The sequence below is a fragment of the Petromyzon marinus genome, chromosome 79 (assembly GCF_048934315.1).
Source record: "Petromyzon marinus isolate PM22_M1 ecotype Great Lakes invasive population chromosome 79, UKy_Petmar_22M1.pri1.0, whole genome shotgun sequence".
Taxonomy (NCBI): Eukaryota; Metazoa; Chordata; class Hyperoartia; order Petromyzontiformes; family Petromyzontidae; genus Petromyzon; species Petromyzon marinus.
The window spans coordinates 7324725-7396813 of record NC_133745.1 but is presented as its reverse complement, the minus strand read 5'-3'; positions in this window follow the sequence as shown (position 1 = coordinate 7396813).

Below are 72089 nucleotides of genomic sequence, written 5' to 3'. Positions count from 1 at the left end.
TTTAAACTATGGGATATAAAATGGACGATCGACCAATAAAACAACATGTATTATGGGGTTGAATGCTTTTTGCTATTCACAAAATAAAACAAAAGCAGTCATTCAAAAATCTGATTTAACACAGCACAGCAAAATCAGTTGCACCATTCAATCCCGCTCGTCCAGACGGGGAGAATTCAATCACATTTATTCGATGCGACGTTTCTTATGGAATTTAATGAGCGACAACATTTTGACCCCAAACCGAGAGGATTCTGGGATGTTTGTGGTCTTTTTGTAATAACTCTGGAAGGAAACGTCACAGACCCATCAAGGTGGTACTCGTACTGCTCGCCTCATCGAGAGGAATCCTAAGTTATGAGTGGTTAAGCTATGGGATATGAAATGGACGAGCGACCAATAAAACAACATGTATTATGGGGTTGAATGCTTTTTGCTATTCACAAAATAAAACAAAAGCAGTCATGCAAATATCTTATTTAACACAGCACGGCAAAATCAGTTGCACCATTCAATCCTGCTCGTCCAGACGGGGAGAATTCAATCACATTTATTAGATGCGACGTTTCCTATGGGATTTAATGAGCGACAACATTTTGACCCCAAACCGAGAGGATTCTGGAAGTTTGTGGTTTTTTGGTAATAACTCTGGAAGGAAACGTCGCAGACCCATCAAGGTGGTACTCGTACTGCTCGCCTCATCGAGTGGAATCCAAAGATATGAGTGGTTAAGCTATGGGATATGAAATGGACGAGCGACCAATAAAACAACATGTTTTATGGGGTTGAATGCTTTTTGCTATTCACAAAATAAAACAATTGTAGTCATGCAAATATCTTATTTAACACAGCACAGCAAAATCAGTGGCACCATTCAATTCCGCTCCTCCAGACGGGGAGATTTCAATCACATTTATTCGATGCGACGTTTCTTATGGGATTTAATGAGCGACAACATTTTGACCCCAAACCGAGAGGATTCTGGGATGTTTGTGTTTTTTTTGTAATAACTCTGGAAGGAAACGTCGCAGACCCATCAAGGTGGTACTCGTACTGCTCGCCTCGTCGAGAGGAATCAAAAGATATGAGTTTTTAAACTATGGGATATAAAATGGACGATCGACCAATAAAACAACATGTTTTATGGGGTTGAATGCTTTTTGCTATTCACAAAATAAAACAATTGTAGTCATGCAAATATCTTATTTAACACAGCACAGCAAAATCAGTTGCACCATTCAATCCCACTCGTCCAGACGGGGAGAATTCAATCACATTTAATCGATGCGACGTTTCTTATGGAATTTAATAAGCGACAACATTTTGACCCCAAACCGAGAGGATTCTGGGATGTTTTGTGTTTTTTTTGTAATAACTCTGGAAGGAAACGTCGCAGACCCATCAAGGTGGTACTCGTACTGCTCGCCTCGTCGAGCGGAATCCAAAGATATGATTATTTAAACGATGGGATATAAAATGGACGATCGACCAATAAAACAACATGTTTTATGGGGTTGAATGATTTTTGCTATTCACAAAATAAAACAAAAGCAGTCATGCAAATATCTTATTTAACACAGCACAGCAAAATCAGTTGCACCATTCAATTCCGCTCGTCCAGACGGGGAGATTTCAATCACATTTATTCGATGCGACGTTTCTTATGGGATTTAATGAGCGACAACATTTTGACCCCAAACCGAGAGGATTCTGGGATGTTTGTGTTTTTTTTGTAATAACTCTGGAAGGAAACGTCGCAGACCCATCAAGGTGGTACTCGTACTGCTCGCCTCATCGAGAGGAATCCAAAGATATGAGTATTTAAACTATGGGATATAAAATGGACGATCGACCAATAAAACAACATGTATTATGGGGTTGAATGCTTTTTGCTATTCACAAAATAAAACAAAAGCAGTCATTCAAAAATCTGATTTAACACAGCACAGCAAAATCAGTTGCACCATTCAATCCCGCTCGTCCAGACGGGGAGAATTCAATCACATTTATTCGATGCGACGTTTCTTATGGAATTTAATGAGCGACAACATTTTGACCCCAAACCGAGAGGATTCTGGGATGTTTGTGGTCTTTTTGTAATAACTCTGGAAGGAAACGTCACAGACCCATCAAGGTGGTACTCGTACTGCTCGCCTCATCGAGAGGAATCCAAAGATATTAGTATTTAAACTAAGGGATATAAAATGGACGATCGACCAATAAAACAACATGTATTATGGGGTTGAATGCATTTTGCTATTCACAAAATAAAACAAAAGCAGTCATGCAAATATCTTATTTAACACAGCACATCAAAATCAGTTGCACCATTCAATTCCGCTCGTCCAGACGGGGAGATTTCAATCACATTTATTCGATGCGACGTTTCTTATAGAATTTAATAAGCGACAACATTTTGTCCCCAAACCGAGAGGATTCTGGGATGTTTTGTGGTTTTTTTGTAATAAATCTGGAAGGAAACGTCGCAGACCCATCAAGGTGGTACTCGTACTGCTCGCCTCGTCGAGAGGAATCCAAAGATATGAGTATTTAAACTATGGGATATAAAATGGACGATCGACCAATAAAACAACATGTTTTATGGGGTTGAATGCGTTTTGCTATTCACAAAATAAAACAAATGCAGTCATGCAAATATCTTATTAAACACAGCACAACAAAATCAGTTGCACCATTCAATTCCGCTCGTCCAGACGGGGAGATTTCAATCACATTTATTCGATGCGACGTTTCTTATGGGATTTAATGAGCGACAACATTTTGACCCCAAACCGAGAGGATTCTGGGATGTTTGTGTTTTTTTTGTAATAACTCTGGAAGGAAACGTCGCAGACCCATCAAGGTGGTACTCGTACTGCTCGCCTCGTCGAGAGGAATCAAAAGATATGAGTTTTTAAACTATGGGATATAAAATGGACGATCGACCAATAAAACAACATGTTTTATGGGGTTGAATGCTTTTTGCTATTCACAAAATAAAACAATTGTAGTCATGCAAATATCTTATTTAACACAGCACAGCAAAATCAGTTGCACCATTCAATCCCACTCGTCCAGACGGGGAGAATTCAATCACATTTAATCGATGCGACGTTTCTTATGGAATTTAATAAGCGACAACATTTTGACCCCAAACCGAGAGGATTCTGGGATGTTTTGTGTTTTTTTTGTAATAACTCTGGAAGGAAACGTCGCAGACCCATCAAGGTGGTACTCGTACTGCTCGCCTCGTCGAGCGGAATCCAAAGATATGATTATTTAAACGATGGGATATAAAATGGACGATCGACCAATAAAACAACATGTTTTATGGGGTTGAATGCTTTTTGCTATTCACAAAATAAAACAAAAGCAGTCATGCAAATATCTTATTTAACACAGCACAGCAAAATCAGTTGCACCATTCAATTCCGCTCGTCCAGACGGGGAGATTTCAATCACATTTATTCGATGCGACGTTTCTTATGGGATTTAATGAGCGACAACATTTTGACCCCAAACCGAGAGGATTCTGGGATGTTTGTGTTTTTTTTTTAATAACTCTGGAAGGAAACGTCGCAGACCCATCAAGGTGGTACTCGTACTGTTCGCCTCATCGAGAGGAATTCAAAGGTATGGGTGGTTAAGCTATGGGATATGAAATGGACGAGCGACCAATAAAACAACATGCATTATGGGGTTGAATGCTTTTTGCTATTCACAAAATAAAACAAAAGCAGTCATGCAAATATATTATTTAACACAGCACAGCAAAATCAGTTGCACCATTCAATCCCTCTCGTCCAGACGGGGAGAATTCAATAACATTTATTCGATGCGACGTTTCTTATGGGATTTAATGAGCGACAACATTTTGACCCCAAACCGAGAGGATTCTGGGATGTTTGTGGTTTTTTTGTAATAAATCTGGAAGAAAACGTCGCAGACCCATCAAGGTGGTACTCGTACTGCTCGCCTCATCGAGAGGAATCCAAAGATATTAGTATTTAAACTAAGGGATATAAAATGGACGATCGACCAATAAAACAACATGTATTATGGGGTTGAATCCATTTTGCTATTCACAAAATAAAACAAAAGCAGTCATGCAAATATCTTATTTAACACAGCACATCAAAATCAGTTGCACCATTCAATTCCGCTCGTCCAGACGGGGAGATTTCAATCACATTTATTCGATGCGACGTTTCTTATAGAATTTAATAAGCGACAACATTTTGTCCCCAAACCGAGAGGATTCTGGGATGTTTTGTGGTTTTTTTGTAATAACTCTGGAAGGAAACGTCGCAGACCCATCAAGGTGGTACTCGTACTGCTCGCCTCGTCGAGAGGAATCCAAAGATATGAGTATTTAAACTATGGGATATAAAATGGACGATCGACCAATAAAACAACATGTTTTATGGGGTTGAATGCGTTTTGCTATTCACAAAATAAAACAAATGCAGTCATGCAAATATCTTATTTAACACAGCACAACAAAATCAGTTGCACCATTCAATTCCGCTCGTCCAGACGGGGAGATTTCAATCACATTTATTCGATGCGACGTTTCTTATGGGATTTAATGAGCGACAACATTTTGACCCCAAACCGAGAGGATTCTGGGATGTTTGTGTTTTTTTTGTAATAACTCTGGAAGGAAACGTCGCAGACCCATCAAGGTGGTACTCGTACTGCTCGCCTCGTCGAGAGGAATCAAAAGATATGAGTTTTTAAACTATGGGATATAAAATGGACGATCGACCAATAAAACAACATGTTTTATGGGGTTGAATGCTTTTTGCTATTCACAAAATAAAACAATTGTAGTCATGCAAATATCTTATTTAACACAGCACAGCAAAATCAGTTGCACCATTCAATCCCGCTCGTCCAGACGGGAGAATTCAATCACATTTAATCGATGCGACGTTTCTTATGGAATTTAATAAGCGACAACATTTTGACCCCAAACCGAGAGGATTCTGGGATGTTTTGTGTTTTTTTTTTTGTAATAACTCTGGAAGGAAACGTCGCAGACCCATCAAGGTGGTACTCGTACTGCTCGCCTCGTCGAGAGGAATCCAAAGATATGATTATTTAAACTATGAGATATAAAATGGACGATCGACCAATAAAACAACATGTTTTATGGGGTTGAATGCTTTTTGCTATTCACAAAATAAAACAAAAGCAGTCATGCAAATATCTTATTTAACACAGCACAGCAAAATCAGTTGCACCATTCAATTCCGCTCGTCCAGACGGGGAGATTTCAATCACATTTATTCGATGCGACGTTTCTTATGGGATTTAATGAGCGACAACATTTTTACCCCAAACCGAGAGGATTCTGGGATGTTTGTGTTTTTTTTGTAATAACTCTGGAAGGAAACGTCGCAGACCCATCAAGGTGGTACTCGTACTGCTCGCCTCATCGAGAGGAATTCAAAGGTATGAGTGGTTAAGCTATGGGATATGAAATGGACGAGCGACCAATAAAACAACATGTATTATGGGGTTGAATGCTTTTTGCTATTCACAAAATAAAACAAATGCAGTTATGCAAATATCTTATTTAACACAGCACAGCAAAATTAGTTGCACCATTCAATCCCTCTCGTCCAGACGGGGAGAATTCAATCACATTTATTCGATGTGACGGTTTTTATGGAATTTAATGAGCGACAACATTTTGACCCCAAACCGAGAGGATTCTGGGATGTTTGTGGTTTTTTTGTAATAACTCTGGAAGGAAACGTCGCAGACCCATCAAGGTGGTACTCGTACTGCTCGCCTCATCGAGAGGAATCCAAAGATATGAGTATTTAAACTATGGGATATAAAATGGACGATCGACCAATAAAACAACAAGTATTATGGGGTTGAATGCTTTTTGCTATTCACAAAATAAAACAAAAGCAGTCATGCAAATATCTTATTTAACACAGCACATCAAAATCAGTTGCACCATTCAATTCCGCTCGTCCAGACGGGGAGATTTCAATCACATTTATTCGATGCGACGTTTCTTATAGAATTTAATAAGCGACAACATTTTGTCCCCAAACCGAGAGGATTCTGGGATGTTTTGTGGTTTTTTTGTAATAACTCTGGAAGGAAACGTCGCAGACCCATCAAGGTGGTACTCGTACTGCTCGCCTCGTCGAGAGGAATCCAAAGATATGAGTATTTAAACTATGGGATATAAAATGGACGATCGACCAATAAAACAACATGTTTTATGGGGTTGAATGCGTTTTGCTATTCACAAAATAAAACAAATGCAGTCATGCAAATATCTTATTTAACACAGCACAGCAAAATCAGTTGCACCATTCAATTCCGCTCGTCCAGACGGGGAGATTTCAATCACATTTATTCGATGCGACGTTTCTTATGGGATTTAATGAGCGACAACATTTTGACCCCAAACCGAGAGGATTCTGGGATGTTTGTGGTTTTTTTTGTAATAACTCTGGAAGGAAACGTCGCAGACCCATCAAGGTGGTACTCGTACTGCTCGCCTCATCGAGAGGAATCCAAAGATATGAGTATTTAAACTATGGGATATAAAATGGACGATCGACCAATAAAACAACATGTATTATGGGGTTGAATGCTTTTTGCTATTCACAAAATAAAACAAAAGCAGTCATGCAAATATCTTATTTAAAACAGCACAGCAAAATCAGTTGCACCATTCAATCCCGCTCGTCCAGACGGGGAGATTTCAATCACATTTATTCGATGCGACGTTTCTTATGGGATTTAATGAGCGACAACATTTTGACCCCAAACCGAGAGGATTCTGGGATGTTTGTGTTTTTTTTGTAATAACTCTGGAAGGAAACGTCGCAGACCCATCAAGGTGGTACTCGTACTGCTCGCCTCGTCGAGAGGAATCAAAAGATATGAGTATTTAAACTATGGGATATAAAATGGACGATCGACCAATAAAACAACATGTTTTATGAAGTTGAATGCTTTTTGCTATTCACAAAATAAAACAAAAGCAGTCATGCAAATATCTTATTTAACACAGCACAGCAAAATCAGTTGCACCATTCAATTCCGCTCGTCCAGACGGGGAGATTTCAATCACATTTATTCGATGCGACGTTTCTTATGGGATTTAATGAGCAACAACATTTTGACCCCAAACCGAGAGGATTCTGGGATGTTTGTGTTTTTTTTGTAATAACTCTGGAAGGAAACGTCGCAGACCCATCAAGGTGGTACTCGTACTGCTCGCCTCGTCGAGAGGAATCCAAAGATATGAGTATTTAAACTATGGGATATAAAATGGACGATCGACCAATAAAACAACATGTTTTATGGGGTTGAATGCTTTTTGCTATTCACAAAATAAAACAAAAGCAGTCATGCAAATATCTTATTTAACACAGCACATCAAAATCAGTTGCACCATTCAATTCCGCTCGTCCAGACGGGGAGATTTCAATCACATGTATTCGATGCGACGTTTCTTATGGGATTTAATGAGCGACAACATTTTGACCCCAAACCGAGAGGATTCTGGGATGTTTGTGTTTTTTTTGTAATAACTCTGGAAGGAAACGTCGCAGACCCATCAAGGTGGTACTGGTACTGCTCGCCTCATCGAGAGGAATTCAAAGGTATGAGTGGTTAAGCTATGGGATATGAAATGGACGAGCGACCAATAAAACAACATGTATTATGGGGTTGAATGCTTTTTGCTATTCACAAAATAAAACAAAAGCAGTCATGCAAATATCTTATTTAACACAGCACAGCAAAATCAGTTGCACCATTCAATCCCTCTCGTGCAGACGGGGAGAATTCAATCACATTTATTCGATGCGACGTTTCTTATGGAATTTAATGAGCGACAACATTTTGACCCCAAACCGAGAGGATTCTGGGATGTTTGTGGTTTTTTTGTAATAACTCTGGAAGGAAACGTCGCAGACCCATCAAGGTGGTACTCGTACTGCTCGCCTCATCGAGAGGAATCAAAAGATATGAGTATTTAAACTATGGGATATAAAATGGACGATCGACCAATAAAACAACATGTATTATGGGGTTTTATGCTTTTTGCTATTCACAAAATAAAACAAAAGCAGTCATTCAAAAATCTGATTTAACACAGCACAGCAAAATCAGTTGCACCATTCAATCCCGCTCGTCCAGACGGGGAGAATTCAATCACATTTATTCGATGCGACGTTTCTTATGGAATTTAATGAGCGACAACATTTTGACCCCAAACCGAGAGGATTCTGGGATGTTTGTGGTCTTTTTGTAATAACTCTGGAAGGAAACGTCACAGACCCATCAAGGTGGTACTCGTACTGCTCGCCTCATCGAGAGGAATCCAAAGATATTAGTATTTAAACTAAGGGATATAAAATGGACGATCGACCAATAAAACAACATGTATTATGGGGTTGAATGCATTTTGCTATTCACAAAATAAAACAAAAGCAGTCATGCAAATATCTTATTTAACACAGCACATCAAAATCAGTTGCACCATTCAATTCCGCTCGTCCAGACGGGGAGATTTCAATCACATTTATTCGATGCGACGTTTCTTATGGGATTTAATGAGCGACAACATTTTGACCCCAAACCGAGAGGATTCTGGGATGTTTGTGTTTTTTTTTTGTAATAACTCTGGAAGGAAACGTCGCAGACCCATCAAGGTGGTACTCGTACTGCTCGCCTCATCGAGAGGAATTCAAAGGTATGAGTGGTTAAGCTATGGGATATGAAATGGACGAGCGACCAATAAAACAACATGTATTATGGGGTTGAATGCTTTTTGCTATTCATAAAATAAAACAAAAGCAGTCATGCAAATATCTTATTTAACACAGCACAGCAAAATCAGTTGCACCATTCAGTCCCTCTCGTCCAGACGGGGAGAATTCAATCACATTTATTCGATGCGACGTTTCTTATGGAATTTAATGAGCGACAACATTTTGACCCCAAACCGAGAGGATTCTGGGATGTTTGTGGTTTTTTTGTAATAACTCTGGAAGGAAACGTCGCAGACCCATCAAGGTGGTACTCGTACTGCTCGCCTCGTCGAGAGGAATTAAAAGATATGAGCATTTAAACTATGGGATATAAAATGGACGATCGACCAATAAAACAACATATTTTATGGGGTTGAATGCTTTTTGCTATTCACAAAATAAAACAAAAGCAGTCATGCAAATATCTTATTTAACACAGCACAGCAAAATCAGTTGCACCATTCAATTCCGCTCGTCCAGCCGGGGAGATTTCAATCACATTTATTCGATGCGACGTTTCTTATGGGATTTAATGAGCGACAACATTTTGACCCCAAACCGAGAGGATTCTGGGATGTTTGTGTTTTTTTTGTAATAACTCTGGAAGGAAACGTCGCAGACCCATCAAGGTGGTACTCGTACTGCTCGCCTCATCGAGAGGAATTCAAAGGTATGAGTGGTTAAGCTATGGGATATGAAATGGACGAGCGACCAATAAAACAACATGTATTATGGGGTTGAATGCTTTTTGCTATTCACAAAATAAAACAAAAGCAGTCATTCAAAAATCTGATTTAACACAGCACAGCAAAATCAGTTGCACCATTCAATCCCGCTCGTCCAGACGGGGAGAATTCAATCACATTTATTCGATGCGACGTTTCTTATGGAATTTAATGAGCGACAACATTTTGACCCCAAACCGAGAGGATTCTGGGATGTTTGTGGTTTTTTTTGTAATAACTCTGGAAGGAAACGTCGCAGACCCATCAAGGTCATACTCGTACTGCTCGCCTCATCGAGAGGAATCCAAAGGTATGAGTGGTTAAGCTATGGGATATGAAATGGACGAGCGACCAATAAAACAACATGTTTTATGGGGTTGAATGCTTTTTGCTATTCACAAAATAAAACAAAAGCAGTCATGCAAATATCTTATTTAACACAGCACAGCAAAATCAGTTGCACCATTCAATTCCGCTCGTCCAGACGGGGAGATTTCAATCACATTTATTCGATGCGACGTTTCTTATGGGATTTAATGAGCAACAACATTTTGACCCCAAACCGAGAGGATTCTGGGATGTTTGTGTTTTTTTTGTAATAACTCTGGAAGGAAACGTCGCAGACCCATCAAGGTGGTACTCGTACTGCTCGCCTCGTCGAGAGGAATCCAAAGATATGAGTATTTAAACTATGGGATATAAAATGGACGATCGACCAATAAAACAACATGTTTTATGGGGTTGAATGCTTTTTGCTATTCACAAAATAAAACAAAAGCAGTCATGCAAATATCTTATTTAACACAGCACAGCAAAATCAGTTGCACCATTCAATTCCGCTCGTCCAGACGGGGAGATTTCAATCACATGTATTCGATGCGACGTTTCTTATGGGATTTAATGAGCGACAACATTTTGACCCCAAACCGAGAGGATTCTGGGATGTTTGTGTTTTTTTTGTAATAACTCTGGAAGGAAACGTCGCAGACCCATCAAGGTGGTACTGGTACTGCTCGCCTCATCGAGAGGAATTCAAAGGTATGAGTGGTTAAGCTATGGGATATGAAATGGACGAGCGACCAATAAAACAACATGTATTATGGGGTTGAATGCTTTTTGCTATTCACAAAATAAAACAAAAGCAGTCATGCAAATATCTTATTTAACACAGCACAGCAAAATCAGTTGCACCATTCAATCCCTCTCGTGCAGACGGGGAGAATTCAATCACATTTATTCGATGCGACGTTTCTTATGGAATTTAATGAGCGACAACATTTTGACCCCAAACCGAGAGGATTCTGGGATGTTTGTGGTTTTTTTGTAATAACTCTGGAAGGAAACGTCGCAGACCCATCAAGGTGGTACTCGTACTGCTCGCCTCATCGAGAGGAATCAAAAGATATGAGTATTTAAACTATGGGATATAAAATGGACGATCGACCAATAAAACAACATGTATTATGGGGTTGAATGCTTTTTGCTATTCACAAAATAAAACAAAAGCAGTCATTCAAAAATCTGATTTAACACAGCACAGCAAAATCAGTTGCACCATTCAATCCCGCTCGTCCAGACGGGGAGAATTCAATCACATTTATTCGATGCGACGTTTCTTATGGAATTTAATGAGCGACAACATTTTGACCCCAAACCGAGAGGATTCTGGGATGTTTGTGGTCTTTTTGTAATAACTCTGGAAGGAAACGTCACAGACCCATCAAGGTGGTACTCGTACTGCTCGCCTCATCGAGAGGAATCCAAAGATATTAGTATTTAAACTAAGGGATATAAAATGGACGATCGACCAATAAAACAACATGTATTATGGGGTTGAATGCATTTTGCTATTCACAAAATAAAACAAAAGCAGTCATGCAAATATCTTATTTAACACAGCACATCAAAATCAGTTGCACCATTCAATTCCGCTCGTCCAGACGGGGAGATTTCAATCACATTTATTCGATGCGACGTTTCTTATGGGATTTAATGAGCGACAACATTTTGACCCCAAACCGAGAGGATTCTGGGATGTTTGTGTTTTTTTTTTGTAATAACTCTGGAAGGAAACGTCGCAGACCCATCAAGGTGGTACTCGTACTGCTCGCCTCATCGAGAGGAATTCAAAGGTATGAGTGGTTAAGCTATGGGATATGAAATGGACGAGCGACCAATAAAACAACATGTATTATGGGGTTGAATGCTTTTTGCTATTCACAAAATAAAACAAAAGCAGTCATGCAAATATCTTATTTAACACAGCACAGCAAAATCAGTTGCACCATTCAGTCCCTCTCGTCCAGACGGGGAGAATTCAATCACATTTATTCGATGCGACGTTTCTTATGGAATTTAATGAGCGACAACATTTTGACCCCAAACCGAGAGGATTCTGGGATGTTTGTGGTTTTTTTGTAATAACTCTGGAAGGAAACGTCGCAGACCCATCAAGGTCATACTCGTACTGCTCGCCTCATCGAGAGGAATCCAAAGGTATGAGTGGTTAAGCTATGGGATATGAAATGGACGAGCGACCAATAAAACAACATGTATTATGGGGTCGAATGCTTTTTGCTATTCACAAAATAAAACAAAAGCAGTCATGCAAATATCTTATTTAACACAGCACAGCAAAATCATTTGCACCATTCAATCCTGCTCGTCCAGTCGGGGAGAATTCAATCACATTTATTAGATGCGATGTTTCTTATGGGATTTAATGAGCGACAACATTTTGACCCCAAACCGAGAGGATTCTGGAAGTTTGTGGTTTTTTGGTAATAACTCTGGAAGGAAACGTCTCAGACCCATCAAGGTGGTACTCTTACTGCTCGCCTCATCGATTGGAATCCAAAGATATGAGTGGTTAAGCTATGGGATATAAAATGGACGAGCGACCAATAAAACAACATGTTTTATGGGGTTGAATGCTTTTTGCTATTCACAAAATAAAACAATTGTAGTCATGCAAATATCTTATTTAACACAGCACAGCAAAATCAGTTGCACCATTCAATCCCGCTCGTCCAGACGGGGAGAATTCAATCACATTTAATCGATGCGACGTTTCTTATGGAATTTAATGAGCGACAACATTTTGACCCCAAACCGAGAGGATTCTGGGATGTTTGTGGTTTTTTTGTAATAACTCTGGAAGGAAACGTCGCAGACCCATCAAGGTGGTACTCGTACTGCTCGCCTCGTCGAGAGGAATCCAAAGATATGAGTATTTAAACTATGGGATATAAAATGGACGATCGACCAATAAAACAACATGTTTTATGGGGTTGAATGCTTTTTGCTATTCACAAAATAAAACAAAAGCAGTCATGCAAATATCTTATTTAAAACAGCACAGCAAAATCAGTTGCACCATTCAATTCCGCTCGTCCAGACGGGGAGATTTCAATCACATTTATTCGATGCGATGTTTCTTATGGGATTTAATGAGCGACAACATTTTGACCCCAAACCGAGAGGATTCTGGGATGTTTGTGTTTTTTTTGTAATAACTCTGGAAGGAAACGTCGCAGACCCATCAAGGTGGTACTCGTACTGCTCGCCTCGTCGAGAGGAATCAAAAGATATGAGTATTTAAACTATGGGATATAAAATGGACGATCGACCAATAAAACAACATGTTTTATGGGGTTGAATGCTTTTTGCTATTCACAAAATAAAACAAAAGCAGTCATGCAAATATCTTATTTAACACAGCACAGCAAAATCAGTTGCACCATTCAATTCCGCTCGTCCAGACGGGGAGATTTCAATCACATTTATTCGATGCGACGTTTCTTATGGGATTTAATGAGCGACAACATTTTGACCCCAAACCGAGAGGATTCTGGGATGTTTGTGTTTTTTATGTAATAACTCTGAGAGGAAACGTCGCAGACCCATCAAGGTGGTACTCGTACTGCTCGCCTCGTCGAGAGGAATCCAAAGATATGAGTATTTAAACTATGGGATATAAAATGGACGATCGACCAATAAAACAACATGTTTTATGGGGTTGAATGCTTTTTGCTATTCACAAAATAAAACAAAAGCAGTCATGCAAATATCTTATTTAACACAGCACAGCAAAATCAGTTGCACCATTCAATTCCGCTCGTCCAGACGGGGAGATTTCAATCACATGTATTCGATGCGACGTTTCTTATGGGATTTAATGAGCGACAACATTTTGACCCCAAACCGAGAGGATTCTGGGATGTTTGTGTTTTTTTTGTAATAACTCTGGAAGGAAACGTCGCAGACCCATCAAGGTGGTACTGGTACTGCTCGCCTCATCGAGAGGAATTCAAAGGTATGAGTGGTTAAGCTATGGGATATGAAATGGACGAGCGACCAATAAAACAACATGTATTATGGGGTTGAATGCTTTTTGCTATTCACAAAATAAAACAAAAGCAGTCATGCAAATATCTTATTTAACACAGCACAGCAAAATCAGTTGCACCATTCAATCCCTCTCGTGCAGACGGGGAGAATTCAATCACATTTATTCGATGCGACGTTTCTTATGGAATTTAATGAGCGACAACATTTTGACCCCAAACCGAGAGGATTCTGGGATGTTTGTGGTTTTTTTGTAATAACTCTGGAAGGAAACGTCGCAGACCCATCAAGGTGGTACTCGTACTGCTCGCCTCATCGAGAGGAATCAAAAGATATGAGTATTTAAACTATGGGATATAAAATGGACGATCGACCAATAAAACAACATGTATTATGGGGTTGAATGCTTTTTGCTATTCACAAAATCAAACAAAAGCAGTCATTCAAAAATCTGATTTAACACAGCACAGCAAAATCAGTTGCACCATTCAATCCCGCTCGTCCAGACGGGGAGAATTCAATCACATTTATTCGATGCGACGTTTCTTATGGAATTTAATGAGCGACAACATTTTGACCCCAAACCGAGAGGATTCTGGGATGTTTGTGGTCTTTTTGTAATAACTCTGGAAGGAAACGTCACAGACCCATCAAGGTGGTACTCGTACTGCTCGCCTCATCGAGAGGAATCCAAAGATATTAGTATTTAAACTAAGGGATATAAAATGGACGATCGACCAATAAAACAACATGTATTATGGGGTTGAATGCATTTTGCTATTCACAAAATAAAACAAAAGCAGTCATGCAAATATCTTATTTAACACAGCACATCAAAATCAGTTGCACCATTCAATTCCGCTCGTCCAGACGGGGAGATTTCAATCACATTTATTCGATGCGACGTTTCTTATGGGATTTAATGAGCGACAACATTTTGACCCCAAACCGAGAGGATTCTGGGATGTTTGTGTTTTTTTTTGTAATAACTCTGGAAGGAAACGTCGCAGACCCATCAAGGTGGTACTCGTACTGCTCGCCTCATCGAGAGGAATTCAAAGGTATGAGTGGTTAAGCTATGGGATATGAAATGGACGAGCGACCAATAAAACAACATGTATTATGGGGTTGAATGCTTTTTGCTATTCACAAAATAAAACAAAAGCAGTCATGCAAATATCTTATTTAACACAGCACAGCAAAATCAGTTGCACCATTCAGTCCCTCTCGTCCAGGCGGGGAGAATTCAATCACATTTATTTGATGCGACGTTTCTTATGGAATTTAATGAGCGACAACATTTTGACCCCAAACCGAGAGGATTCTGGGATGTTTGTGGTTTTTTTGTAATAACTCTGGAAGGAAACGTCGCAGACCCATCAAGGTGGTACTCGTACTGCTCGCCTCGTCGAGAGGAATCCAAAGATATGAGTATTTAAACTATGGGATATAAAATGGACGATCGACCAATAAAACAACATATTTTATGGGGTTGAATGCTTTTTGCTATTCACAAAATAAAACAAAAGCAGTCATGCAAATATCTTATTTAACACAGCACAGCAAAATCAGTTGCACCATTCAATTCCGCTCGTCCAGACGGGGAGATTTCAATCACATTTATTCGATGCGACGTTTCTTATGGGATTTAATGAGCGACAACATTTTGACCCCAAACCGAGAGGATTCTGGGATGTTTGTGTTTTTTATGTAATAACTCTGAGAGGAAACGTCGCAGACCCATCAAGGTGGTACTCGTACTGCTCGCCTCGTCGAGAGGAATCCAAAGATATGAGTATTTAAACTATGGGATATAAAATGGACGATCGACCAATAAAACAACATGTTTTATGGGGTTGAATGCTTTTTGCTATTCACAAAATAAAACAAAAGCAGTCATGCAAATATCTTATTTAACACAGCACAGCAAAATCAGTTGCACCATTCAATTCCGCTCGTCCAGACGGGGAGATTTCAATCACATGTATTCGATGCGACGTTTCTTATGGGATTTAATGAGCGACAACATTTTGACCCCAAACCGAGAGGATTCTGGGATGTTTGTGTTTTTTTTGTAATAACTCTGGAAGGAAACGTCGCAGACCCATCAAGGTGGTACTGGTACTGCTCGCCTCATCGAGAGGAATTCAAAGGTATGAGTGGTTAAGCTATGGGATATGAAATGGACGAGCGACCAATAAAACAACATGTATTATGGGGTTGAATGCTTTTTGCTATTCACAAAATAAAACAAAAGCAGTCATGCAAATATCTTATTTAACACAGCACAGCAAAATCAGTTGCACCATTCAATCCCTCTCGTGCAGACGGGGAGAATTCAATCACATTTATTCGATGCGACGTTTCTTATGGAATTTAATGAGCGACAACATTTTGACCCCAAACCGAGAGGATTCTGGGATGTTTGTGGTTTTTTTGTAATAACTCTGGAAGGAAACGTCGCAGACCCATCAAGGTGGTACTCGTACTGCTCGCCTCATCGAGAGGAATCAAAAGATATGAGTATTTAAACTATGGGATATAAAATGGACGATCGACCAATAAAACAACATGTATTATGGGGTTGAATGCTTTTTGCTATTCACAAAATCAAACAAAAGCAGTCATTCAAAAATCTGATTTAACACAGCACAGCAAAATCAGTTGCACCATTCAATCCCGCTCGTCCAGACGGGGAGAATTCAATCACATTTATTCGATGCGACGTTTCTTATGGAATTTAATGAGCGACAACATTTTGACCCCAAACCGAGAGGATTCTGGGATGTTTGTGGTCTTTTTGTAATAACTCTGGAAGGAAACGTCACAGACCCATCAAGGTGGTACTCGTACTGCTCGCCTCATCGAGAGGAATCCAAAGATATTAGTATTTAAACTAAGGGATATAAAATGGACGATCGACCAATAAAACAACATGTATTATGGGGTTGAATGCATTTTGCTATTCACAAAATAAAACAAAAGCAGTCATGCAAATATCTTATTTAACACAGCACATCAAAATCAGTTGCACCATTCAATTCCGCTCGTCCAGACGGGGAGATTTCAATCACATTTATTCGATGCGACGTTTCTTATGGGATTTAATGAGCGACAACATTTTGACCCCAAACCGAGAGGATTCTGGGATGTTTGTGTTTTTTTTTGTAATAACTCTGGAAGGAAACGTCGCAGACCCATCAAGGTGGTACTCGTACTGCTCGCCTCATCGAGAGGAATTCAAAGGTATGAGTGGTTAAGCTATGGGATATGAAATGGACGAGCGACCAATAAAACAACATGTATTATGGGGTTGAATGCTTTTTGCTATTCACAAAATAAAACAAAAGCAGTCATGCAAATATCTTATTTAACACAGCACAGCAAAATCAGTTGCACCATTCAGTCCCTCTCGTCCAGGCGGGGAGAATTCAATCACATTTATTTGATGCGACGTTTCTTATGGAATTTAATGAGCGACAACATTTTGACCCCAAACCGAGAGGATTCTGGGATGTTTGTGGTTTTTTTGTAATAACTCTGGAAGGAAACGTCGCAGACCCATCAAGGTGGTACTCGTACTGCTCGCCTCGTCGAGAGGAATCCAAAGATATGAGTATTTAAACTATGGGATATAAAATGGACGATCGACCAATAAAACAACATATTTTATGGGGTTGAATGCTTTTTGCTATTCACAAAATAAAACAAAAGCAGTCATGCAAATATCTTATTTAACACAGCACAGCAAAATCAGTTGCACCATTCAATTCCGCTCGTCCAGCCGGGGAGATTTCAATCACATTCATTCGATGCGACGTTTCTTATGGGATTTAATGAGCGACAACATTTTGACCCCAAACCGAGAGGATTCTGGGATGTTTGTGTTTTTTTTTTGTAATAACTCTGGAACGAAACGTCGCAGACCCATCAAGGTGGTACTCGTACTGCTCGCCTCATCGAGAGGAATTCAAAGGTATGAGTGGTTAAGCTATGGGATATGAAATGGACGAGCGACCATTAAAACAACATGTATTATGGGGTTGAATGCTTTTTGCTATTCACAAAATAAAACAAAAGCAGTCATGCAAATATCTTATTTAACACAGCACAGCAAAATCAGTTGCACCATTCAGTCCCTCTCGTCCAGACGGGGAGAATTCAATCACATTTATTCGATGCGACGTTTCTTATGGAATTTAATGAGCGACAACATTTTGACCCCAAACCGAGAGGATTCTGGGATGTTTGTGGTCTTTTTGTAATAACTCTGGAAAGAAACGTCACAGACCCATCAAGGTGGTACTCGTACTGCTCGCCTCATCGAGAGGAATCCAAAGATATTAGTATTTAAACTAAGGGATATAAAATGGACGATCGACCAATAAAAAAACATGTATTATGGGGTTGAATGCTTTTTGCTATTCACAAAATAAAACAAAAGCAGTCATGCAAATATCTTATTTAACACAAAACAGCAAAATCAGTTGCACCATTCAGTCCCTCTCGTCCAGACGGGGAGAATTCAATCACATTTATTCGATGCGACGTTTCTTATGGGATTTAATGAGCGACAACATTTTGACCCCAAACCGAGAGGATTCTGGGATGTTTGTGGTTTTTTTGTAATAACTCTGGAAGGAAACGTCGCAGACCCATCAAGGTGGTACTCGTACTGCTCGCCTCATCAAGAGGAATCCAAAGATATTAGTATTTAAACTAAGGGATATAAAATGGACGATCGACCAATAAAACAACATGTATTATGGGGTTGAATGCTTTTTGCTATTCACAAAATAAAACAAAAGCAGTCATGCAAATATCTTATTTAACACAGCACATCAAAATCAGTTGCACCATTCAATTCCGCTCGTCCAGACGGGGAGATTTCAATCACATTTATTCGATGCGACGTTTCTTATGGGATTTAATGAGCGACAACATTTTGACCCCAAACCGAGAGGATTCTGGGATGTTTGTGTTTTTTTTGTAATAACTCTGGAAGGAAACGTCGCAGACCCATCAAGGTGGTACTCGTACTGCTCGCCTCATCGAGAGGAATTCAAAGGTATGAGTGGTTAAGCTATGGGATATGAAATGGACGAGCGACCAATAAAACAACATGTATTATGGGGTTGAATGCTTTTTGTTATTCACAAAATAAAACAAAAGCAGTCATGCAAATATCTTATTTAACACAAAACAGCAAAATCAGTTGCACCATTCAGTCCCTCTCGTCCAGACGGGGAGAATTCAATCACATTTATTCGATGCGACGTTTCTTATGGAATTTAATGAGCGACAACATTTTGACCCCAAACCGAGAGGATTCTGGGATGTTTGTGGTTTTTTTGTAATAACTCTGGAAGGAAACGTCGCAGACCCATCAAGGTGGTACTCGTACTGCTCGCCTCATCGAGAGGAATCCAAAGATATTAGTATTTAAACTAAGGGATATAAAATGGACGATCGACCAATAAAACAACATGTATTATGGGGTTGAATGCATTTTGCTATTCACAAAATAAAACAAAAGCAGTCATGCAAATATCTTATTTAACACAGCACATCAAAATCAGTTGCACCATTCAATTCCGCTCGTCCAGACGGGGAGATTTCAATCACATTTATTCGATGCGACGTTTCTTATGGGATTTAATGAGCGACAACATTTTGACCCCAAACCGAGAGGATTCTGGGATGTTTGTGTTTTTTTGTAATAACTCTGGAAGGAAACGTCGCAGACCCATCAAGGTGGTACTCGTACTGCTCGCCTCATCGAGAGGAATTCAAAGGTATGAGTGGTTAAGCTATGGGATATGAAATGGACGAGCGACCAATAAAACAACATGTATTATGGGGTTGAATGCTTTTTGCTATTCACAAAATAAAACAAAAGCAGTCATGCAAATATCTTATTTAACACAGCACAGCAAAATCAGTTGCACAATTCAGTCCCTCTCGTCCAGACGGGGAGAATTCAATCACATTTATTCGATGCGACGTTTCTTATGGAATTTAATGAGCGACAACATTTTGACCCCAAACCGAGAGGATTCTGGGATGTTTGTGGTTTTTTTGTAATAACTCTGGAAGGAAACGTCGCAGACCCATCAAGGTGGTACTCGTACTGCTCGCCTCATCGAGAGGAATCCAAAGATATTAGTATTTAAACTAAGGGATATAAAATGGACGATCGACCAATAAAACAACATGTATTATGGGGTTGAATGCTTTTTGCTATTCACAAAATAAAACAAAAGCAGTCATGCAAATATCTTATTTAACACAGCACATCAAAATCAGTTGCACCATTCAATTCCGCTCGTCCAGACGGGGAGATTTCAATCACATTTATTCGATGCGACGTTTCTTATGGGATTTAATGAGCGACAACATTTTGACCCCAAACCGAGAGGATTCTGGGATGTTTGTGTTTTTTTTGTAATAACTCTGGAAGGAAACGTCGCAGACCCATCAAGGTGGTACTCGTACTGCTCGCCTCATCGAGAGGAATTCAAAGGTATGAGTGGTTAAGCTATGGGATATGAAATGGACGAGCGACCAATAAAACAACATGTATTATGGGGTTGAATGCTTTTTGTTATTCACAAAATAAAACAAAAGCAGTCATGCAAATATCTTATTTAACACAAAACAGCAAAATCAGTTGCACCATTCAGTCCCTCTCGTCCAGACGGGGAGAATTCAATCACATTTATTCGATGCGACGTTTCTTATGGAATTTAATGAGCGACAACATTTTGACCCCAAACCGAGAGGATTCTGGGATGTTTGTGGTTTTTTTGTAATAACTCTGGAAGGAAACGTCGCAGACCCATCAAGGTGGTACTCGTACTGCTCGCCTCATCGAGAGGAATCCAAAGATATTAGTATTTAAACTAAGGGATATAAAATGGACGATCGACCAATAAAACAACATGTATTATGGGGTTGAATGCATTTTGCTATTCACAAAATAAAACAAAAGCAGTCATGCAAATATCTTATTTAACACAGCACATCAAAATCAGTTGCACCATTCAATTCCGCTCGTCCAGACGGGGAGATTTCAATCACATTTATTCGATGCGACGTTTCTTATGGGATTTAATGAGCGACAACATTTTGACCCCAAACCGAGAGGATTCTGGGATGTTTGTGTTTTTTTGTAATAACTCTGGAAGGAAACGTCGCAGACCCATCAAGGTGGTACTCGTACTGCTCGCCTCATCGAGAGGAATTCAAAGGTATGAGTGGTTAAGCTATGGGATATGAAATGGACGAGCGACCAATAAAACAACATGTATTATGGGGTTGAATGCTTTTTGCTATTCACAAAATAAAACAAAAGCAGTCATGCAAATATCTTATTTAACACAGCACAGCAAAATCAGTTGCACAATTCAGTCCCTCTCGTCCAGACGGGGAGAATTCAATCACATTTATTCGATGCGACGTTTCTTATGGAATTTAATGAGCGACAACATTTTGACCCCAAACCGAGAGGATTCTGGGATGTTTGTGTTTTTTTTGTAATAACTCTGGAAGGAAACGTCGCAGACCCATCAAGGTGGTACTCGTACTGCTCGCCTCGTCGAGAGGAATCCAAAGATATGAGTATTTAAACTATGGGATATAAAATGGACGATCGACCAATAAAACAACATATTTTATGGGGTTGAATGCTTTTTGCTATTCACAAAATAAAACAAAAGCAGTCATGCAAATATATTATTTAACACAGCACAGCAAAATCAGTTGCACCATTCAATTCCGCTCGTCCAGACGGGGAGATTTCAATCACATTTATTCGATGCGACGTTTCTTATGGGATTTAATGAGCGACAACATTTTGACCCCAAACCGAGAGGATTCTGGGATGTTTGTGTTTTTTTTGTAATAACTCTGGAAGGAAACGTCGCAGACCCATCAAGGTGGTACTCGTACTGCTCGGCTCGTCGAGAGGAATCAAAAGATATGAGTATTTAAACTATGGGATATAAAATGGACGATCGACCAATAAAACAACATGTTTTATGGGGTTGAATGCTTTTTGCTATTCACAAAATAAAACAAAAGCAGTCATGCAAATATCTTATTTAACACAGCACAGCAAAATCAGTTGCACCATTCAATTCCGCTCGTCCAGACGGGGAGATTTCAATCACATTTATTCGATGCGACGTTTCTTATGGGATTTAATGAGCGACAACATTTTGACCCCAAACCGAGAGGATTCTGGGATGTTTGTGTTTTTTTTGTAATAACTCTGGAAGGAAACGTCGCAGACCCATCAAGGTGGTACTCGTACTGCTCGCCTCATCGAGAGGAATCCAAAGATATGAGTATTTAAACTATGGGATATAAAATGGACGATCGACCAATAAAACAACATGTATTATGGGGTTGAATGCTTTTTGCTATTCACAAAATAAAACAAAAGCAGTCATTCAAAAATCTGATTTAACACAGCACAGCAGAATGAGTTGCACCATTCAATCCCGCTCGTCCAGACGGGGAGAATTCAATCACATTTATTCGATGCGACGTTTCTTATGGAATTTAATGAGCGACAACATTTTGACCCCAAACCGAGAGGATTCTGGGATGTTTGTGTTTTTTTTTGTAATAACTCTGGAAGGAAACGTCGCAGACCCATTAAGGTCGTACTCGTACTGCTCGCCTCATCGAGAGGAATCCAAAGTTATGAGTGGTTAAGCTATGGGATATGAAATGGACGAGCGACCAATAAAACAACATGTATTATGGGGTTGAATGCTTTTTGCTATTCACAAAATAAAACAAAAGCAGTCATGCAAATATCTTATTTAACACAGCACGGCAAAATCAGTTGCACCATTCAATCCTGCTCGTCCAGACGGGGAGAATTCAATCACATTTATTAGATGTGACGTTTCCTATGGGATTTAATGAGCGACAACATTTTGACCCCAAACCGAGAGGATTCTGGAAGTTTGTGGTTTTTTGGTAATAACTCTGGAAGGAAACGTCGCAGACCCATCAAGGTGGTACTCGTACTGCTCGCCTCATCGAGTGGAATCCAAAGATATGAGTGGTTAAGCTATGGGATATGAAATGGACGAGCGACCAATAAAACAACATGTATTATGGGGTTGAATGCTTTTTGCTATTCACAAAATAAAACAAAAGCAGTCATGCAAATATCTTATTTAACACAGCACATCAAAATCAGTTGCACCATTCAATTCCGCTCTTCCAGATGGGGAGATTTCAATCACATTTATTCGATGCGACGTTTCTTATGGGATTTAATGAGCGACAACATTTTGACCCCAAACCGAGAGGATTCTGGGATGTTTGTGTTTTTTTTGTAATAACTCTGGAAGGAAACGTCGCAGACCCATCAAGGTGGTACTCGTACTGCTCGCCTCATCGAGAGGAATTCAAAGGTATGAGTGGTTAAGCTATGGGATATGAAATGGACGAGCGACCAATAAAACAACATGTATTATGGGGTTGAATGCTTTTTGTTATTCACAAAATAAAACAAAAGCAGTCATGCAAATATCTTATTTAACACAAAACAGCAAAATCAGTTGCACCATTCAGTCCCTCTCGTCCAGACGGGGAGAATTCAATCACATTTATTCGATGCGACGTTTCTTATGGGATTTAATGAGCGACAACATTTTGACCCCAAACCGAGAGGATTCTGGGATGTTTGTGGTTTTTTTGTAATAACTCTGGAAGGAAACGTCGCAGACCCATCAAGGTGGTACTCGTACTGCTCGCCTCATCGAGAGGAATCAAACGATATGAGTATTTAAACTATGGGATATAAAATGGACGATCGACCAATAAAACAACATGTATTATGGGGTTGAATGCTTTTTGCTATTCACAAAATAAAACAAAAGCAGTCATTCAAAAATCTGATTTAACACAGCACAGCAAAATCAGTTGCACCATTCAATCCCGCTCGTCCAGACGGGGAGAATTCAATCACATTTATTCGATGCGACGTTTCTTATGGAATTTAATGAGCGACAACATTTTGACCCCAAACCGAGAGGATTCTGGGATGTTTGTGGTCTTTTTGTAATAACTCTGGAAGGAAACGTCACAGACCCATCAAGGTGGTACTCGTACTGCTCGCCTCATCGAGAGGAATCCAAAGATATTAGTATTTAAACTAAGGGATATAAAATGGACGATCGACCAATAAAACAACATGTATTATGGGGTTGAATGCATTTTGCTATTCACAAAATAAAACAAAAGCAGTCATGCAAATATCTTATTTAACACAGCACATCAAAATCAGTTGCACCATTCAATTCCGCTCGTCCAGATGGGGAGATTTCAATCACATTTATTCGATGCGACGTTTCTTATGGGATTTAATGAGCGACAACATTTTGACCCCAAACCGAGAGGATTCTGGGATGTTTGTGTTTTTTTGTAATAACTCTGGAAGGAAACGTCGCAGACCCATCAAGGTGGTACTCGTACTGCTCGCCTCATCGAGAGGAATTCAAAGGTATGAGTGGTTAAGCTATGGGATATGAAATGGACGAGCGACCAATAAAACAACATGTATTATGGGGTTGAATGCTTTTTGCTATTCACAAAATAAAACAAAAGCAGTCATGCAAATATCTTATTTAACACAGCACAGCAAAATCAGTTGCACAATTCAGTCCCTCTCGTCCAGACGGGGAGAATTCAATCACATTTATTCGATGCGACGTTTCTTATGGAATTTAATGAGCGACAACATTTTGACCCCAAACCGAGAGGATTCTGGGATGTTTGTGGTTTTTTTGTAATAACTCTGGAAGGAAACGTCGCAGACCCATCAAGGTGGTACTCGTACTGCTCGCCTCGTCGAGAGGAATCCAAAGATATGAGTATTTAAACTATGGGATATAAAATGGACGATCGACCAATAAAACAACATATTTTATGCGGTTGAATGCTTTTTGCTATTCACAAAATAAAACAAAAGCAGTCATGCAAATATCTTATTTAACACAGCATAGCAAAATCAGTTGCACCATTCAATTCCGCTCGTCCAGACGGGGAGATTTCAATCACATTTATTTGATGCGACGTTTCTTATGGGATTTAATGAGCGACAACATTTTGACCCCAAACCGAGAGGATTCTGGGATGTTTGTGTTTTTTTGTAATAACTCTGGAAGGAAACGTCGCAGACCCATCAAGGTGGTACTCGTACTGCTCGCCTCATCGAGAGGAATTCAAAGGTATGAGTGGTTAAGCTATGGGATATGAAATGGACGAGCGACCAATAAAACAACATGTATTATGGGGTTGAATGCTTTTTGTTATTCACAAAATAAAACAAAAGCAGTCATGCAAATATCTTATTTAACACAAAACAGCAAAATCAGTTGCACCATTCAGTCCCTCTCGTCCAGACGGGGAGAATTCAATCACATTTATTCGATGCGACGTTTCTTATGGAATTTAATGAGCGACAACATTTTGACCCCAAACCGAGAGGATTCTGGGATGTTTGTGGTTTTTTTGTAATAACTCTGGAAGGAAACGTCGCAGACCCATCAAGGTGGTACTCGTACTGCTCGCCTCATCGAGAGGAATCAAAAGATATGAGTATTTAAACTATGGGATATAAAATGGACGATCGACCAATAAAACAACATGTATTATGGGGTTGAATGCTTTTTGCTATTCACAAAATAAAACAAAAGCAGTCATTCAAAAATCTGATTTAACACAGCACAGCAAAATCAGTTGCACCATTCAATCCCGCTCGTCCAGACGGGGAGAATTCAATCACATTTATTCGATGCGACGTTTCTTATGGAATTTAATGAGCGACAACATTTTGACCCCAAACCGAGAGGATTCTGGGATGTTTGTGGTCTTTTTGTAATAACTCTGGAAGGAAACGTCACAGACCCATCAAGGTGGTACTCGTACTGCTCGCCTCATCGAGAGGAATCCAAAGATATTAGTATTTAAACTAAGGGATATAAAATGGACGATCGACCAATAAAACAACATGTATTATGGGTTTGAATGCATTTTGCTATTCACAAAATAAAACAAAAGCAGTCATGCAAATATCTTATTTAACACAGCACATCAAAATCAGTTGCACCATTCAATTCCGCTCGTCCAGACGGGGAGATTTCAATCACATTTATTCGATGCGACGTTTCTTATGGGATTTAATGAGCGACAACATTTTGACCCCAAACCGAGAGGATTCTTGGATGTTTGTGTTTTTTTGTAATAACTCTGGAAGGAAACGTCGCAGACCCATCAAGGTGGTACTCGTACTGCTCGCCTCATCGAGAGGAATCCAAAGATATTAGTATTTAAACTAAGGGATATAAAATGGACGATCGACCAATAAAACAACATGTATTATGGGGTTGAATGCATTTTGCTATTCACAAAATAAAACAAAAGCAGTCATGCAAATATCTTATTTAACACAGCACATCAAAATCAGTTGCACCATTCAATTCCGCTCGTCCAGATGGGGAGATTTCAATCACATTTATTCGATGCGACGTTTCTTATGGGATTTAATGAGCGACAACATTTTGACCCCAAACCGAGAGGATTCTGGGATGTTTGTGTTTTTTTGTAATAACTCTGGAAGGAAACGTCGCAGACCCATCAAGGTGGTACTCGTACTGCTCGCCTCATCGAGAGGAATTCAAAGGTATGAGTGGTTAAGCTATGGGATATGAAATGGACGAGCGACCAATAAAACAACATGTATTATGGGGTTGAATGCTTTTTGCTATTCACAAAATAAAACAAAAGCAGTCATGCAAATATCTTATTTAACACAGCACAGCAAAATCAGTTGCACAATTCAGTCCCTCTCGTCCAGACGGGGAGAATTCAATCACATTTATTCGATGCGACGTTTCTTATGGAATTTAATGAGCGACAACATTTTGACCCCAAACCGAGAGGATTCTGGGATGTTTGTGGTTTTTTTGTAATAACTCTGGAAGGAAACGTCGCAGACCCATCAAGGTGGTACTCGTACTGCTCGCCTCGTCGAGAGGAATCCAAAGATATGAGTATTTAAACTATGGGATATAAAATGGACGATCGACCAATAAAACAACATATTTTATGCGGTTGAATGCTTTTTGCTATTCACAAAATAAAACAAAAGCAGTCATGCAAATATCTTATTTAACACAGCACAGCAAAATCAGTTGCACCATTCAATTCCGCTCGTCCAGACGGGGAGATTTCAATCACATTTATTTGATGCGACGTTTCTTATGGGATTTAATGAGCGACAACATTTTGACCCCAAACCGAGAGGATTCTGGGATGTTTGTGTTTTTTTGTAATAACTCTGGAAGGAAACGTCGCAGACCCATCAAGGTGGTACTCGTACTGCTCGCCTCATCGAGAGGAATTCAAAGGTATGAGTGGTTAAGCTATGGGATATGAAATGGACGAGCGACCAATAAAACAACATGTATTATGGGGTTGAATGCTTTTTGTTATTCACAAAATAAAACAAAAGCAGTCATGCAAATATCTTATTTAACACAAAACAGCAAAATCAGTTGCACCATTCAGTCCCTCTCGTCCAGACGGGGAGAATTCAATCACATTTATTCGATGCGACGTTTCTTATGGAATTTAATGAGCGACAACATTTTGACCCCAAACCGAGAGGATTCTGGGATGTTTGTGGTTTTTTTGTAATAACTCTGGAAGGAAACGTCGCAGACCCATCAAGGTGGTACTCGTACTGCTCGCCTCATCGAGAGGAATCAAAAGATATGAGTATTTAAACTATGGGATATAAAATGGACGATCGACCAATAAAACAACATGTATTATGGGGTTGAATGCTTTTTGCTATTCACAAAATAAAACAAAAGCAGTCATTCAAAAATCTGATTTAACACAGCACAGCAAAATCAGTTGCACCATTCAATCCCGCTCGTCCAGACGGGGAGAATTCAATCACATTTATTCGATGCGACGTTTCTTATGGAATTTAATGAGCGACAACATTTTGACCCCAAACCGAGAGGATTCTGGGATGTTTGTGGTCTTTTTGTAATAACTCTGGAAAGAAACGTCGCAGACCCATCAAGGTGGTACTCCTACTGCTCGCCTCATCGAGAGGAATCCAAAGGTATGAGTGGTTAAGCTATGGGATATAAAATGGACGATCGACCAATAAAACAACATGTATTATGGGGTTGAATGCATTTTGCTATTCACAAAATAAAACAAAAGCAGTCATGCAAATATCTTATTTAACACAGCACATCAAAATCAGTTGCACCATTCAATTCCGCTCGTCCAGATGGGGAGATTTCAATCACATTTATTCGATGCGACGTTTCTTATGGGATTTAATGAGCGACAACATTTTGACCCCAAACCGAGAGGATTCTGGGATGTTTGTGTTTTTTTGTAATAACTCTGGAAGGAAACGTCGCAGACCCATCAAGGTGGTACTCGTACTGCTCGCCTCATCGAGAGGAATTCAAAGGTATGAGTGGTTAAGCTATGGGATATGAAATGGACGAGCGACCAATAAAACAACATGTATTATGGGGTTGAATGCTTTTTGCTATTCACAAAATAAAACAAAAGCAGTCATGCAAATATCTTATTTAACACAGCACAGCAAAATCAGTTGCACAATTCAGTCCCTCTCGTCCAGACGGGGAGAATTCAATCACATTTATTCGATGCGACGTTTCTTATGGAATTTAATGAGCGACAACATTTTGACCCCAAACCGAGAGGATTCTGGGATGTTTGTGGTTTTTTTGTAATAACTCTGGAAGGAAACGTCGCAGACCCATCAAGGTGGTACTCGTACTGCTCGCCTCGTCGAGAGGAATCCAAAGATATGAGTATTTAAACTATGGGATATAAAATGGACGATCGACCAATAAAACAACATATTTTATGCGGTTGAATGCTTTTTGCTATTCACAAAATAAAACAAAAGCAGTCATGCAAATATCTTATTTAACACAGCATAGCAAAATCAGTTGCACCATTCAATTCCGCTCGTCCAGACGGGGAGATTTCAATCACATTTATTTGATGCGACGTTTCTTATGGGATTTAATGAGCGACAACATTTTGACCCCAAACCGAGAGGATTCTGGGATGTTTGTGTTTTTTTGTAATAACTCTGGAAGGAAACGTCGCAGACCCATCAAGGTGGTACTCGTACTGCTCGCCTCATCGAGAGGAATTCAAAGGTATGAGTGGTTAAGCTATGGGATATGAAATGGACGAGCGACCAATAAAACAACATGTATTATGGGGTTGAATGCTTTTTGTTATTCACAAAATAAAACAAAAGCAGTCATGCAAATATCTTATTTAACACAAAACAGCAAAATCAGTTGCACCATTCAGTCCCTCTCGTCCAGACGGGGAGAATTCAATCACATTTATTCGATGCGACGTTTCTTATGGAATTTAATGAGCGACAACATTTTGACCCCAAACCGAGAGGATTCTGGGATGTTTGTGGTTTTTTTGTAATAACTCTGGAAGGAAACGTCGCAGACCCATCAAGGTGGTACTCGTACTGCTCGCCTCATCGAGAGGAATCAAAAGATATGAGTATTTAAACTATGGGATATAAAATGGACGATCGACCAATAAAACAACATGTATTATGGGGTTGAATGCTTTTTGCTATTCACAAAATAAAACAAAAGCAGTCATTCAAAAATCTGATTTAACACAGCACAGCAAAATCAGTTGCACCATTCAATCCCGCTCGTCCAGACGGGGAGAATTCAATCACATTTATTCGATGCGACGTTTCTTATGGAATTTAATGAGCGACAACATTTTGACCCCAAACCGAGAGGATTCTGGGATGTTTGTGGTCTTTTTGTAATAACTCTGGAAGGAAACGTCACAGACCCATCAAGGTGGTACTCGTACTGCTCGCCTCATCGAGAGGAATCCAAAGATATTAGTATTTAAACTAAGGGATATAAAATGGACGATCGACCAATAAAACAACATGTATTATGGGTTTGAATGCATTTTGCTATTCACAAAATAAAACAAAAGCAGTCATGCAAATATCTTATTTAACACAGCACATCAAAATCAGTTGCACCATTCAATTCCGCTCGTCCAGACGGGGAGATTTCAATCACATTTATTCGATGCGACGTTTCTTATGGGATTTAATGAGCGACAACATTTTGACCCCAAACCGAGAGGATTCTTGGATGTTTGTGTTTTTTTGTAATAACTCTGGAAGGAAACGTCGCAGACCCATCAAGGTGGTACTCGTACTGCTCGCCTCATCGAGAGGAATCCAAAGATATTAGTATTTAAACTAAGGGATATAAAATGGACGATCGACCAATAAAACAACATGTATTATGGGGTTGAATGCATTTTGCTATTCACAAAATAAAACAAAAGCAGTCATGCAAATATCTTATTTAACACAGCACATCAAAATCAGTTGCACCATTCAATTCCGCTCGTCCAGATGGGGAGATTTCAATCACATTTATTCGATGCGACGTTTCTTATGGGATTTAATGAGCGACAACATTTTGACCCCAAACCGAGAGGATTCTGGGATGTTTGTGTTTTTTTGTAATAACTCTGGAAGGAAACGTCGCAGACCCATCAAGGTGGTACTCGTACTGCTCGCCTCATCGAGAGGAATTCAAAGGTATGAGTGGTTAAGCTATGGGATATGAAATGGACGAGCGACCAATAAAACAACATGTATTATGGGGTTGAATGCTTTTTGCTATTCACAAAATAAAACAAAAGCAGTCATGCAAATATCTTATTTAACACAGCACAGCAAAATCAGTTGCACAATTCAGTCCCTCTCGTCCAGACGGGGAGAATTCAATCACATTTATTCGATGCGACGTTTCTTATGGAATTTAATGAGCGACAACATTTTGACCCCAAACCGAGAGGATTCTGGGATGTTTGTGGTTTTTTTGTAATAACTCTGGAAGGAAACGTCGCAGACCCATCAAGGTGGTACTCGTACTGCTCGCCTCGTCGAGAGGAATCCAAAGATATGAGTATTTAAACTATGGGATATAAAATGGACGATCGACCAATAAAACAACATATTTTATGCGGTTGAATGCTTTTTGCTATTCACAAAATAAAACAAAAGCAGTCATGCAAATATCTTATTTAACACAGCACAGCAAAATCAGTTGCACCATTCAATTCCGCTCGTCCAGACGGGGAGATTTCAATCACATTTATTTGATGCGACGTTTCTTATGGGATTTAATGAGCGACAACATTTTGACCCCAAACCGAGAGGATTCTGGGATGTTTGTGTTTTTTTGTAATAACTCTGGAAGGAAACGTCGCAGACCCATCAAGGTGGTACTCGTACTGCTCGCCTCATCGAGAGGAATTCAAAGGTATGAGTGGTTAAGCTATGGGATATGAAATGGACGAGCGACCAATAAAACAACATGTATTATGGGGTTGAATGCTTTTTGTTATTCACAAAATAAAACAAAAGCAGTCATGCAAATATCTTATTTAACACAAAACAGCAAAATCAGTTGCACCATTCAGTCCCTCTCGTCCAGACGGGGAGAATTCAATCACATTTATTCGATGCGACGTTTCTTATGGAATTTAATGAGCGACAACATTTTGACCCCAAACCGAGAGGATTCTGGGATGTTTGTGGTTTTTTTGTAATAACTCTGGAAGGAAACGTCGCAGACCCATCAAGGTGGTACTCGTACTGCTCGCCTCATCGAGAGGAATCAAAAGATATGAGTATTTAAACTATGGGATATAAAATGGACGATCGACCAATAAAACAACATGTATTATGGGGTTGAATGCTTTTTGCTATTCACAAAATAAAACAAAAGCAGTCATTCAAAAATCTGATTTAACACAGCACAGCAAAATCAGTTGCACCATTCAATCCCGCTCGTCCAGACGGGGAGAATTCAATCACATTTATTCGATGCGACGTTTCTTATGGAATTTAATGAGCGACAACATTTTGACCCCAAACCGAGAGGATTCTGGGATGTTTGTGGTCTTTTTGTAATAACTCTGGAAGGAAACGTCACAGACCCATCAAGGTGGTACTCGTACTGCTCGCCTCATCGAGAGGAATCCAAAGATATTAGTATTTAAACTAAGGGATATAAAATGGACGATCGACCAATAAAACAACATGTATTATGGGTTTGAATGCATTTTGCTATTCACAAAATAAAACAAAAGCAGTCATGCAAATATCTTATTTAACACAGCACATCAAAATCAGTTGCACCATTCAATTCCGCTCGTCCAGACGGGGAGATTTCAATCACATTTATTCGATGCGACGTTTCTTATGGGATTTAATGAGCGACAACATTTTGACCCCAAACCGAGAGGATTCTTGGATGTTTGTGTTTTTTTGTAATAACTCTGGAAGGAAACGTCGCAGACCCATCAAGGTGGTACTCGTACTGCTCGCCTCATCGAGAGGAATTCAAAGGTATGACTGGTTAAGCTATGGGATATTAAATGGACGAGCGACCAATAAAACAACATGTATTATGGGGTTGAATGCTTTTTGCTATTCACAAAATAAAACAAAAGCAGTCATGCAAATATCTTATTTAACACAGCACAGCAAAATCAGTTGCACAATTCAGTCCCTCTCGTCCAGACGGGGAGAATTCAATCACATTTATTCGATGCGACGTTTCTTATGGAATTTAATGAGCGACAACATTTTGACCCCAAACCGAGAGGATTCTGGGATGTTTGTGGATTTTTTGTAATAACTCTGGAAGGAAACGTCGCAGACCCATCAAGGTGGTACTCGTACTGCTCGCCTCGTCGAGAGGAATCCAAAGATATGAGTATTTAAATTATGGGATATAAAATGGACGATCGACCAATAAAACAACATATTTTATGCGGTTGAATGCTTTTTGCTATTCACAAAATAAAACAAAAGCAGTCATGCAAATATCTTATTTAACACAGCACAGCAAAATCAGTTGCACCATTCAATTCCGCTCGTCCAGACGGGGAGATTTCAATCACATTTATTTGATGCGACGTTTCTTATGGGATTTAATGAGCGACAACATTTTGACCCCAAACCGAGAGGATTCTGGGATGTTTGTGTTTTTTTTGTAATAACTCTGGAAGGAAACGTCGCAGACCCATCAAGGTGGTACTCGTACTGCTCGCCTCATCGAGCGGAATTCAAAGGTATGAGTGTTTAAGCTATGGGATATGAAATGGACGAGCGACCAATAAAACAACATGTATTATGGGGTTGAATGCTTTTTGCTATTCACAAAATAAAACAAAAGCAGTCATGTAAATATCTTATTTAACACAGCACAGCAAAATCAGTTGCACCATTCAGTCCCTCTCGTCCAGACGGGGAGAATTCAATCACATTTATTCGATGCGACGTTTCTTATGGAATTTAATGAGCGACATCATTTTGACCCCAAACCGAGAGGATTCTGGGATGTTTGTGGTCTTTTTGTAATAACTCTGGAAGGAAACGTCACAGACCCATCAAGGTGGTACTCGTACTGCTCGCCTCATCGAGAGGAATCCAAATATATTAGTATTTAAACTATGGGATATAAAATGGACGATCGATCAATAAAACAACATGTATTATGGGGTTGAATGCATTTTGCTATTCACAAAATAAAACAAAAGCAGTCATGCAAATATCTTATTTAACACAGCACATCAAAATCAGTTGCACCATTCAATTCCGCTCGTCCAGACGGGGAGATTTCAATCACATTTATTCGATGCGACGTTTCTTATGGAATTTAATGAGCGACAACATTTTGACCCCAAACCGAGAGGATTCTGGGATGTTTGTGGTTTTTTTTGTAATAACTCTGGAAGGAAACGTCGCAGACCCATCAAGGTGGTACTCGTACTGCTCGCCTCGTCGAGAGGAATCCAAAGATATGAGTATTTAAACTATGGGATATAAAATGGACGATCGACCAATAAAACAACATATTTTATGGGGTTGAATGCTTTTTGCTATTCACAAAATAAAACAAAAGCAGTCATGCAAATATATTATTTAACACAGCACAGCAAAATCAGTTGCACCATTCAATTCCGCTCGTCCAGACGGGGAGATTTCAATCACATTTATTCGATGCGACGTTTCTTATGGGATTTAATGAGCGACAACATTTTGACCCCAAACCGAGAGGATTCTGGGATGTTTGTGTTTTTTTTGTAATAACTCTGAAAGGAAACGTCGCAGACCCATCAAGGTGGTACTCGTACTGCTCGGCTCGTCGAGAGGAATCAAAAGTTATGAGAATTTAAACTATGGGATATAAAATGGACGATCGACCAATAAAACAACATGTTTTATGGGGTTGAATGCTTTTTGCTATTCACAAAATAAAACAAAAGCAGTCATGCAAATATCTTATTTAACACAGCACAGCAAAATCAGTTGCACCATTCAATTCCGCTCGTCCAGACGGGGAGATTTCAATCACATTTATTCGATGCGACGTTTCTTATGGGATTTAATGAGCGACAACATTTTGACCCCAAACCGAGAGGATTCTGGGATGTTTGTGTTTTTTTGTAATAACTCTGGAAGGAAACGTCGCAGACCCATCAAGGTGGTACTCGTACTGCTCGCCTCATCGAGAGGAATCCAAAGATATGAGTATTTAAACTATGAGATATAAAATGGACGGTCGACCAATAAAACAACATGTATTATGGGGTTGAATGCTTTTTGCTATTCACAAAATAAAACAAAAGCAGTCATTCAAAAATCTGATTTAACACAGCACAGCAAAATCAGTTGCACCATTCAATCCCGCTCGTCCAGACGGGGAGAATTCAATCACATTTATTCGATGCGACGTTTCTTATGGAATTTAATGAGCGACAACATTTTGACCCCAAACCGAGAGGATTCTGGGATGTTTGTGTTTTTTTTTGTAATAACTCTGGAAGGAAACGTCGCAGACCCATAAAGGTCGTACTCGTACTGCTCGCCTCATCGAGAGGAATCCAAAGTTATGAGTGGTTAAGCTATGGGATATGAAATGGACGAGCGACCAATAAAACAACATGTATTATGGGGTTGAATGCTTTTTGCTATTCACAAAATAAAACAAAAGCAGTCATGCAAATATCTTATTTAACACAGCACGGCAAAATCAGTTGCACCATTCAATCCTGCTCGTCCAGACGGGGAGAATTCAATCACATTTATTAGATGCGACGTTTCCTATGGGATTTAATGAGCGACAACATTTTGACCCCAAACCGAGAGGATTCTGGAAGTTTGTGGTTTTTTGGTAATAACTCTGGAAGGAAACGTCGCAGACCCATCAAGGTGGTACTCGTACTGCTCGCCTCATCGAGTGGAATCCAAAGATATGAGTGGTTAAGCTATGGGATATGAAATGGACGAGCGACCAATAAAACAACATGTTTTATGGGGTTGAATGCTTTTTGCTATTCACAAAATAAAACAATTGTAGTCATGCAAATATCTTATTTAACACAGCACAGCAAAATCAGTGGCACCATTCAATTCCGCTCGTCCAGACGGGGAGATTTCAATCACATTTATTCGATGCGACGTTTCTTATGGGATTTAATGAGCGACAACATTTTGACCCCAAACCGAGAGGATTCTGGGATGTTTGTGTTTTTTTTGTAATAACTCTGGAAGGAAACGTCGCAGACCCATCAAGGTGGTACTCGTACTGCTCGCCTCGTCGAGAGGAATCCAAAGATATGATTATTTAAACTATGGGATATAAAATGGACGATCGACCAATAAAACAACATGTTTTATGGGGTTGAATGCTTTTTGCTATTCACAAAATAAAACAAAAGCAGTCATGCAAATATCTTATTTAACACAGCACAGCAAAATCAGTTGCACCATTCAATTCCGCTCGTCCAGACGGGGAGATTTCAATCACATTTATTCGATGCGACGTTTCTTATGGGATTTAATGAGCGACATCATTTTGACCCCAAACCGAGAGGATTCTGGGATGTTTGTGGTCTTTTTGTAATAACTCTGGAAGGAAACGTCACAGACCCATCAAGGTGGTACTCGTACTGCTCGCCTCATCGAGAGGAATCCAAATATATTAGTATTTAAACTATGGGATATAAAATGGACGATCGACCAATAAAACAACATGTATTATGGGGTTGAATGCATTTTGCTATTCACAAAATAAAACAAAAGCAGTCATGCAAATATCTTATTTAACACAGCACATCAAAATCAGTTGCACCATTCAATTCCGCTCGTCCAGACGGGGAGATTTCAATCACATTTATTCGATGCGACGTTTCTTATGGAATTTAATGAGCGACAACATTTTGACCCCAAACCGAGAGGATTCTGGGATGTTTGTGGTTTTTTTGTAATAACTCTGGAAGGAAACGTCGCAGACCCATCAAGGTGGTACTCGTACTGCTCGCCTCGTCGAGAGGAATCCAAAGATATGAGTATTTAAACTATGGGATATAAAATGGACGATCGACCAATAAAACAACATATTTTATGGGGTTGAATGCTTTTTGCTATTCACAAAATAAAACAAAAGCAGTCATGCAAATATATTATTTAACACAGCACAGCAAAATCAGTTGCACCATTCAATTCCGCTCGTCCAGACGGGGAGATTTCAATCACATTTATTCGATGCGACGTTTCTTATGGGATTTAATGAGCGACAACATTTTGACCCCAAACCGAGAGGATTCTGGGATGTTTGTGTTTTTTTTGTAATAACTCTGAAAGGAAACGTCGCAGACCCATCAAGGTGGTACTCGTACTGCTCGGCTCGTCGAGAGGAATCAAAAGTTATGAGAATTTAAACTATGGGATATAAAATGGACGATCGACCAATAAAACAACATGTTTTATGGGGTTGAATGCTTTTTGCTATTCACAAAATAAAACAAAAGCAGTCATGCAAATATCTTATTTAACACAGCACAGCAAAATCAGTTGCACCATTCAATTCCGCTCGTCCAGACGGGGAGATTTCAATCACATTTATTCGATGCGACGTTTCTTATGGGATTTAATGAGCGACAACATTTTGACCCCAAACCGAGAGGATTCTGGGATGTTTGTGTTTTTTTTGTAATAACTCTGGAAGGAAACGTCGCAGACCCATCAAGGTGGTACTCGTACTGCTCGCCTCATCGAGAGGAATCCAAAGATATGAGTATTTAAACTATGGGATATAAAATGGACGGTCGACCAATAAAACAACATGTATTATGGGGTTGAATGCTTTTTGCTATTCACAAAATAAAACAAAAGCAGTCATTCAAAAATCTGATTTAACACAGCACAGCAAAATCAGTTGCACCATTCAATCCCGCTCGTCCAGACGGGGAGAATTCAATCACATTTATTCGATGCGACGTTTCTTATGGAATTTAATGAGCGACAACATTTTGACCCCAAACCGAGAGGATTCTGGGATGTTTGTGTTTTTTTTTGTAATAACTCTGGAAGGAAACGTCGCAGACCCATAAAGGTCGTACTCGTACTGCTCGCCTCATCGAGAGGAATCCAAAGTTATGAGTGGTTAAGCTATGGGATATGAAATGGACGAGCGACCAATAAAACAACATGTATTATGGGGTTGAATGCTTTTTGCTATTCACAAAATAAAACAAAAGCAGTCATGCAAATATCTTATTTAACACAGCACGGCAAAATCAGTTGCACCATTCAATCCTGCTCGTCCAGACGGGGAGAATTCAATCACATTTATTAGATGCGACGTTTCCTATGGGATTTAATGAGCGACAACATTTTGACCCCAAACCGAGAGGATTCTGGAAGTTTGTGGTTTTTTGGTAATAACTCTGGAAGGAAACGTCGCAGACCCATCAAGGTGGTACTCGTACTGCTCGCCTCATCGAGTGGAATCCAAAGATATGAGTGGTTAAGCTATGGGATATGAAATGGACGAGCGACCAATAAAACAACATGTTTTATGGGGTTGAATGCTTTTTGCTATTCACAAAATAAAACAATTGTAGTCATGCAAATATCTTATTTAACACAGCACAGCAAAATCAGTGGCACCATTCAATTCCGCTCGTCCAGACGGGGAGATTTCAATCACATTTATTCGATGCGACGTTTCTTATGGGATTTAATGAGCGACAACATTTTGACCCCAAACCGAGAGGATTCTGGGATGTTTGTGTTTTTTTTGTAATAACTCTGGAAGGAAACGTCGCAGACCCATCAAGGTGGTACTCGTACTGCTCGCCTCGTCGAGAGGAATCCAAAGATATGATTATTTAAACTATGGGATATAAAATGGACGATCGACCAATAAAACAACATGTTTTATGGGGTTGAATGCTTTTTGCTATTCACAAAATAAAACAAAAGCAGTCATGCAAATATCTTATTTAACACAGCACAGCAAAATCAGTTGCACCATTCAATTCCGCTCGTCCAGACGGGGAGATTTCAATCACATTTATTCGATGCGACGTTTCTTATGGGATTTAATGAGCGACAACATTTTGACCCCAAACCGAGAGGATTCTGGGATGTTTGTGTTTTTTTTTGTAATAACTCTGGAAGGAAACGTCGCAGACCCATCAAGGTGGTACTCGTACTGCTCGCCTCATCGAGAGGAATTCAAAGGTATGAGTGGTTAAGCTATGGGATATGAAATGGACGAGCGACCAATAAAACAACATGTATTATGGGGTTGAATGCTTTTTGCTATTCACAAAATAAAACAAATGCAGTTATGCAAATATCTTATTTAACACAGCACAGCAAAATCAGTTGCACCATTCAATCCCGCTCGTCCAGACGGGGAGATTTCAATCACATTTATTCGATGCGACGGTTTTTATGGAATTTAATGAGCGACAACATTTTGACCCCAAACCGAGAGGATTCTGGGATGTTTGTGGTTTTTTTGTAATAACTCTGGAAGGAAACGTCGCAGACCCATCAAGGTGGTACTCGTACTGCTCGCCTCATCGAGAGGAATCCAAAGATATGAGTATTTAAACTATGGGATATAAAATGGACGATCGACCAATAAAACAACATGTATTATGGGGTTGAATGCTTTTTGCTATTCACAAAATAAAACAAAAGCAGTCATGCAAATATCTTATTTAACACAGCACATCAAAATCAGTTGCACCATTCAATTCCGCTCGTCCAGACGGGGAGATTTCAATCACATTTATTCGATGCGACGTTTCTTATAGAATTTAATAAGCGACAACATTTTGTCCCCAAACCGAGAGGATTCTGGGATGTTTTGTTGTTTTTTTGTAATAACTCTGGAAGGAAACGTCGCAGACCCATCAAGGTGGTACTCGTACTGCTCGCCTCGTCGAGAGGAATCCAAAGATATGAGTATTTAAACTATGGGATATAAAATGGACGATCGACCAATAAAACAACATGTTTTATGGGGTTGAATGCGTTTTGCTATTCACAAAATAAAACAAATGCAGTCATGCAAATATCTTATTTAACACAGCACAGCAAAATCAGTTGCACCATTCAATTCCGCTCGTCCAGACGGGGAGATTTCAATCACATTTATTCGATGCGACGTTTCTTATGGGATTTAATGAGCGACAACATTTTGACCCCAAACCGAGAGGATTCTGGGATGTTTGTGTTTTTTTTGTAATAACTCTGGAAGGAAACGTCGCAGACCCATCAAGGTGGTACTCGTACTGCTCGCCTCATCGAGAGGAATCCAAAGATATGAGTATTTAAACTATGGGATATAAAATGGACGATCGACCAATAAAACAACATGTATTATGGGGTTGAATGCTTTTTGCTATTCACAAAATAAAACAAAAGCAGTCATTCAAAAATCTGATTTAACACAGCACAGCAAAATCAGTTGCACCATTCAATCCCGCTCGTCCAGACGGGGAGAATTCAATCACATTTATTCGATGCGACGTTTCTTATGGAATTTAATGAGCGACAACATTTTGACCCCAAACCGAGAGGATTCTGGGATGTTTGTGGTCTTTTTGTAATAACTCTGGAAGGAAACGTCACAGACCCATCAAGGTGGTACTCGTACTGCTCGCCTCATCGAGAGGAATCCAAAGATATTAGTATTTAAACTAAGGGATATAAAATGGACGATCGACCAATAAAACAACATGTATTATGGGGTTGAATGCTTTTTGCTATTCACAAAATAAAACAAAAGCAGTCATGCAAATATCTTATTTAACACAGCACATCAAAATCAGTTGCACCATTCAATTCCGCTCGTCCAGACGGGGAGATTTCAATCACATTTATTCGATGCGACGTTTCTTATAGAATTTAATAAGCGACAACATTTTGTCCCCAAACCGAGAGGATTCTGGGATGTTTTGTTGTTTTTTTGTAATAACTCTGGAAGGAAACGTCTCAGACCCATCAAGGTGGTACTCGTACTGCTCGCCTCGTCGAGAGGAATCCAAAGATATGAGTATTTAAACTATGGGATATAAAATGGACGATCGACCAATAAAACAACATGTTTTATGGGGTTGAATGCGTTTTGCTATTCACAAAATAAAACAAATGCAGTCATGCAAATATCTTATTTAACACAGCACAGCAAAATCAGTTGCATCATTCAATTCCGCTCGTCCAGACGGGGAGATTTCAATCACATTTATTCGATGCGACGTTTCTTATGGGATTTAATGAGCGACAACATTTTGACCCCAAACCGAGAGGATTCTGGGATGTTTGTGTTTTTTTTGTAATAACTCTGGAAGGAAACGTCGCAGACCCATCAAGGTGGTACTCGTACTGCTCGCCTCATCGAGAGGAATCCAAAGATATGAGTATTTAAACTATGGGATATAAAATGGACGATCGACCAATAAAACAACATGTATTATGGGGTTGAATGCTTTTTGCTATTCACAAAATAAAACAAAAGCAGTCATTCAAAAATCTGATTTAACACAGCACAGCAAAATCAGTTGCACCATTCAATCCCGCTCGTCCAGACGGGGAGAATTCAATCACATTTATTCGATGCGACGTTTCTTATGGAATTTAATGAGCGACAACATTTTGACCCCAAACCGAGAGGATTCTGGGATGTTTGTGGTCTTTTTGTAATAACTCTGGAAGGAAACGTCACAGACCCATCAAGGTGGTACTCGTACTGCTCGCCTCATCGAGAGGAATCCAAAGATATTAGTATTTAAACTAAGGGATATAAAATGGACGATCGACCAATAAAACAACATGTATTATGGGGTTGAATGCATTTTGCTATTCACAAAATAAAACAAAAGCAGTCATGCAAATATCTTATTTAACACAGCACATCAAAATCAGTTGCACCATTCAATTCCGCTCGTCCAGACGGGGAGATTTCAATCACATTTATTCGATGCGACGTTTCTTATAGAATTTAATAAGCGACAACATTTTGTCCCCAAACCGAGAGGATTCTGGGATGTTTTGTGGTTTTTTGGTAATAAATCTGGAAGGAAACGTCGCAGACCCATCAAGGTGGTACTCGTACTGCTCGCCTCATCGAGAGGAATTCAAAGGTATGAGTGGTTAAGCTATGGGATATGAAATGGACGAGCGACCAATAAAACAACATGTATTATGGGGTTGAATGCTTTTTGGTATTCACAAAATAAAACAAAAGCAGTCATGCAAATATCTTATTTAACACAGCACAGCAAAATCAGTTGCACCATTCAGTCCCTCTCGTCCAGGCGGGGAGAATTCAATCACATTTATTCGATGCGACGTTTCTTATGGAATTTAATGAGCGACAACATTTTGACCCCAAACCGAGAGGATTCTGGGATGTTTGTGGTTTTTTTGTAATAACTCTGGAAGGAAACGTCGCAGACCCATCAAGGTGGTACTCGTACTGCTCGCCTCGTCGAGAGGAATCCAAAGATATGAGTATTTAAACTATGGGATATAAAATGGACGATCGACCAATAAAACAACATATTTTATGGGGTTGAATGCTTTTTGCTATTCACAAAATAAAACAAAAGCAGTCATGCAAATATCTTATTTAACACAGCACAGCAAAATCAGTTGCACCATTCAATTCCGCTCGTCCAGCCGGGGAGATTTCAATCACATTCATTCGATGCGACGTTTCTTATGGGATTTAATGAGCGACAACATTTTGACCCCAAACTGAGAGGATTCTGGGATGTTTGTGTTTTTTTTTGTAATAACTCTGGAAGGAAACGTCGCAGACCCATCAAGGTGGTACTCGTACTGCTCGCCTCATCGAGAGGAATTCAAAGGTATGAGTGGTTAAGCTATGGGATATGAAATGGACGAGCGACCATTAAAACAACATGTATTATGGGGTTGAATGCTTTTTGCTATTCACAAAATAAAACAAAAGCAGTCATGCAAATATCTTATTTAACACAAAACAGCAAAATCAGTTGCACCATTCAGTCCCTCTCGTCCAGACGGGGAGAATTCAATCACATTTATTCGATGCGACGTTTCTTATGGAATTTAATGAGCGACAACATTTTGACCCCAAACCGAGAGGATTCTGGGATGTTTGTGGTTTTTTTGTAATAACTCTGGAAGGAAACGTCGCAGACCCATCAAGGTGGTACTCGTACTGCTCGCCTCATCGAGAGGAATCCAAAGATATGAGTATTTAAACTATGGGATATAAAATGGACGATCGACCAATAAAACAACATGTATTATGGGGTTGAATGCTTTTTGCTATTCACAAAATAAAACAAAAGCAGTCATTCAAAAATCTGATTTAACACAGCACAGCAAAATCAGTTGCACCATTCAATCCCGCTCGTCCAGACGGGGAGAATTCAATCACATTTATTCGATGCGACGTTTCTTATGGAATTTAATGAGCGACAACATTTTGACCCCAAACCGAGAGGATTCTGGGATGTTTTGTGGTTTTTTTGTAATAAATCTGGAAGGAAACGTCGCAGACCCATCAAGGTGGTACTCGTACTGCTCGCCTCATCGAGAGGAATTCAAAGGTATGAGTGGTTAAGCTATGGGATATGAAATGGACGAGCGACCAATAAAACAACATGTATTATGGGGTTGAATGCTTTTTGCTATTCACAAAATAAAACAAAAGCAGTCATGCAAATATCTTATTTAACACAGCACAGCAAAATCAGTTGCACCATTCAGTCCCTCTCGTCCAGGCGGGGAGAATTCAATCACATTTATTCGATGCGACGTTTCTTATGGAATTTAATGAGCGACAACATTTTGACCCCAAACCGAGAGGATTCTGGGATGTTTGTGGTTTTTTTGTAATAACTCTGGAAGGAAACGTCGCAGACCCATCAAGGTGGTACTCGTACTGCTCGCCTCGTCGAGAGGAATCCAAAGATATGAGTATTTAAACTATGGGATATAAAATGGACGATCGACCAATAAAACAACATATTTTATGGGGTTGAATGCTTTTTGCTATTCACAAAATAAAACAAAAGCAGTCATGCAAATATCTTATTTAACACAGCACAGCAAAATCAGTTGCACCATTCAATCCCGCTCGTCCAGACGGGGAGATTTCAATCACATTTATTCGATGCGACGTTTCTTATGGAATTTAATGAGCGACAACATTTTGACCCCAAACCGAGAGGATTCTGGGATGTTTGTGTTTTTTTTTGTAATAACTCTGGAAGGAAACGTCGCAGACCCATAAAGGTCGTACTCGTACTGCTCGCCTCATCGAGAGGAATCCAAAGTTATGAGTGGTTAAGCTATGGGATATGAAATGGACGAGCGACCAATAAAACAACATGTATTATGGGGTTGAATGCTTTTTGCTATTCACAAAATAAAACAAAAGCAGTCATGCAAATATCTTATTTAACACAGCACGGCAAAATCAGTTGCACCATTCAATCCTGCTCGTCCAGACGGGGAGAATTCAATCACATTTATTAGATGCGACGTTTCCTATGGGATTTAATGAGCGACAACATTTTGACCCCAAACCGAGAGGATTCTGGAAGTTTGTGGTTTTTTGGTAATAACTCTGGAAGGAAACGTCGCAGACCCATCAAGGTGGTACTCGTACTGCTCGCCTCATCGAGTGGAATCCAAAGATATGAGTGGTTAAGCTATGGGATATGAAATGGACGAGCGACCAATAAAACAACATGTTTTATGGGGTTGAATGCTTTTTGCTATTCACAAAATAAAACAATTGTAGTCATGCAAATATCTTATTTAACACAGCACAGCAAAATCAGTGGCACCATTCAATTCCGCTCGTCCAGACGGGGAGATTTCAATCACATTTATTCGATGCGACGTTTCTTATGGGATTTAATGAGCGACAACATTTTGACCCCAAACCGAGAGGATTCTGGGATGTTTGTGTTTTTTTTGTAATAACTCTGGAAGGAAACGTCGCAGACCCATCAAGGTGGTACTCGTACTGCTCGCCTCGTCGAGAGGAATCCAAAGATATGATTATTTAAACTATGGGATATAAAATGGACGATCGACCAATAAAACAACATGTTTTATGGGGTTGAATGCTTTTTGCTATTCACAAAATAAAACAAAAGCAGTCATGCAAATATCTTATTTAACACAGCACAGCAAAATCAGTTGCACCATTCAATTCCGCTCGTCCAGACGGGGAGATTTCAATCACATTTATTCGATGCGACGTTTCTTATGGGATTTAATGAGCGACAACATTTTGACCCCAAACCGAGAGGATTCTGGGATGTTTGTGTTTTTTTTGTAATAACTCTGGAAGGAAACGTCGCAGACCCATCAAGGTGGTACTCGTACTACTCGCCTCATCGAGAGGAATTCAAAGGTATGAGTGGTTAAGCTATGGGATATGAAATGGACGAGCGACCAATAAAACAACATGTATTATGGGGTTGAATGCTTTTTGCTATTCACAAAATAAAACAAATGCAGTTATGCAAATATCTTATTTAACACAGCACAGCAAAATCAGTTGCACCATTCAATCCCTCTCGTCCAGACGGGGAGAATTCAATCACATTTATTCGATGCGACGGTTTTTATGGAATTTAATGAGCGACAACATTTTGACCCCAAACCGAGAGGATTCTGGGATGTTTGTGGTTTTTTTGTAATAACTCTGGAAGGAAACGTCGCAGACCCATCAAGGTGGTACTCGTACTGCTCGCCTCATCGAGAGGAATCCAAAGATATGAGTATTTAAACTATGGGATATAAAATGGACGATCGACCAATAAAACAACATGTATTATGGGGTTGAATGCTTTTTGCTATTCACAAAATAAAACAAAAGCAGTCATGCAAATATCTTATTTAACACAGCACATCAAAATCAGTTGCACCATTCAATTCCGCTCGTCCAGACGGGGAGATTTCAATCACATTTATTCGATGCGACGTTTCTTATAGAATTTAATAAGCGACAACATTTTGTCCCCAAACCGAGAGGATTCTGGGATGTTTTGTTGTTTTTTTGTAATAACTCTGGAAGGAAACGTCGCAGACCCATCAAGGTGGTACTCGTACTGCTCGCCTCGTCGAGAGGAATCCAAAGATATGAGTATTTAAACTATGGGATATAAAATGGACGATCGACCAATAAAACAACATGTTTTATGGGGTTGAATGCGTTTTGCTATTCACAAAATAAAACAAAAGCAGTCATTCAAAAATCTGATTTAACACAGCACAGCAAAATCAGTTGCACCATTCAATCCCGCTCGTCCAGACGGGGAGAATTCAATCACATTTATTCGATGCGACGTTTCTTATGGAATTTAATGAGCGACAACATTTTGACCCCAAACCGAGAGGATTCTGGGATGTTTGTGGTCTTTTTGTAATAACTCTGGAAGGAAACGTCACAGACCCATCAAGGTGGTACTCGTACTGCTCGCCTCATCGAGAGGAATCCAAAGATATTAGTATTTAAACTAAGGGATATAAAATGGACGATCGACCAATAAAACAACATGTATTATGGGGTTGAATGCATTTTGCTATTCACAAAATAAAACAAAAGCAGTCATGCAAATATCTTATTTAACACAGCACATCAAAATCAGTTGCACCATTCAATTCCGCTCGTCCAGACGGGGAGATTTCAATCACATTTATTCGATGCGACGTTTCTTATAGAATTTAATAAGCGACAACATTTTGTCCCCAAACCGAGAGGATTCTGGGATGTTTTGCGGTTTTTTTGTGATAAATCTGGAAGGAAACGTCGCAGACCCATCAAGGTGGTACTCGTACTGCTCGCCTCATCGAGAGGAATTCAAAGGTATGAGTGGTTAAGCTATGGGATATGAAATGGACGAGCGACCAATAAAACAACATGTATTATGGGGTTGAATGCTTTTTGCTATTCACAAAATAAAACAAAAGCAGTCATGCAAATATCTTATTTAACACAGCACAGCAAAATCAGTTGCACCATTCAGTCCCTCTCGTCCAGGCGGGGAGAATTCAATCACATTTATTCGATGCGACGTTTCTTATGGAATTTAATGAGCGACAACATTTTGACCCCAAACCGAGAGGATTCTGGGATGTTTGTGGTTTTTTTGTAATAACTCTGGAAGGAAACGTCGCAGACCCATCAAGGTGGTACTCGTACTGCTCGCCTCGTCGAGAGGAATCCAAAGATATGAGTATTTAAACTATGGGATATAAAATGGACGATCGACCAATAAAACAACATATTTTATGGGGTTGAATGCTTTTTGCTATTCACAAAATAAAACAAAAGCAGTCATGCAAATATCTTATTTAACACAGCACAGCAAAATCAGTTGCACCATTCAATTCCGCTCGTCCAGCCGGGGAGATTTCAATCACATTCATTCGATGCGACGTTTCTTATGGGATTTAATGAGCGACAACATTTTGACCCCAAACCGAGAGGATTCTGGGATGTTTGTGTTTTTTTTTGTAATAACTCTGGAAGGAAACGTCGCAGACCCATCAAGGTGGTACTCTTACTGCTCGCCTCATCGAGAGGAATTCAAAGGTATGAGTGGTTAAGCTATGGGATATGAAATGGACGAGCGACCATTAAAACAACATGTATTATGGGGTTGAATGCTTTTTGCTATTCACAAAATAAAACAAAAGCAGTCATGCAAATATCTTATTTAACACAGCACAGCAAAATCAGTTGCACCATTCAGTCCCTCTCGTCCAGACGGGGAGAATTCAATCACATTTATTCGATGCGACGTTTCTTATGGAATTTAATGAGCGACAACATTTTGACCCCAAACCGAGAGGATTCTGGGATGTTTGTGGTCTTTTTGTAATAACTCTGGAAAGAAACGTCACAGACCCATCTAGGTGGTACTCGTACTGCTCGCCTCATCGAGAGGAATCCAAAGATATTAGTATTTAAACTAAGGGATATAAAATGGACGATCGACCAATAAAACAACATGTATTATGGGGTTGAATGCTTTTTGCTATTCACAAAATAAAACAAAAGCAGTCATGCAAATATCTTATTTAACACAGCACATCAAAATCAGTTGCACCATTCAATTCCGCTCGTCCAGACGGGGAGATTTCAATCACATTTATTCGATGCGACGTTTCTTATGGGATTTAATGAGCGACAACATTTTGACCCCAAACCGAGAGGATTCTGGGATGTTTGTGTTTTTTTTGTAATAACTCTGGAAGGAAACGTCGCAGACCCATCAAGGTGGTACTCGTACTGCTCGCCTCATCGAGAGGAATTCAAAGGTATGAGTGGTTAAGCTATGGGATATGAAATGGACGAGCGACCAATAAAACAACATGTATTATGGGGTTGAATGCTTTTTGTTATTCACAAAATAAAACAAAAGCAGTCATGCAAATATCTTATTTAACACAAAACAGCAAAATCAGTTGCACCATTCAGTCCCTCTCGTCCAGACGGGGAGAATTCAATCACATTTATTCGATGCGACGTTTCTTATGGAATTTAATGAGCGACAACATTTTGACCCCAAACCGAGAGGATTCTGGGATGTTTGTGGTTTTTTTGTAATAACTCTGGAAGGAAACGTCGCAGACCCATCAAGGTGGTACTCGTACTGCTCGCCTCATCGAGAGGAATCCAAAGATATGAGTATTTAAACTATGGGATATAAAATGGACGATCGACCAATAAAACAACATGTATTATGGGGTTGAATGCTTTTTGCTATTCACAAAATAAAACAAAAGCAGTCATTCAAAAATCTGATTTAACACAGCACAGCAAAATCAGTTGCACCATTCAATCCCGCTCGTCCAGACGGGGAGAATTCAATCACATTTATTCGATGCGACGTTTCTTATGGAATTTAATGAGCGACAACATTTTGACCCCAAACCGAGAGGATTCTGGGATGTTTTGTGTTTTTTTTGTAATAAATCTGGAAGGAAACGTCGCAGACCCATCAAGGTGGTACTCGTACTGCTCGCCTCATCGAGAGGAATTCAAAGGTATGAGTGGTTAAGCTATGGGATATGAAATGGACGAGCGACCAATAAAACAACATGTATTATGGGGTTGAATGCTTTTTGCTATTCACAAAATAAAACAAAAGCAGTCATGCAAATATCTTATTTAACACAGCACAGCAAAATCAGTTGCACCATTCAGTCCCTCTCGTCCAGGCGGGGAGAATTCAATCACATTTATTCGATGCGACGTTTCTTATGGAATTTAATGAGCGACAACATTTTGACCCCAAACCGAGAGGATTCTGGGATGTTTGTGGTTTTTTTGTAATAACTCTGGAAGGAAACGTCGCAGACCCATCAAGGTGGTACTCGTACTGCTCGCCTCGTCGAGAGGAATCCAAAGATATGAGTATTTAAACTATGGGATATAAAATGGACGATCGACCAATAAAACAACATATTTTATGGGGTTGAATGCTTTTTGCTATTCACAAAATAAAACAAAAGCAGTCATGCAAATATCTTATTTAACACAGCACAGCAAAATCAGTTGCACCATTCAATTCCGCTCGTCCAGCCGGGGAGATTTCAATCACATTCATTCGATGCGACGTTTCTTATGGGATTTAATGAGCGACAACATTTTGACCCCAAACCGAGAGGATTCTGGGATGTTTGTGTTTTTTTTTGTAATAACTCTGGAAGGAAACGTCGCAGACCCATCAAGGTGGTTCTCGTACTGCTCGCCTCATCGAGAGGAATTCAAAGGTATGAGTGGTTAAGCTATGGGATATGAAATGGACGAGCGACCATTAAAACAACATGTATTATGGGGTTGAATGCTTTTTGCTATTCACAAAATAAAACAAAAGCAGTCATGCAAATATCTTATTTAACACAGCACAGCAAAATCAGTTGCACCATTCAGTCCCTCTCGTCCAGACGGGGAGAATTCAATCACATTTATTCGATGCGACGTTTCTTATGGAATTTAATGAGCGACAACATTTTGACCCCAAACCGAGAGGATTCTGGGATGTTTGTGGTCTTTTTGTAATAACTCTGGAAAGAAACGTCACAGACCCATCTAGGTGGTACTCGTACTGCTCGCCTCATCGAGAGGAATCCAAAGATATTAGTATTTAAACTAAGGGATATAAAATGGACGATCGACCAATAAAACAACATGTATTATGGGGTTGAATGCTTTTTGCTATTCACAAAATAAAACAAAAGCAGTCATGCAAATATCTTATTTAACACAGCACATCAAAATCAGTTGCACCATTCAATTCCGCTCGTCCAGACGGGGAGATTTCAATCACATTTATTCGATGCGACGTTTCTTATGGGATTTAATGAGCGACAACATTTTGACCCCAAACCGAGAGGATTCTGGGATGTTTGTGTTTTTTTTGTAATAACTCTGGAAGGAAACGTCGCAGACCCATCAAGGTGGTACTCGTACTGCTCGCCTCATCGAGAGGAATTCAAAGGTATGAGTGGTTAAGCTATGGGATATGAAATGGACGAGCGACCAATAAAACAACATGTATTATGGGGTTGAATGCTTTTTGTTATTCACAAAATAAAACAAAAGCAGTCATGCAAATATCTTATTTAACACAAAACAGCAAAATCAGTTGCACCATTCAGTCCCTCTCGTCCAGACGGGGAGAATTCAATCACATTTATTCGATGCGACGTTTCTTATGGAATTTAATGAGCGACAACATTTTGACCCCAAACCGAGAGGATTCTGGGATGTTTGTGGTTTTTTTGTAATAACTCTGGAAGGAAACGTCGCAGACCCATCAAGGTGGTACTCGTACTGCTCGCCTCATCGAGAGGAATCCAAAGATATGAGTATTTAAACTATGGGATATAAAATGGACGATCGACCAATAAAACAACATGTATTATGGGGTTGAATGCTTTTTGCTATTCACAAAATAAAACAAAAGCAGTCATTCAAAAATCTGATTTAACACAGCACAGCAAAATCAGTTGCACCATTCAATCCCGCTCGTCCAGACGGGGAGAATTCAATCACATTTATTCGATGCGACGTTTCTTATGGAATTTAATGAGCGACAACATTTTGACCCCAAACCGAGAGGATTCTGGGATGTTTGTGGTCTTTTTGTAATAACTCTGGAAGGAAACGTCACAGACCCATCAAGGTGGTACTCGTACTGCTCGGCTCGTCGAGAGGAATCAAAAGTTATGAGAATTTAAACTATGGGATATAAAATGGACGATCGACCAATAAAACAACATGTTTTATGGGGTTGAATGCTTTTTGCTATTCACAAAATAAAACAAAAGCAGTCATGCAAATATCTTATTTAACACAGCACAGCAAAATCAGTTGCACCATTCAATTCCGCTCGTCCAGACGGGGAGATTTCAATCACATTTATTCGATGCGACGTTTCTTATGGGATTTAATGAGCGACAACATTTTGACCCCAAACCGAGAGGATTCTGGGATGTTTGTGTTTTTTTTGTAATAACTCTGGAAGGAAACGTCGCAGACCCATCAAGGTGGTACTCGTACTGCTCGCCTCATCGAGAGGAATCCAAAGATATGAGTATTTAAACTATGGGATATAAAATGGACGGTCGACCAATAAAACAACATGTATTATGGGGTTGAATGCTTTTTGCTATTCACAAAATAAAACAAAAGCAGTCATTCAAAAATCTGATTTAACACAGCACAGCAAAATCAGTTGCACCATTCAATCCCGCTCGTCCAGACGGGGAGAATTCAATCACATTTATTCGATGCGACGTTTCTTATGGAATTTAATGAGCGACAACATTTTGACCCCAAACCGAGAGGATTCTGGGATGTTTGTGGTTTTTTTTGTAATAACTCTGGAAGGAAACGTCGCAGACCCATAAAGGTCGTACTCGTACTGCTCGCCTCATCGAGAGGAATCCAAAGTTATGAGTGGTTAAGCTATGGGATATGAAATGGACGAGCGACCAATAAAACAACATGTATTATGGGGTTGAATGCTTTTTGCTATTCACAAAATAAAACAAAAGCAGTCATGCAAATATCTTATTTAACACAGCACGGCAAAATCAGTTGCACCATTCAATCCTGCTCGTCCAGACGGGGAGAATTCAATCACATTTATTAGATGCGACGTTTCCTATGGGATTTAATGAGCGACAACATTTTGACCCCAAACCGAGAGGATTCTGGAAGTTTGTGGTTTTTTGGTAATAACTCTGGAAGGAAACGTCGCAGACCCATCAAGGTGGTACTCGTACTGCTCGCCTCATCGAGTGGAATCCAAAGATATGAGTGGTTAAGCTATGGGATATGAAATGGACGAGCGACCAATAAAACAACATGTTTTATGGGGTTGAATGCTTTTTGCTATTCACAAAATAAAACAATTGTAGTCATGCAAATATCTTATTTAACACAGCACAGCAAAATCAGTGGCACCATTCAATTCCGCTCGTCCAGACGGGGAGATTTCAATCACATTTATTCGATGCGACGTTTCTTATGGGATTTAATGAGCGACAACATTTTGACCCCAAACCGAGAGGATTCTGGGATGTTTGTGTTTTTTTTGTAATAACTCTGGAAGGAAACGTCGCAGACCCATCAAGGTGGTACTCGTACTGCTCGCCTCGTCGAGAGGAATCCAAAGATATGATTATTTAAACTATGGGATATAAAATGGACGATCGACCAATAAAACAACATGTTTTATGGGGTTGAATGCTTTTTGCTATTCACAAAATAAAACAAAAGCAGTCATGCAAATATCTTATTTAACACAGCACAGCAAAATCAGTTGCACCATTCAATTCCGCTCGTCCAGACGGGGAGATTTCAATCACATTTATTCGATGCGACGTTTTTTATGGGATTTAATGAGCGACAACATTTTGACCCCAAACCGAGAGGATTCTGGGATGTTTGTGTTTTTTTTGTAATAACTCTGGAAGGAAACGTCGCAGACCCATCAAGGTGGTACTCGTACTGCTCGCCTCATCGAGAGGAATTCAAAGCTATGAGTGGTTAAGCTATGGGATATGAAATGGACGAGCGACCAATAAAACAACATGTATTATGGGGTTGAATGCTTTTTGCTATTCACAAAATAAAACAAATGCAGTTATGCAAATATCTTATTTAACACAGCACAGCAAAATCAGTTGCACCATTCAATCCCTCTCGTCCAGACGGGGAGAATTCAATCACATTTATTCGATGCGACGGTTTTTATGGAATTTAATGAGCGACAACATTTTGACCCCAAACCGAGAGGATTCTGGGATGTTTGTGGTTTTTTTGTAATAACTCTGGAAGGAAACGTCGCAGACCCATCAAGGTGGTACTCGTACTGCTCGCCTCATCGAGAGGAATCCAAAGATATGAGTATTTAAACTATGGGATATAAAATGGACGATCGACCAATAAAACAACATGTATTATGGGGTTGAATGCTTTTTGCTATTCACAAAATAAAACAAAAGCAGTCATGCAAATATCTTATTTAACACAGCACATCAAAATCAGTTGCACCATTCAATTCCGCTCGTCCAGACGGGGAGATTTCAATCACATTTATTCGATGCGACGTTTCTTATAGAATTTAATAAGCGACAACATTTTGTCCCCAAACCGAGAGGATTCTGGGATGTTTTGTTGTTTTTTTGTAATAACTCTGGAAGGAAACGTCGCAGACCCATCAAGGTGGTACTCGTACTGCTCGCCTCGTCGAGAGGAATCCAAAGATATGAGTATTTAAACTATGGGATATAAAATGGACGATCGACCAATAAAACAACATGTTTTATGGGGTTGAATGCGTTTTGCTATTCACAAAATAAAACAAATGCAGTCATGCAAATATCTTATTTAACACAGCACAGCAAAATCAGTTGCACCATTCAATTCCGCTCGTCCAGACGGGGAGATTTCAATCACATTTATTCGATGCGACGTTTCTTATGGGATTTAATGAGCGACAACATTTTGACCCCAAACCGAGAAGATTCTAGGATGTTTGTGTTTTTTTTGTAATAACTCTGGAAGGAAACGTCGCAGACCCATCAAGGTGGTACTCGTACTGCTCGCCTCATCGAGAGGAATCCAAAGATATGAGTATTTAAACTATGGGATATAAAATGGACGATCGACCAATAAAACAACATGTATTATGGGGTTGAATGCTTTTTGCTATTCACAAAATAAAACAAAAGCAGTCATTCAAAAATCTGATTTAACACAGCACAGCAAAATCAGTTGCACCATTCAATCCCGCTCGTCCAGACGGGGAGAATTCAATCACATTTATTCGATGCGACGTTTCTTATGGAATTTAATGAGCGACAACATTTTGACCCCAAACCGAGAGGATTCTGGGATGTTTGTGGTCTTTTTGTAATAACTCTGGAAGGAAACGTCACAGACCCATCAAGGTGGTACTCGTACTGCTCGCCTCATCGAGAGGAATCCAAAGATATTAGTATTTAAACTAAGGGATATAAAATGGACGATCGACCAATAAAACAACATGTATTATGGGGTTGAATGCATTTTGCTATTCACAAAATAAAACAAAAGCAGTCATGCAAATATCTTATTTAACACAGCACATCAAAATCAGTTGCACCATTCAATTCCGCTCGTCCAGACGGGGAGATTTCAATCACATTTATTCGATGCGACGTTTCTTATAGAATTTAATAAGCGACAACATTTTGTCCCCAAACCGAGAGGATTCTGGGATGTTTTGTGGTTTTTTTGTAATAAATCTGGAAGGAAACGTCGCAGACCCATCAAGGTGGTACTCGTACTGCTCGCCTCATCGAGAGGAATTCAAAGGTATGAGTGGTTAAGCTATGGGATATGAAATGGACGAGCGACCAATAAAACAACATGTATTATGGGGTTGAATGCTTTTTGCTATTCACAAAATAAAACAAAAGCAGTCATGCAAATATCTTATTTAACACAGCACAGCAAAATCAGTTGCACCATTCAGTCCCTCTCGTCCAGGCGGGGAGAATTCAATCACATTTATTCGATGCGACGTTTCTTATGGAATTTAATGAGCGACAACATTTTGACCCCAAACCGAGAGGATTCTGGGATGTTTGTGGTTTTTTTGTAATAACTCTGGAAGGAAACGTCGCAGACCCATCAAGGTGGTACTCGTACTGCTCGCCTCGTCGAGAGGAATCCAAAGATATGAGTATTTAAACTATGGGATATAAAATGGACGATCGACCAATAAAACAACATATTTTATGGGGTTGAATGCTTTTTGCTATTCACAAAATAAAACAAAAGCAGTCATGCAAATATCTTATATAACACAGCACAGCAAAATCAGTTGCACCATTCAATTCCGCTCGTCCAGCCGGGGAGATTTCAATCACATTCATTCGATGCGACGTTTCTTATGGGATTTAATGAGCGACAACATTTTGACCCCAAACCGAGAGGATTCTGGGATGTTTGTGTTTTTTTTTGTAATAACTCTGGAAGGAAACGTCGCAGACCCATCAAGGTGGTACTCGTACTGCTCGCCTCATCGAGAGGAATTCAAAGGTATGAGTGGTTAAGCTATGGGATATGAAATGGACGAGCGACCATTAAAACAACATGTATTATGGGGTTGAATGCTTTTTGCTATTCACAAAATAAAACAAAAGCAGTCATGCAAATATCTTATTTAACACAGCACAGCAAAATCAGTTGCACCATTCAGTCCCTCTCGTCCAGACGGGGAGAATTCAATCACATTTATTCGATGCGACGTTTCTTATGGAATTTAATGAGCGACAACATTTTGACCCCAAACCGAGAGGATTCTGGGATGTTTGTGGTCTTTTTGTAATAACTCTGGAAAGAAACGTCACAGACCCATCTAGGTGGTACTCGTACTGCTCGCCTCAACGAGAGGAATCCAAAGATATTAGTATTTAAACTAAGGGATATAAAATGGACGATCGACCAATAAAACAACATGTATTATGGGGTTGAATGCTTTTTGCTATTCACAAAATAAAACAAAAGCAGTCATGCAAATATCTTATTTAACACAGCACATCAAAATCAGTTGCACCATTCAATTCCGCTCGTCCAGACGCGGAGATTTCAATCACATTTATTCGATGCGACGTTTCTTATGGGATTTAATGAGCGACAACATTTTGACCCCAAACCGAGAGGATTCTGGGATGTTTGTGTTTTTTTTGTAATAACTCTGGAAGGAAACGTCGCAGACCCATCAAGGTGGTACTCGTACTGCTCGCCTCATCGAGAGGAATTCAAAGGTATGAGTGGTTAAGCTATGGGATATGAAATGGACGAGCGACCAATAAAACAACATGTATTATGGGGTTGAATGCTTTTTGTTATTCACAAAATAAAACAAAAGCAGTCATGCAAATATCTTATTTAACACAAAACAGCAAAATCAGTTGCACCATTCAGTCCCTCTCGTCCAGACGGGGAGAATTCAATCACATTTATTCGATGCGACGTTTCTTATGGAATTTAATGAGCGACAACATTTTGACCCCAAACCGAGAGGATTCTGGGATGTTTGTGGTTTTTTTGTAATAACTCTGGAAGGAAACGTCGCAGACCCATCAAGGTGGTACTCGTACTGCTCGCCTCATCGAGAGGAATCCAAAGATATGAGTATTTAAACTATGGGATATAAAATGGACGATCGACCAATAAAACAACATGTATTATGGGGTTGAATGCTTTTTGCTATTCACAAAATAAAACAAAAGCAGTCATTCAAAAATCTGATTTAACACAGCACAGCAAAATCAGTTGCACCATTCAATCCCGCTCGTCCAGACGGGGAGAATTCAATCACATTTATTCGATGCGACGTTTCTTATGGAATTTAATGAGCGACAACATTTTGACCCCAAACCGAGAGGATTCTGGGATGTTTGTGGTCTTTTTGTAATAACTCTGGAAGGAAACGTCACAGACCCATCAAGGTGGTACTCGTACTGCTCGCCTCATCGAGAGGAATCCAAAGATATTAGTATTTAAACTAAGGGATATAAAATGGACGATCGACCAATAAAACAACATGTATTATGGGGTTGAATGCATTTTGCTATTCACAAAATAAAACAAAAGCAGTCATGCAAATATCTTATTTAACACAGCACATCAAAATCAGTTGCACCATTCAATTCCGCTCGTCCAGACGGGGAGATTTCAATCACATTTATTCGATGCGACGTTTCTTATAGAATTTAATAAGCGACAACATTTTGTCCCCAAACCGAGAGGATTCTGGGATGTTTAGTGGTTTTTTTGTAATAAATCTGGAAGGAAACGTCGCAGACCCATCAACGTGGTACTCGTACTGCTCGCCTCATCGAGAGGAATCAAAAGATATGAGTATTTAAACTATGGGATATAAAATGGACGATCGACCAATAAAACAACATGTATTATGGGGTTGAATGCTTTTTGCTATTCACAAAATAAAACAAAAGCAGTCATTCAAAAATCTGATTTAACACAGCACAGCAAAATCAGTTGCACCATTCAATCCCGCTCGTCCAGACGGGGAGAATTCAATCACATTTATTCGATGCGACGTTTCTTATGGAATTTAATGAGCGACAACATTTTGACCCCAAACCGAGAGGATTCTGGGATGTTTGTGGTCTTTTTGTAATAACTCTGGAAGGAAACGTCACAGACCCATCAAGGTGGTACTCGTACTGCTCGCCTCATCGAGAGGAATCCAAAGATATTAGTATTTAAACTAAGGGATATAAAATGGACGATCGACCAATAAAACAACATGTATTATGGGGTTGAATGCATTTTGCTATTCACAAAATAAAACAAAAGCAGTCATGCAAATATCTTATTTAACACAGCACATCAAAATCAGTTGCACCATTCAATTCCGCTCGTCCAGACGGGGAGATTTCAATCACATTTATTCGATGCGACGTTTCTTATGGGATTTAATGAGCGACAACATTTTGACCCCAAACCGAGAGGATTCTGGGATGTTTGTGTTTTTTTTGTAATAACTCTGGAAGGAAACGTCGCAGACCCATCAAGGTGGTACTCGTACTGCTCGCCTCATCGAGAGGAATTCAAAGGTATGAGTGGTTAAGCTATGGGATATGAAATGGACGAGCGACCAATAAAACAACATGTATTATGGGGTTGAATGCTTTTTGTTATTCACAAAATAAAACAAAAGCAGTCATGCAAATATCTTATTTAACACAAAACAGCAAAATCAGTTGCACCATTCAGTCCCTCTCGTCCAGACGGGGAGAATTCAATCACATTTATTCGATGCGACGTTTCTTATGGAATTTAATGAGCGACAACATTTTGACCCCAAACCGAGAGGATTCTGGGATGTTTGTGGTTTTTTTGTAATAACTCTGGAAGGAAACGTCGCAGACCCATCAAGGTGGTACTCGTACTGCTCGCCTCATCGAGAGGAATCCAAAGATATGAGTATTTAAACTATGGGATATAAAATGGACGATCGACCAATAAAACAACATGTATTATGGGGTTGAATGCTTTTTGCTATTCACAAAATAAAACAAAAGCAGTCATTCAAAAATCTGATTTAACACAGCACAGCAAAATCAGTTGCACCATTCAATCCCGCTCGTCCAGACGGGGAGAATTCAATCACATTTATTCGATGCGACGTTTCTTATGGAATTTAATGAGCGACAACATTTTGACCCCAAACCGAGAGGATTCTGGGATGTTTGTGGTCTTTTTGTAATAACTCTGGAAGGAAACGTCACAGACCCATCAAGGTGGTACTCGTACTGCTCGCCTCATCGAGAGGAATCCAAAGATATTAGTATTTAAACTAAGGGATATAAAATGGACGATCGACCAATAAAACAACATGTATTATGGGGTTGAATGCATTTTGCTATTCACAAAATAAAACAAAAGCAGTCATGCAAATATCTTATTTAACACAGCACATCAAAATCAGTTGCACCATTCAATTCCGCTCGTCCAGACGGGGAGATTTCAATCACATTTATTCGATGCGACGTTTCTTATAGAATTTAATAAGCGACAACATTTTGTCCCCAAACCGAGAGGATTCTGGGATGTTTTGTGGTTTTTTTGTAATAAATCTGGAAGGAAACGTCGCAGACCCATCAACGTGGTACTCGTACTGCTCGCCTCATCGAGAGGAATCAAAAGATATGAGTATTTAAACTATGGGATATAAAATGGACGATCGACCAATAAAACAACATGTATTATGGGGTTGAATGCTTTTTGCTATTCACAAAATAAAACAAAAGCAGTCATTCAAAAATCTGATTTAACACAGCAGAGCAAAATCAGTTGCACCATTCAATCCCGCTCGTCCAGACGGGGAGAATTCAATCACATTTATTCGATGCGACGTTTCTTATGGAATTTAATGAGCGACAACATTTTGACCCCAAACCGAGAGGATTCTGGGATGTTTGTGGTCTTTTTGTAATAACTCTGGAAGGAAACGTCACAGACCCATCAAGGTGGTACTCGTACTGCTCGCCTCATCGAGAGGAATCCAAAGATATTAGTATTTAAACTAAGGGATATAAAATGGACGATCGACCAATAAAACAACATGTATTATGGGGTTGAATGCATTTTGCTATTCACAAAATAAAACAAAAGCAGTCATGCAAATATCTTATTTAACACAGCACATCAAAATCAGTTGCACCATTCAATTCCGCTCGTCCAGACGGGGAGATTTCAATCACATTTATTCGATGCGACGTTTCTTATGGGATTTAATGAGCGACAACATTTTGACCCCAAACCGAGAGGATTCTGGGATGTTTGTGTTTTTTTGTAATAACTCTGGAAGGAAACGTCGCAGACCCATCAAGGTGGTACTCGTACTGCTCGCCTCATCGAGAGGAATTCAAAGGTATGAGTGGTTAAGCTATGGGATATGAAATGGACGAGCGACCAATAAAACAACATGTATTATGGGGTTGAATGCTTTTTGCTATTCACAAAATAAAACAAAAGCAGTCATGCAAATATCTTATTTAACACAGCACAGCAAAATCAGTTGCACCATTCAGTCCCTCTCGTCCAGGCGGGGAGAATTCAATCACATTTATTCGATGCGACGTTTCTTATGGAATTTAATGAGCGACAACATTTTGACCCCAAACCGAGAGGATTCTGGGATGTTTGTGTTTTTTTTGTAATAACTCTGGAAGGAAACGTCGCAGACCCATCAAGGTGGTACTCGTACTGCTCGCCTCGTCGAGAGGAATCCAAAGATATGAGTATTTAAACTATGGGATATAAAATGGACGATCGACCAATAAAACAACATATTTTATGGGGTTGAATGCTTTTTGCTATTCACAAAATAAAACAAAAGCAGTCATGCAAATATCTTATTTAACACAGCACAGCAAAATCAGTTGCACCATTCAATTCCGCTCGTCCAGCCGGGGAGATTTCAATCACATTCATTCGATGCGACGTTTCTTATGGGATTTAATGAGCGACAACATTTTGACCCCAAACCGAGAGGATTCTGGGATGTTTGTGTTTTTTTTTGTAATAACTCTGGAAGGAAACGTCGCAGACCCATCAAGGTGGTACTCGTACTGCTCGCCTCATCGAGAGGAATTCAAAGGTATGAGTGGTTAAGCTATGGGATATGAAATGGACGAGCGACCATTAAAACAACATGTATTATGGGGTTGAATGCTTTTTGCTATTCACAAAATAAAACAAAAGCAGTCATGCAAATATCTTATTTAACACAGCACAGCAAAATCAGTTGCACCATTCAGTCCCTCTCGTCCAGACGGGGAGAATTCAATCACATTTATTCGATGCGACGTTTCTTATGGAATTTAATGAGCGACAACATTTTGACCCCAAACCGAGAGGATTCTGGGATGTTTGTGGTTTTTTTGTAATAACTCTGGAAGGAAACGTCGCAGACCCATCAAGGTGGTACTCGTACTGCTCGCCTCATCGAGAGGAATCCAAAGATATGAGTATTTAAACTATGGGATATAAAATGGACGATCGACCAATAAAACAACATGTATTATGGGGTTGAATGCTTTTTGCTATTCACAAAATAAAACAAAAGCAGTCATTCAAAAATCTGATTTAACACAGCACAGCAAAATCAGTTGCACCATTCAATCCCGCTCGTCCAGACGGGGAGAATTCAATCACATTTATTCGATGCGACGTTTCTTATGGAATTTAATGAGCGACAACATTTTGACCCCAAACCGAGAGGATTCTGGGATGTTTGTGGTCTTTTTGTAATAACTCTGGAAGGAAACGTCACAGACCCATCAAGGTGGTACTCGTACTGCTCGCCTCATCGAGAGGAATCCAAAGATATTAGTATTTAAACTAAGGGATATAAAATGGACGATCGACCAATAAAACAACATGTATTATGGGGTTGAATGCATTTTGCTATTCACAAAATAAAACAAAAGCAGTCATGCAAATATCTTATTTAACACAGCACATCAAAATCAGTTGCACCATTCAATTCCGCTCGTCCAGACGGGGAGATTTCAATCACATTTATTCGATGCGACGTTTCTTATAGAATTTAATAAGCGACAACATTTTGTCCCCAAACCGAGAGGATTCTGGGATGTTTTGTGGTTTTTTTGTAATAAATCTGGAAGGAAACGTCGCAGACCCATCAACGTGGTACTCGTACTGCTCGCCTCATCGAGAGGAATCAAAAGATATGAGTATTTAAACTATGGGATATAAAATGGACGATCGACCAATAAAACAACATGTATTATGGGGTTGAATGCTTTTTGCTATTCACAAAATAAAACAAAAGCAGTCATTCAAAAATCTGATTTAACACAGCACAGCAAAATCAGTTGCACCATTCAATCCCGCTCGTCCAGACGGGGAGAATTCAATCACATTTATTCGATGCGACGTTTCTTATGGAATTTAATGAGCGACAACATTTTGACCCCAAACCGAGAGGATTCTGGGATGTTTGTGGTCTTTTTGTAATAACTCTGGAAGGAAACGTCACAGACCCATCAAGGTGGTACTCGTACTCCTCGCCTCATCGAGAGGAATCCAAAGATATTAGTATTTAAACTAAGGGATATAAAATGGACGATCGACCAATAAAACAACATGTATTATGGGGTTGAATGCATTTTGCTATTCACAAAATAAAACAAAAGCAGTCATGCAAATATCTTATTTAACACAGCACATCAAAATCAGTTGCACCATTCAATTCCGCTCGTCCAGACGGGGAGATTTCAATCACATTTATTCGATGCGACGTTTCTTATGGGATTTAATGAGCGACAACATTTTGACCCCAAACCGAGAGGATTCTGGGATGTTTGTGTTTTTTTGTAATAACTCTGGAAGGAAACGTCGCAGACCCATCAAGGTGGTACTCGTACTGCTCGCCTCATCGAGAGGAATTCAAAGGTATGAGTGGTTAAGCTATGGGATATGAAATGGACGAGCGACCAATAAAACAACATGTATTATGGGGTTGAATGCTTTTTGCTATTCACAAAATAAAACAAAAGCAGTCATGCAAATATCTTATTTAACACAGCACAGCAAAATCAGTTGCACCATTCAGTCCCTCTCGTCCAGGCGGGGAGAATTCAATCACATTTATTCGATGCGACGTTTCTTATGGAATTTAATGAGCGACAACATTTTGACCCCAAACCGAGAGGATTCTGGGATGTTTGTGTTTTTTTTGTAATAACTCTGGAAGGAAACGTCGCAGACCCATCAAGGTGGTACTCGTACTGCTCGCCTCGTCGAGAGGAATCCAAAGATATGAGTATTTAAACTATGGGATATAAAATGGACGATCGACCAATAAAACAACATATTTTATGGGGTTGAATGCTTTTTGCTATTCACAAAATAAAACAAAAGCAGTCATGCAAATATCTTATTTAACACAGCACAGCAAAATCAGTTGCACCATTCAATTCCGCTCGTCCAGCCGGGGAGATTTCAATCACATTCATTCGATGCGACGTTTCTTATGGGATTTAATGAGCGACAACATTTTGACCCAAACCGAGAGGATTCTGGGATGTTTGTGTTTTTTTTTGTAATAACTCTGGAAGGAAACGTCGCAGACCCATCAAGGTGGTACTAGTACTGCTCGCCTCATCGAGAGGAATTCAAAGGTATGAGTGGTTAAGCTATGGGATACGAAATGGACGAGCGACCATTAAAACAACATGTATTATGGGGTTGAATGCTTTTTGCTATTCACAAAATAAAACAAAAGCAGTCATGCAAATATCTTATTTAACACAGCACAGCAAAATCAGTTGCACCATTCAGTCCCTCTCGTCCAGACGGGGAGAATTCAATCACATTTATTCGATGCGACGTTTCTTATGGAATTTAATGAGCGACAACATTTTGACCCCAAACCGAGAGGATTCTGGGATGTTTGTGGTCTTTTTGTAATAACTCTGGAAAGAAACGTCACAGACCCATCAAGGTGGTACTCGTACTGCTCGCCTCATCGAGAGGAATCCAAAGATATTAGTATTTAAACTAAGGGATATAAAATGGACGATCGACCAATAAAACAACATGTATTATGGGGTTGAATGCTTTTTGCTATTCACAAAATAAAACAAAAGCAGTCATGCAAATATCTTATTTAACACAGCACATCAAAATCAGTTGCACCATTCAATTCCGCTCGTCCAGACGGGGAGATTTCAATCACATTTATTCGATGCGACGTTTCTTATGGGATTTAATGAGCGACAACATTTTGACCCCAAACCGAGAGGATTCTGGGATGTTTGTGTTTTTTTTGTAATAACTCTGGAAGGAAACGTCGCAGACCCATCAAGGTGGTACTCGTACTGCTCGCCTCATCGAGAGGAATTCAAAGGTATGAGCGGTTAAGCTATGGGATATGAAATGGACGAGCGACCAATAAAACAACATGTATTATGGGGTTGAATGCTTTTTGTTATTCACAAAATAAAACAAAAGCAGTCATGCAAATATCTTATTTAACACAAAACAGCAAAATCAGTTGCACCATTCAGTCCCTCTCGTCCAGACGGGGAGAATTCAATCACATTTATTCGATGCGACGTTTCTTATGGAATTTAATGAGCGACAACATTTTGACCCCAAACCGAGAGGATTCTGGGATGTTTGTGTTTTTTTTTGTAATAACTCTGGAAGGAAACGTCGCAGACCCATTAAGGTCGTACTCGTACTGCTCGCCTCATCGAGAGGAATCCAAAGTTATGAGTGGTTAAGCTATGGGATATGAAATGGACGAGCGACCAATAAAACAACATGTATTATGGGGTTGAATGCTTTTTGCTATTCACAAAATAAAACAAAAGCAGTCATGCAAATATCTTATTTAACACAGCACGGCAAAATCAGTTGCACCATTCAATCCTGCTCGTCCAGACGGGGAGAATTCAATCACATTTATTAGATGCGACGTTTCCTATGGGATTTAATGAGCGACAACATTTTGACCCCAAACCGAGAGGATTCTGGAAGTTTGTGGTTTTTTGGTAATAACTCTGGAAGGAAACGTCGCAGACCCATCAAGGTGGTACTCGTACTGCTCGCCTCATCGAGTGGAATCCAAAGATATGAGTGGTTAAGCTATGGGATATGAAATGGACGAGCGACCAATAAAACAACATGTATTATGGGGTTGAATGCTTTTTGCTATTCACAAAATAAAACAAAAGCAGTCATGCAAATATCTTATTTAACACAGCACATCAAAATCAGTTGCACCATTCAATTCCGCTCGTCCAGACGGGGAGATTTCAATCACATTCATTCGATGCGACGTTTCTTATGGGATTTAATGAGCGACAACATTTTGACCCCAAACCGAGAGGATTCTGGGATGTTTGTGTTTTTTTTTGTAATAACTCTGGAAGGAAACGTCGCAGACCCATCAAGGTGGTACTCGTACTGCTCGCCTCATCGAGAGGAATTCAAAGGTATGAGTGGTTAAGCTATGGGATATGAAATGGACGAGCGACCATTAAAACAACATGTATTATGGGGTTGAATGCTTTTTGCTATTCACAAAATAAAACAAAAGCAGTCATGCAAATATCTTATTTAACACAGCACAGCAAAATCAGTTGCACCATTCAGTCCCTCTCGTCCAGACGGGGAGAATTCAATCACATTTATTCGATGCGACGTTTCTTATGGAATTTAATGAGCGACAACATTTTGACCCCAAACCGAGAGGATTCTGGGATGTTTGTGGTTTTTTTGTAATAACTCTGGAAGGAAACGTCGCAGACCCATCAAGGTGGTACTCGTACTGCTCGCCTCATCGAGAGGAATCCAAAGATATGAGTATTTAAACTATGGGATATAAAATGGACGATCGACCAATAAAACAACATGTATTATGGGGTTGAATGCTTTTTGCTATTCACAAAATAAAACAAAAGCAGTCATTCAAAAATCTGATTTAACACAGCACAGCAAAATCAGTTGCACCATTCAATCCCGCTCGTCCAGACGGGGAGAATTCAATCACATTTATTCGATGCGACGTTTCTTATGGAATTTAATGAGCGACAACATTTTGACCCCAAACCGAGAGGATTCTGGGATGTTTGTGGTCTTTTTGTAATAACTCTGGAAGGAAACGTCACAGACCCATCAAGGTGGTACTCGTACTGCTCGCCTCATCGAGAGGAATCCAAAGATATTAGTATTTAAACTAAGGGATATAAAATGGACGATCGACCAATAAAACAACATGTATTATGGGGTTGAATGCATTTTGCTATTCACAAAATAAAACAAAAGCAGTCATGCAAATATCTTATTTAACACAGCACATCAAAATCAGTTGCACCATTCAATTCCGCTCGTCCAGACGGGGAGATTTCAATCACATTTATTCGATGCGACGTTTCTTATGGGATTTAATGAGCGACAACATTTTGTCCCCAAACCGAGAGGATTCTGGGATGTTTTGTGGTTTTTTTGTAATAAATCTGGAAGGAAACGTCGCAGACCCATCAACGTGGTACTCGTACTGCTCGCCTCATCGAGAGGAATCAAAAGATATGAGTATTTAAACTATGGGATATAAAATGGACGATCGACCAATAAAACAACATGTATTATGGGGTTGAATGCTTTTTGCTATTCACAAAATAAAACAAAAGCAGTCATTCAAAAATCTGATTTAACACAGCACAGCAAAATCAGTTGCACCATTCAATCCCGCTCGTCCAGACGGGGAGAATTCAATCACATTTATTCGATGCGACGTTTCTTATGGAATTTAATGAGCGACAACATTTTGACCCCAAACCGAGAGGATTCTGGGATGTTTGTGGTCTTTTTGTAATAACTCTGGAAGGAAACGTCACAGACCCATCAAGGTGGTACTCGTACTCCTCGCCTCATCGAGAGGAATCCAAAGATATTAGTATTTAAACTAAGGGATATAAAATGGACGATCGACCAATAAAACAACATGTATTATGGGGTTGAATGCATTTTGCTATTCACAAAATAAAACAAAAGCAGTCATGCAAATATCTTATTTAACACAGCACATCAAAATCAGTTGCACCATTCAATTCCGCTCGTCCAGACGGGGAGATTTCAATCACATTTATTCGATGCGACGTTTCTTATGGGATTTAATGAGCGACAACATTTTGACCCCAAACCGAGAGGATTCTGGGATGTTTGTGTTTTTTTGTAATAACTCTGGAAGGAAACGTCGCAGACCCATCAAGGTGGTACTCGTACTGCTCGCCTCATCGAGAGGAATTCAAAGGTATGAGTGGTTAAGCTATGGGATATGAAATGGACGAGCGACCAATAAAACAACATGTATTATGGGGTTGAATGCTTTTTGCTATTCACAAAATAAAACAAAAGCAGTCATGCAAATATCTTATTTAACACAGCACAGCAAAATCAGTTGCACCATTCAGTCCCTCTCGTCCAGGCGGGGAGAATTCAATCACATTTATTCGATGCGACGTTTCTTATGGAATTTAATGAGCGACAACATTTTGACCCCAAACCGAGAGGATTCTGGGATGTTTGTGTTTTTTTTGTAATAACTCTGGAAGGAAACGTCGCAGACCCATCAAGGTGGTACTCGTACTGCTCGCCTCGTCGAGAGGAATCCAAAGATATGAGTATTTAAACTATGGGATATAAAATGGACGATCGACCAATAAAACAACATATTTTATGGGGTTGAATGCTTTTTGCTATTCACAAAATAAAACAAAAGCAGTCATGCAAATATCTTATTTAACACAGCACAGCAAAATCAGTTGCACCATTCAATTCCGCTCGTCCAGCCGGGGAGATTTCAATCACATTCATTCGATGCGACGTTTCTTATGGGATTTAATGAGCGACAACATTTTGACCCCAAACCGAGAGGATTCTGGGATGTTTGTGTTTTTTTTTGTAATAACTCTGGAAGGAAACGTCGCAGACCCATCAAGGTGGTACTAGTACTGCTCGCCTCATCGAGAGGAATTCAAAGGTATGAGTGGTTAAGCTATGGGATACGAAATGGACGAGCGACCATTAAAACAACATGTATTATGGGGTTGAATGCTTTTTGCTATTCACAAAATAAAACAAAAGCAGTCATGCAAATATCTTATTTAACACAGCACAGCAAAATCAGTTGCACCATTCAGTCCCTCTCGTCCAGACGGGGAGAATTCAATCACATTTATTCGATGCGACGTTTCTTATGGAATTTAATGAGCGACAACATTTTGACCCCAAACCGAGAGGATTCTGGGATGTTTGTGGTCTTTTTGTAATAACTCTGGAAAGAAACGTCACAGACCCATCAAGGTGGTACTCGTACTGCTCGCCTCATCGAGAGGAATCCAAAGATATTAGTATTTAAACTAAGGGATATAAAATGGACGATCGACCAATAAAACAACATGTATTATGGGGTTGAATGCTTTTTGCTATTCACAAAATAAAACAAAAGCAGTCATGCAAATATCTTATTTAACACAGCACATCAAAATCAGTTGCACCATTCAATTCCGCTCGTCCAGACGGGGAGATTTCAATCACATTTATTCGATGCGACGTTTCTTATGGGATTTAATGAGCGACAACATTTTGACCCCAAACCGAGAGGATTCTGGGATGTTTGTGTTTTTTTTTGTAATAACTCTGGAAGGAAACGTCGCAGACCCATCAAGGTGGTACTCGTACTGCTCGCCTCATCGAGAGGAATTCAAAGGTATGAGCGGTTAAGCTATGGGATATGAAATGGACGAGCGACCAATAAAACAACATGTATTATGGGGTTGAATGCTTTTTGTTATTCACAAAATAAAACAAAAGCAGTCATGCAAATATCTTATTTAACACAAAACAGCAAAATCAGTTGCACCATTCAGTCCCTCTCGTCCAGACGGGGAGAATTCAATCACATTTATTCGATGCGACGTTTCTTATGGAATTTAATGAGCGACAACATTTTGACCCCAAACCGAGAGGATTCTGGGATGTTTGTGTTTTTTTTTGTAATAACTCTGGAAGGAAACGTCGCAGACCCATTAAGGTCGTACTCGTACTGCTCGCCTCATCGAGAGGAATCCAAAGTTATGAGTGGTTAAGCTATGGGATATGAAATGGACGAGCGACCAATAAAACAACATGTATTATGGGGTTGAATGCTTTTTGCTATTCACAAAATAAAACAAAAGCAGTCATGCAAATATCTTATTTAACACAGCACGGCAAAATCAGTTGCACCATTCAATCCTGCTCGTCCAGACGGGGAGAATTCAATCACATTTATTAGATGCGACGTTTCCTATGGGATTTAATGAGCGACAACATTTTGACCCCAAACCGAGAGGATTCTGGAAGTTTGTGGTTTTTTGGTAATAACTCTGGAAGGAAACGTCGCAGACCCATCAAGGTGGTACTCGTACTGCTCGCCTCATCGAGTGGAATCCAAAGATATGAGTGGTTAAGCTATGGGATATGAAATGGACGAGCGACCAATAAAACAACATGTATTATGGGGTTGAATGCTTTTTGCTATTCACAAAATAAAACAAAAGCAGTCATGCAAATATCTTATTTAACACAGCACATCAAAATCAGTTGCACCATTCAATTCCGCTCGTCCAGACGGGGAGATTTCAATCACATTTATTCGATGCGACGTTTCTTATGGGATTTAATGAGCGACAACATTTTGACCCCAAACCGAGAGGATTCTGGGATGTTTGTGTTTTTTTTGTAATAACTCTGGAAGGAAACGTCGCAGACCCATCAAGGCGGTACTCGTACTGCTCGCCTCATCGAGAGGAATTCAAAGGTATGAGTGGTTAAGCTATGGGATATGAAATGGACGAGCGACCAATAAAACAACATGTATTATGGGGTTGAATGCTTTTTGTTATTCACAAAATAAAACAAAAGCAGTCATGCAAATATCTTATTTAACACAAAACAGCAAAATCAGTTGCACCATTCAGTCCCTCTCGTCCAGACGGGGAGAATTCAATCACATTTATTCGATGCGACGTTTCTTATGGAATTTAATGAGCGACAACATTTTGACCCCAAACCGAGAGGATTCTGGGATGTTTGTGGTTTTTTTGTAATAACTCTGGAAGGAAACGTCGCAGACCCATCAAGGTGGTACTCGTACTGCTCGCCTCATCGAGAGGAATCAAAAGATATGAGTATTTAAACTATGGGATATAAAATGGACGATCGACCAATAAAACAACATGTATTATGGGGTTGAATGCTTTTTGCTATTCACAAAATAAAACAAAAGCAGTCATTCAAAAATCTGATTTAACACAGCACAGCAAAATAAGTTGCACCATTCAATCCCGCTCGTCCAGACGGGGAGAATTCAATCACATTTATTCGATGCGACGTTTCTTATGGAATTTAATGAGCGACAACATTTTGACCCCAAACCGAGAGGATTCTGGGATGTTTGTGGTCTTTTTGTAATAACTCTGGAAGGAAACGTCACAGACCCATCAAGGTGGTACTCGTACTGCTCGCCTCATCGAGAGGAATCCAAAGATATTAGTATTTAAACTAAGGGATATAAAATGGACGATCGACCAATCAAACAACATGTATTATGGGGTTGAATGCATTTTGCTATTCACAAAATAAAACAAAAGCAGTCATGCAAATATCTTATTTAACACAGCACATCAAAATCAGTTGCACCATTCAATTCCGCTCGTCCAGACGGGGAGATTTCAATCACATTTATTCGATGCGACGTTTCTTATGGGATTTAATGAGCGACAACATTTTGACCCCAAACCGAGAGGATTCTGGGATGTTTGTGTTTTTTTGTAATAACTCTGGAAGGAAACGTCGCAGACCCATCAAGGTGGTACTCGTACTGCTCGCCTCATCGAGAGGAATTCAAAGGTATGAGTGGTTAAGCTATGGGATATGAAATGGACGAGCGACCAATAAAACAACATGTATTATGGGGTTGAATGCTTTTTGCTATTCACAAAATAAAACAAAAGCAGTCATGCAAATATCTTATTTAACACAGCACAGCAAAATCAGTTGCACAATTCAGTCCCTCTCGTCCAGACGGGGAGAATTCAATCACATTTATTCGATGCGACGTTTCTTATGGAATTTAATGAGCGACAACATTTTGACCCCAAACCGAGAGGATTCTGGGATGTTTGTGGTTTTTTTGTAATAACTCTGGAAGGAAACGTCGCAGACCCATCAAGGTGGTACTCGTACTGCTCGCCTCGTCGAGAGGAATCCAAAGATATGAGTATTTAAACTATGGGATATAAAATGGACGATCGACCAATAAAACAACATATTTTATGCGGTTGAATGCTTTTTGCTATTCACAAAATAAAACAAAAGCAGTCATGCAAATATCTTATTTAACACAGCACAGCAAAATCAGTTGCACCATTCAATTCCGCTCGTCCAGACGGGGAGATTTCAATCACATTTATTTGATGCGACGTTTCTTATGGGATTTAATGAGCGACAACATTTTGACCCCAAACCGAGAGGATTCTGGGATGTTTGTGTTTTTTTTGTAATAACTCTGGAAGGAAACGTCGCAGACCCATCAAGGTGGTACTCGTACTGCTCGCCTCATCGAGAGGAATTCAAAGGTATGAGTGGTTAAGCTATGGGATATGAAATGGACGAGCGACCAATAAAACAACATGTATTATGGGGTTGAATGCTTTTTGTTATTCACAAAATAAAACAAAAGCAGTCATGCAAATATCTTATTTAACACAAAACAGCAAAATCAGTTGCCCCATTCAGTCCCTCTCGTCCAGACGGGGAGAATTCAATCACATTTATTCGATGCGACGTTTCTTATGGAATTTAATGAGCGACAACATTTTGACCCCAAACCGAGATGATTCTGGGATGTTTGTGGTTTTTTTGTAATAACTCTGGAAGGAAACGTTGCAGACCCATCAAGGTGGTACTCGTACTGCTCGCCTCATCGAGAGGAATCAAAAGATATGAGTATTTAAACTATGGGATATAAAATGGACGATCGACCAATAAAACAACATGTATTATGGGGTTGAATGCTTTTTGCTATTCACAAAATAAAACAAAAGCAGTCATTCAAAAATCTGATTTAACACAGCACAGCAAAATCAGTTGCACCATTCAATCCCGCTCGTCCAGACGGGGAGAATTCAATCACATTTATTCGATGCGACGTTTCTTATGGAATTTAATGAGCGACAACATTTTGACCCCAAACCGAGAGGATTCTGGGATGTTTGTGGTCTTTTTGTAATAACTCTGGAAGGAAACGTCACAGACCCATCAAGGTGGTACTCGTACTGCTCGCCTCATCGAGAGGAATCCAAAGATATTAGTATTTAAACTAAGGGATATAAAATGGACGATCGACCAATAAAACAACATGTATTATGGGGTTGAATGCATTTTGCTATTCACAAAATAAAACAAAAGCAGTCATGCAAATATCTTATTTAACACAGCACATCAAAATCAGTTGCACCATTCAATTCCGCTCGTCCAGACGGGGAGATTTCAATCACATATATTCGATGCGACGTTTCTTATGGGATTTAATGAGCGACAACATTTTGACCCCAAACCGAGAGGATTCTGGGATGTTTGTGTTTTTTTGTAATAACTCTGGAAGGAAACGTCGCAGACCCATCAAGATGGTACTCGTACTGCTCGCCTCATCGAGAGGAATTCAAAGGTATGAGTGGTTAAGCTATGGGATATGAAATGGACGAGCGACCAATAAAACAACATGTATTATGGGGTTGAATGCTTTTTGCTATTCACAAAATAAAACAAAAGCAGTCATGCAAATATCTTATTTAACACAGCACAGCAAAATCAGTTGCACAATTCAGTCCCTCTCGTCCAGACGGGGAGAATTCAATCACATTTATTCGATGCGACGTTTCTTATGGAATTTAATGAGCGACAACATTTTGACCCCAAACCGAGAGGATTCTGGGATGTTTGTGGTTTTTTTGTAATAACTCTGGAAGGAAACGTCGCAGACCCATCAAGGTGGTACTCGTACTGCTCGCCTCGTCGAGAGGAATCCAAAGATATGA